Source organism: Charadrius vociferus, unplaced genomic scaffold, assembly GCF_000708025.1.
Source record: "Charadrius vociferus isolate BGI_N301 unplaced genomic scaffold, ASM70802v2 scaffold494, whole genome shotgun sequence".
NCBI classification, from domain to species: domain Eukaryota; kingdom Metazoa; phylum Chordata; class Aves; order Charadriiformes; family Charadriidae; genus Charadrius; species Charadrius vociferus.
In genome coordinates this window covers 679,492-751,580 of record NW_009648157.1, presented here as the reverse complement: position 1 = coordinate 751,580, position 72,089 = coordinate 679,492, and the positions used below count along the sequence as shown (strand labels likewise).

At 38.9% G+C, this 72,089-nt stretch overlaps 1 protein-coding gene across 1 annotated transcript; it reads right to left on the bottom strand.

Moving 5' to 3' along the window:
- Positions 1-31,338: 31,338 nt before the first annotated feature.
- On the bottom strand, positions 31,339-71,191 carry CCDC170 (coiled-coil domain containing 170). Its single transcript, XM_009884048.1, has 10 exons — positions 71,024-71,191; positions 67,464-67,720; positions 63,331-63,475; positions 61,345-61,530; positions 49,425-49,742; positions 41,741-41,941; positions 39,783-39,956; positions 38,340-38,582; positions 37,237-37,473; positions 31,339-31,539 (listed from the first exon to the last, which is right to left on the bottom strand). The coding sequence occupies exons 1-10, from the start codon at positions 71,189-71,191 to the stop codon at positions 31,339-31,341; spliced, it is 2,130 nt and encodes a 709-aa protein (XP_009882350.1).
- Positions 71,192-72,089: the final 898 nt, after the last annotated feature.

The following is a 72,089-nucleotide window of genomic DNA, read 5'->3' as shown; positions in this document are numbered from 1 at the left end:
AGTTCATTTCAAGGCAGATCCCAAAGCACTGTAGCAGAGCGCTTTTCTGGATTTCACTGGGAACAAGAAACTCCTCCTGCATGGGAGGGATGATCTCGGCGGGGAGAAAGCACAAAACATCATCTGATTGAAAATCTAGTAAGTGTGCAGTACAGTCTAGTATCAGACCCAAGGTAAGATTGGAGATTCATTTAAATTAACTTAATTATTTTTATGAATTTTAATTTAATTTTAGTTAAAGGATTTAATTTTAATTAGCGATTCAGAGTTAGACTGCACATTGGCAGGGATGTCCAAACCAAAGCTGACACTCAGGCCTGACCACCATGAAGGATGAGAGCTTTCTCCACTGTGATCAAAAAAAGAAGGAAGGGTGACGCAGGGACAAGGAAGAGGAAAAGGAAGAATGAAAAGGATGAAAAGAATTCTGTTTACTTTGAGCTGATGGTCAAACATCTATGACAAATGTGCCAGGATTTTAGATTAAGCGGAAAGGAGAAAGAGCTGAAATAGAAAAAAAAAAAAAAAAAACAGCGCTTATTCTCTGCTCCTCCCTTTCCTTCCACTCCTCCCAGGAGCACTAGAAAATAGTGACAAAGTGGAAAGAATTAATTACATGGAGAGGAAAGTGCAGTGAAGTGCTAAAAAAAGTTGAAGACTTCAGGGGAAAACCTGTGGGTTATTGCCAGACTTAAGGACTTCTTTTTGTTTGCTTTCCAAATGTAATTGGAGATATAAAATTGGTAACTGGGAAGAGAAAAACAGCTTAAGAGAAAAAGCAGAATGATGTGCTTGCAAAACTGGTAACAACAAAGAATTTTCAAATCCATTAGTCATTGGGGATAATGTTAAACAACACCTATTAGAGATAAATACTTAATAGGTTGTACCCTAGGGCACTGTTAGAACCAGATTGCTTTGGCTGGCTAATGTAGCAGCAGAGCAGTTCCAAAAGGCACTTGGCACTTCTCGGCACTTCTCAGAAAATTTCCACCATGATCAGTGCACATCGCAGTGACCTGATCACACCTGTTCATCAAAGGTGGGGAAGTAAAATGTCAGAGGACAACATTTGCAGAGTACTTAAAGAGCGGTCATCATACATGGATTTGGATCACTTCACAGATTTTGGTACTTTAGGCTTATTGAAAGCAAATGTATCTAGGAACATAGGTCAACTGTGGTTGAAGAGAGGGCTTTATCCCGTAAAAGACTGACTCTGAAAAGGTTCGAGTAACTTCTGCCACCAGCGATATATAACACCTGGTATTAAACAGTCCAATACCCCAGTTGAGCTTGCTCTTCAACTCACTCAGTCTGAGGAGCATGAAGATGCTACTTATGCTTCCATCCTTTTAGCTACAACCTCGGGGATAACGACCCCGCAGCCAGTAAAGCAGCTGAGACTGAAGTAATTGGCTGCATCGATCCCAAAACTCACACTGCACCTCAGCTTCCCCAAGAGCGCAGAACCACTTTTTTTGCAAGACTATAGACTTTTTGGTTCTCTGGTCGTACAGTTAGAAAAAAAGGCCTGCTGGAAAGTAGGAGGTAAGCGGAAATTTTATAACATCTGTACATGAGTGCAGACAGTGAACCCCATAGCAAATTCTGAGAATTATCTTGTAGAGAAGAGCTGCCAGTCTTTTTGAAAAGTTATTAATATCCAGGGAGATACTGGAAGAAAGGATAAAAAGAAGTAAAGTAGTCCTTGCCAAAAAAAAGAGAAAAGGCAAGAGGGTGTTTCTGGTAATCTTCCTGTAAATTTATCTTTACTGTTAAACAAGAAATGGAACAAATACTAAAAAAAAAAAAAAAATACTGGCTAGCAATAGGTTTGTGTGAATCAAACAGTATTAAATTATAAAAGAAAAAGTTTGCCAGATATCCATAACTCTTTCCAAAAAAACAATTATAAAATTAGTGAAAGGAGTGAATTACCATGTGACAGTAAGAAAGATATTTGATATATTATAAAAATCATAACTTAAAAATTAAATCCAGCTGACCTGGATAGCAACATTGCCAAATTCAGTGAAGTTATCTATAGTTACATTGTTATGACCATTTAACATTCGCAAAGAACAGAGAATGCAGTCTATAATAGGGTAAGTTTTAAGACATGTCTTACTTAACATCCACAAGATGGAGAAGACAGCATATTTGTTTAATTATTTCATTAATGTCCTTCCAACCTTATAAAAGAAACATTTTTCTTTAAACCTTGCATGAGTGGACATAACTCAGTCTCACACTGCAGTTTCCCCACTGCACGGTGGTGTTCCTCCTTGGACCCATGGGCCATGCATTAACCTTTTGACATACTAGCCTCTTGCTGGCAAAAATACCTTAAATTCTCCAGTCACCTTCCATTCACCCTTGGTTTAGAGATTCTTCAGCCCAGCTTGTCCATGGTTATCACCTGCTCATCACAAACTCTGTCAATGTTCCCAGTAGAAAACAATAGGGGAGGAAAAGAAAAAGGAAAAGGAAAAGGAAAAAAAAAAAAAAAAAAAGGACAGCATCCTGTACAACCTCTAGAGGGGACAGCATCTGCCTGAGGACACTGGCTGCACCCTGCACAGGGTGCCCTGGCACACGGAGGGATGGGAGGAGAGACGAACTGGCCACTGAAGCATAATGAGAATCCTTTGTGAGAGTACGTCTTTTGGATCAGATGGATAATGTCCACAGAAAGTCGGTGCCACTGTGACACCTATGAGATATTAGCTAACCCAAGAATTGCCAAATCAAGATGTAGACAGCACAGAGATGCTTTCAGTGCATGGTCTGAGCTGCCTCCCGTTCAGCTCAAGCATTGCTCCTCTGATGAGCTGTGAGCTTGTTGGAGAAGTATTTGATCTTTTGAAACACATTGCAACAAACCGGAGAAATGCTGCATTATATTGCAGACATCTGCAATGGGACAGTATTCTCTTAAGGGCCTCAAAACATTATATGAATTCGGAGAAACCCTTTTTGCCATAAAGATGTTGACAAGGAAAACTCCACAATGGAAGAAAAGAAAAAAAAAAAAAAGGTGCTGGCATGGGGGACCTACAAGGAAAGATAAAGATATTAAAAAGTTACATATTCTGTTTTGGCTAAGTGATGTTTAAGACCAGTTCAGTGGTCTTCAGAAATTTAAAAGGTACCAAGGAAGAAGAAATCATCATGAAAGGAAACATAAATATAAAGGGTGGGGTAATATTAAAAGGAAAAGGTAGGAATAATCCTTATTAACTAATGAAGTATTCCTGATTCTGAAGAAGTCTTCCAAAGCAGTTGGTCATCAGCTAACATCCTGGGGTTTCCAAATCTTGTGCAGGTCAGACACTTAAGAACAGTCACACCTATGGAAAAACATGCCTGAAGATACTGAAAACCATCTAAAACAGCTTTTCATCTCTCAACTTTTTGTTTTGTTCAAAACAGTACTATATACTCCTTAACCAAACAGTGGTCTAGGAACATCTTTTTGTTGTGAACTTGAAGAGTTTGAATTCTGTTATATGCGGGATTATAACATAACTTGTACTGAAGCTCTGTAGAGCAGCTTTGGTATTTCTAGGACCTCGAGTTCCAAATTTGAAAGCTCCCACAACCTCCATATAACCTGGAACAATCTCCCTCTTATCTGATTGCAGAGGAACAGCCATCCTGAGCTCTGCTTTCTATCCTGAATTTAAGAATATACTCCCTTCCAAAAATTCAGTCTGAATATTCTACCTTGTGCTGTATGGCAGGCCCAACCCGTTCGTTCTTTATGCCAGACAGAAAAAAGTCTGCTCCTTTGAATGATTTACTGCCCTCTCTGAGTTTTCACTGACACAGAAATTAACTTTCTTTGGATTTTTTTAAAGAATCTTTGTATGCAACTCCTCCATACCCATGAACAAGCTTAACGAGCACAGACAAATGCTTTAAAGTGCTATCTGTTTTCCAAGGTCTGAAACACAGATGTCTCTTTTTGGTAATGCTGCATGCCATTGACCTCACCGCAAATTTGATGTCTTCCATTGGTGCACCATCCAGACATGATTTTCTAGGTAAGGGGGGGGGGTATGAGTTTTTTTTTTAAAAAGTAGTTTCAATTCCCAGCCTTCATTTAGAGAGTTTATCTTAATATTGTTTCACTTTTCAACAAGGGATTTATACACAAAGATACACCTCTCATCAGATTATAAAGGATATTAACTAGTGAAGAGGGAAACATTAATTTAATTTTTCTTTTCAGTTGTAAATCTTTCTAAATTTTCTGATTCAAGCAGAATTTTCTTTCCTTGCCTTCTCATCTTTCCCTTCCCTTCCTTTGTCGTTGTATCCATATTTTGCAGAGAAAATTTAGGAGAACAGATTAAGACCTACAAGTATGACATATATATCACAGTTACCCCTAACTCTGAAATGCTGTCCTTTGTTTGAATAAAGTTTGCACAGAATAAACAGATAGGTTTGGGGGTTTAATCTTTTCAGTTTCTCTTAATTTTTAGCATATACTTCTTATTACCTCTTAAACTGCAATACTAACTCTATTTCTGGAGGGACCATTTTCTTTCCTGTTCCGCTAAATCAAAATGGTATTTAATATATTTGATTTCATTCTATGCCACTCATAGCTTGCCCAAAAACTTTTGCCCTGGAATGTCTCCTGAAAGAAGATCAAAAGCGAGCCTGATGAAATAATGTATGGAGGTGCTACTGGAAGGGAAATAATATTTCTCCTCTTAAGTGAAAAAAAAAGTCACTTTCAAACCTCTGGTAGCATGACAGCATTGGAATTGGTCCATTTGTTCGGGCAGAGGGTCCGTCCCCAGCACTGGTCAGAAGCAGAGACTCAGGGAATGAGTACGTATGATACTTGTGAGTACATTGCTACCTTCCAGCTATTTTCATCTCAGGGCAATTCCTGAAATGGATCTGGTTTATCCATTTACTGACCTTGGTTTATCCACTTACTAACCCCGTGCATAATCTTTTCCACATACTTATCCACTTGCTCTTGAATATATGTAAACTATCACACATGTGAATTATCCATAACGTGCTTTGACATGAACTTCCCAAGTTTACCAACTGCCGCATAACAACAGAACAACAACAAAGAAAAAGTGTTCTGTTTGTTTTGAACCTGGCTTCTGTTAGCTTTGGTGTACTGAAAGAAATGATAAACAGTCAATGCCACTCACAACTTCTATCAAATGCCCCCAAATTCATTTTTCAGGGTGATGAGTCTTAACCTACTTAATTGTTCCCCATTTTATCTCAGAGCATGAACAAAACAGAAATTTGTGATTCTTCAGAGACACTGCTAGCATAATTCCTCCCTGCAGGTGCATACTGGTTTTTAACAAAAATACTGTTAACAAAAGATATTTTTTTTAATAGTCAGACCTGTTTGTTCTACAGTTCCTTTTATTTAGACCATAGCCAAGGGGAAGATATTAATTTCTATGTTCTTCATTCATGTTACATTAAGGAAAACTAAGCTACAAAGTACTAAGTTATAGAATGTAATCAAATGCACAAACACAAGACAGAACATTTGGTGAGGCAGTCAAAGCATCCCTTCTATCCACAGAAGCCACTAATTTGCTATATTTGTCAGTGGTAGATCCTCATCAGCTGAAGAATTAATTTCATGCAATTTCAAGAAAAATGTAAACAAATTAGAATCCAGAGGACTGTAACAGTGTTAGAGAATTTAAACAGAAAAGGTGATGAAAAGATAAAAAAGACCTGTACTAATTTGGTTTCTTTTCTCTGAAGAACTGGAGGTTGGGAACAGATATGACAATGGTCTTACAATAAGTAATAGAGTGCTATAAAAGGAGGGTTATCAATAGCTTACAACGTCCACCATGAGAAAGAAAATTTGCAAAATAACTTAGATTGGATGTTACAAAGAGCTGTCTAACAGTCAGAGGAGGGAAATGCCAAAATAGTCTATCTAAAGAGATCTGGAATCTCCTCCCCTGAGGGCTTTTAATATCTTCCAGGGTGGCATGCTTGATCCTTTCCCAGTCTATGGAGATAAGTAAGTCATCGTCCAAAATCCCTGTCAGCTCTGCACTTCTACGGTTTCTTATTGATGTAACATGTGGCTTTAATGGGACACAGCTGCATAAAAGCAGTTTATGAGTTCTGGTAGCTAGCCAAAGGACCAATATATGGACCTGCAAATAGCAGGAATAGGACACAAGAGCTATTGTTCATAGTCATATGGTTTTATTTGTATGTTACTTGATTTGAAAAAATTAAGTCTTGCCTATTCATTTTTTGCTGATTCTGTCTAAGGCATACAAAGTGGGGAAATAACATAATTGAAGCTCTTATTCTGATTTCAAAATTTCCAAATTGCTAAGTGCATCAAGGGGCTCTCAGCATAGTGCAAACAGAATTTGCTTTTAGGAATAGGCATAATCGCAACTTTGTTCCAATTAAAATATGTTTTTGGGTTGATGTTTCTCTCTGCTTACCATGACCTAATGGGAACTCAAGCTTCAGCATATTCTCCAAAACTATAACCATTCCAGTTCTTCATAACTTATAAAATCACGCACCTTCCATTTGCTTGTGGCAGAATTTGCTCTGATTTCACAAGCAGAAGTATATGAGCACTGGCTGCTGCACCTAATGAAAACAAGGCTCAGCATTAAGGCCTTCTCATGACAGCTCTGCAGTGATAAGTGTGAACAAGACTGTCTCATTAGACTCTAACAGATGACTACCAAAAGATATCACGCAGGTGAATTTTAATTTGACAATGTAACTTTATTTTTGGTATGCATGTCTCATTTTAGCTTCCTATATAGTTAGTGAAATGAGGTAGGTGCTAAACTACAAACTAAACCCTTTCCACTGAGCAGAAAACCAGCGGCCATTCCTAACAGACACCCAAGTTAGGTGCTTTAATTTAAAAGCATGAACCTTCTCCTTTGGGTGCAAGCTGCCAGCGTCAGGTAAAGAATATTATAATACATGAGGGCTTTGTTCTACCGGGGAATCATTTTCTGCTCATTAAGCAGGCAAAATCCTCTAACCGAAATAGATGCAAACCACATAGTAGGAAAAAAGAAAAATAAAGATCTCGGCAAACACTTGCAAAAAATCCAATACACAAAACATTTCATTCTTCCAAGCAGATTCAAGGAGTACAATAAAACTATATGGAAGCCTGCCAATATTGGAGGGGGCAGGGGGGGAAGAAAAGCACCATACTTTAATGTGCTTTAATTAAATACTGATCTTGTGGTTAAAAAGTACTCATCAGACATCATGGTGGTAATTCAAATTCACCTGGTAGCTATACACAGCTTTTACACACCTTCAGGCAGTGTCTACAGGGACAATTTGGTGACTGCCAGTTTCACTCTTGGGTGCTGATCCACTGTCTTCCATTCTGCACGCACACTATAACGTGGCTGGACTCTCTTGTGGAGAAAACCAACTCATTTCCTCCAAGACAAGAATTAAGAGAACATTATTAGGGTTGCAGAGTCAGGCATTCAAAATAAAGGAATATCAAAGCTAAAACATTTTTTTTTTATTGTTTCCATTTCTCATTTGCATTGCCACTTGGCTGCATACATCTTAACATCAATTTAATTTTCCTCTTGGTTCCAACTGAACAGCTCAGTTTTAAAAATTATTTCTTTCATAATTTGTTCTAAAATCTGACATGCTATTTAGGTCAGAACAAGAGGCTTTTTGTCACCTCTGCCCTCTACCCGTTTTAAATATAGGTTTTCTATTTGGTAATTCTCTAGTGAAAGTACCAGCCAGTGTGACATACTTATTAAAATCCTTTGCTATTGGCCTTACAATAACATCAAAAGAACCGTGGCATGAACTTTCACAGATTATTCAATCCCCTCTTTTTGTGCATATGTTAGGCAAAGAGAAATATTTTCAGGATGTAAATGAACAAGTCCAAAATTAAGGCTGCACAGGGTATTTTATCTCTGGAATCCACCCATTCTGAGTTTCTGACACTGCAAAACTGTTAATCCATTTAAAATAGATGTTGTGTACAGGTGGTTTTTTTGTCTGAAAAACAAACTAATATTCTTCCTTTCGCAAAACTTCAATTATGTGCTGCTTTCTGATATCCTCAATTCATGTGAAGAACTAAGAATTACGGATCCACCACAAAACCTTTTTCCATCCCTTCTCTTACAGCCTTTCTTAGGCTGGTGCTTCCTCACACGTAACTCTTCTCATTTTGCCTGTTACCCAGTTTGGGTGTTTACTGCAAAGCCTTCTGATCGGAGGTCCTCTCATAGACACTGGAGTGGAACATTTTTTTCGCCTTTCCAGTCCCTCCCACAGGAAGCACCTGCTCAGGCTCTACAGCCCCACCAGTCCCATTTCTTCTGTTCAAGCCTTGTAAAATAGCCTCTCGCTTTCCATGCCTTAACTCCCTTCCTCATTCCTTACCCTAATCTCTTTGTCCAGCTGATCCTGAATGCTAAATCCTGGGATTTTTTACCCAGCAGGGTGACACCAATACCCAGTTTCCACTGCCCCATAGGCCTCCAGTCCCTGCATTTCATGGTCTTCTACAACCAGATGCCTTGACTCGGTCTCTTGTCTTGTTCCCTGGGCCGAGGTCAGGCTCTCCTCTGTTATTCTTTTCAATTTTATCATTTTATATTATAATTTCATAAAACATAGGCAATGAAGAGAAAGAGCCCCTGGTCTTCAGAGTGATGTCCAGAGCCAGCATAGCCAGCAGCACTGCAGGAACTTCAGTTACAGGAGAGGTCTGCTCAGCCCAGCACTGTCCCAGCCTGGGCACGAAGAGATAAACGTTAGGGAATAAGGCGGAAAACACGTAGCAAGCGTGAGCATTTTTGAATTATGCGTTCTTTAAACAGCTTACAGCTTTGCCAGATTCGGGCTGATTTCGCAGAGATAAAAGCTGTCCTTTAGCCAATGGCCACTTCTCTTCCAAGTGTCAAGTCTCCACTCAGAAAACACAGACTCACTCAGGCAAGAAAGTTTCCTTTAATGAGGGCCAAGCAGGACTCGAAAATACCTTTGGCAGCCCACAGACTATACGTGAAAAAATCCGTTAGGGTCCACATTTTCGACATTAATACAAAGCCTACTCTGACTCTCCTCCCACTAATGAGATCATGAAACCATGACCTGCAGATCAAAGATCCCACAGCTATGTTTAGAGCTTGACAAAGAAAAGATTATCTCCACTGTGCAAAACAATTTCTCTAGTCTAATTTAAAAAGAAGAATAATAGGGGAGTAATTTTTATTCATTTCTACTTGAAGCACTTCAGCTAGAATTTCCCCAAAAGACCTGCATCAGTCATGCACGCCAGTGTAAGGAGAAGTCAGATTTCAACTCAGACAGTTATAGTTTGACTACGTTATAAGCACCCGAAAACAAAGTCCGTAATGGGAAGTGTCAGGCGATAATAGGTGGGGCTGATGTAACCACTTTATCATAGGGAAACACACTGCATATGCAGGGAGATCAGCCGTAAAATAACCTCCTTCCCGCTATTGCCCTGCAGATCCAGTAGCTCCCACACTTCAAGCCACTTGAATTTTGGCAGCCCAGTGACTAACAGCCAGAAGCACAATTTCAAGCTGATGATAAAACACGAACCTCTCAAAACAACTCGTAACGGCTTTTCCAGCTTGTGATTTTCAATGGGTGAAATTAACAGTAGTTGTACGCTCGCTGCTACATTAAATGTTCTAAGTCATCAGTATTTTCTGGAAATTTCTCCAAACCTAAACCTGTAGCAGATAGGTATTTTCTGATATACTCAATAAACACACTTCGAATCTAGACAATAGTTACTAAGGGTGAGGTTATCTCATAGGTACTTCCCCAACCCAGTGCACAATGTAAAAGACTATTATGATGCCAACGGGTATTTCTGCATTTCTGCAACATGGAACTTCACAGGGAGCTGTACACAATGTATTTTGCTTGGAGTACAGTAGACAAGCTGTCATTGCTGCTTTGGGAAAAGGGCACCCTACCTCTTACTGATTATTGCTCCAGAAGCCAATTCCCCCGAAAGCAGGCTGAGACAGAGTCCTGCTCTCGTAGTCTAGAACATAAATGCACAATAGGTGCAGCACAGAAAAACCTACATTGACTTACTGTACATATAAATATAGACATGCAATTAAGTCACAACAGATATGAATCAAAACAGAAACAAACAAAAAAAAATTAAGTACCTACTTTGACAGATTCATACCTGCAGTCTTCTTATTTTAGAGCAAAAAGCCAGGAGAGAGAATATTCAAATTTCTTGCCCATTTGGGTGGCTTCTTTGCACATGTTCCTGAATTTTCAGCTATGATGAGATCCGCTCATTGGCAGTCACCAAGAGGCTGATATGACCATGAAATGAGGGAACACAGTGAATGAAAAATAAGGTACTAGCACCACCGTTTGCTGAGGGCTGGAAAAACCAGCAGAAACTTTAAGAGACCCTGTACACCTATTTCTATAATGCCAGCTGCTTTTAACTCGCTTACCATTGCTGCTATTGGAGATGCTTGATCAAAACATGTTTTCAGCATTAATTACTTGCCAGGAAAATCTTAATGAAGTCCAGATGACGATTTTTATTCCCAGCACTATAAATTTTCATGCGTAGAAACAGTTTCATACAAGGGGTTTTTTTCAGTTGTTTGAGTTAAACAAAAATATTACTGAGAGCTAACCATATGCTGGAAGTGGCCGTACAGTGGCTGGCAGAGGTGGACTGAAACAGTTTAAGACAATTACTATGCCCCTGGAAAACACACATTTTTATTGTCGCCCCTTGCCACCCCAACACTAAGAAATATGGGGTTTCTGCGATGTGACCCTGGGAGGGGTGACCTCTCCTCCTCCAGTGGAGCCCTTCCCCACTGTCACATGGTGTTTCCATTTCTGCCTCCTGTTTCCTGAAGCAGTTTAACTTCGCTTCTAAGAAAAAGGAGGTCTGTGAAGCAGAAAAGTAGCACAAATCTTATTTAAGCAATTTAAAGGAGCGCAGGCTGATTTTAAAAGACGCTTGTTAAGAAACAGATTTCGACACCTGTATTGCAAAGTGCAAATGAGATCAGAATTGATGTAGACTTTTAAAATCTAATTTGCTTCTGCCTTCTCTGCTGCCTGCTAGTTTCATTTTGCTCCTCTTGAGCCACAGATGTAGCTGTTACAGATGACAACCATCAAATCAATTCATAAAAATGAGTGCATTAAACTTTCCACTGTTTCAAGGAAAAACTAATGTGGAGGGGAAATGCTTTAATGTGGGACAAAAATAGCTCTATAGTTACTAATTTTTTACAAAACTAATAGAAACATTTTTATTGCACTCGTATGTTGATAAACTTTTCTGTTTTCAAGACATTACTGTTGGCCCAAATGACCTTGTAAAAGTCCCTTTTACAAAGTTTTTATAGTCACATTTTTAATTCCTTATTCTGGTTCCTTCTTTCCTTATTAAAAATAATAATAAAAATTTTCATTAGATTTATTTCTGTGAAAAGGATAAAGAGCAAGAAATAGCTATTCCATCTCATAATAATATTATCTGATATCTGCACAGTGCAAAGTAAGTTCAGAAGGGGATGAGGAAGAAAAACTAATGTATATCTTCCTCCACTTTTTAACTATTTCCTGAAAACTATTTAGACTAGGCTCATCACCCCAAGGTTACTGTTGCAAATCTGTAGTTTAACTTCTTCGTCTGCCAGGACTCTCCACAAAGAGAACAATTTTATCATCCAAAAGCTTCAGAAACCGGATACCTGAAGCTACCGGGTAGGCTAAGCTCCATGTACCAGTGTGGATTCTGGTTCCCCAACATCTGAAGAACCCTAAACAATTTCTCACTGTCACAGCCTCAACTTACTCGGGCTAAGAAAGCACCATCTACATTTGTTTTCATAATAAGCAGAACTGAGACATAAAGTAAGTGCACATTAGGTGACATAGAACAAAGATGAGAAAAGAGTCCTTTTGAGAACTGTGAATTATGGCCTCCTATTTGGCTGGTGTACCCCAGGATAACCCTATGGAAGTTAACAGAAAACACTTTGATGTGCACGAGTTGGAGCCTTTGTATTAGATACACAAAAGGACACAGAAAACTATTTATATAAATATATTATATAAATTATTATATAAACATAGATAGACACAATGAGAAAAAGCAAGAAAACACAGGCCGATTTTTTATAAACTGATTTTTTGGATCAGATAGTTTCAAGTATTTAATATCTTTTATCCAACTTGTGCAGTTTCATAGCACCAGATTGAATTTAAAGCTATCTTGCTTTCTTTTCCTCAGAAGTTTTCTCCACCTCAGATTTCTCTCCACTGTGCAATCACTTTTAAAGCCACCTTAAAAAACACCCATTTCTTGGAGAAGTATTGTCAGGACTTGTCAGACTCCTTATCGTCATGAACTGTCTCAATATACAAAATGCATTTTCCAATTTTAGTATCACGCATTCTGGTTCTGTTGTCTGAGCAGTTATTCTTCTCGTAAATATTTCTGACTCAGAAATTGTATTCACACAATCCAAACCAACTCAAATCATAAAGAATTGCTGCGTGCTTTCAATTGTATGTGGATTTCATATCCTTGCTGTGAGTAACCTTTGTTTTCCTCAAAGTGTAGGAAAGTCCGCAAACCACATTTCTCAAATATTTTCAAAATTTTTTAATTCAAATTTTTTTTCATTTCCCCTGCACCAATTAACAGCTGACAGACATATTTGTCAAACTCTTTAATCTTTCCCAAACTGACTGGGTTTTTGCATCATTGGTAAGTGTATTCAGACCTGACTCATTTCAAATGTAACTATGCCACACAGGCAGCTGATAATCAGACTCCCTGCTCTACAGTTTCACATATATATATATATACACAGACACATATACATATATTCTCCAAGTAGACAGGACACAGACAAACATGGTATAGCTGTATATTATTTATGTTTCTTCTTTCTAACCTTTTTAGATTGTTTCTGTAATTCTTTCTGCTCCTCGACAACTGCACTCTGACTGAAGACTAACATATCTACCTATGCTGCAGTACAGGTCAGCAATGGAAAACACATTTTAAAACTGCTCAAGAGTGTATGCACAAAAGATATGGGGGCCGTGAAGCAGAAAAACAGGAGCAAAGTCCAGAGTTTGCAAATGACCATGCTCCACACCATAGGCAGGCAGTAATATTTTCTGACACCAGGCCAAAAATGTTTGTTTCTTGTCCCTTTCTAGGTTCAGGAAAGTGTGCTACAGCCATCATCACTCTTATGTACTCACACACTCGCACTCAGAGGAAATCAGAAATCAGGCTAAAAAAACTTGTCATTGGGAGCTTCTGCACTGTTGTTGGGTTTTCTTTCTCACTTCACTATTTTTGGGGGAGGCCTCGTGTTCCTGAACCTCTGGAATTGGTGAGGGAGATATGATTGCAATTGGAAAGTTATGTTAGTCCAAGAAACCAGCTTCTAGATGGATCAGGGTGACCAAGGCCTTCCTTCACACCCACACGGTGAGAGTCCTCATGGGACTGGAATCAGGGGCCAACATTCAGCTTCTCTCCCCACATCCCTTTGGTGACGCTAAGGACAAAGATGGGAAACAAAGGAAGAAAGGTGGCGCACACTCCCAAAGGTCCATCAGATAGTGGAAAATGGGGGTAGAGCAAACTGCCAGACAAACCTCCTCTGTGTCCTCCAGGGATATAGGAAGAGATAGATTGATGTGATGGGCTAAAACTGTAGGCTTCAGGCCTCAAAATGCTGCCAGCTTAACTGCTGTCAAACCACTTTAAAGAAACTGATATCTCCTTAGATAAAACTGTAGCTTCACACCCACTACTCTCTCCGTGCCACACATATGTGTACAACGTACTGCAAATATGTGTTTATATACTTATGTATGTATTCATAGCACAGCGTCACTATATAAACTGGGGGAAAATACCATCTCACTTGTTTGGCACCCCACAGGTATCAATATATTTTTTATGTTAATGCTGACAGTAGTAAAGAGTCTGCTCACAGACAAGCACATAAACCGAAAATACTTCTGTTTGTCTCCAGCTTCATGAGGCAACAGAAGTAGAAAACAATACAAGCATAAAATCAGTGTTTAACAAATGGCAATAAACTTGTATTTTCAAGCTGCTGAAGCTGGCACCATTTGAGCAATCAAAGAATTAGCAGGCATTTTCAGTAATCTTATTTATTTAGAGGAATCATGTAAGCGGATACCTTCAGTGTCATTACTGAGGATATTTGCACAGTGCTTTCACACTACGTTCATGTAATTTATTCTGGGGAACCACACATGCAGTTCCCATCTCTGTTAAAAGATCATTATATCCTATCTTAAAGACAGAGTAAATCTTCAGTCCTTTAAGATCTTTGTAAAATCATGACAGTGGTTCTCACTTTTATTTGAAAGAGAGAACGTGTATGCAAAAGCCATCGTCCTTATAAAAGAAGTGACTGCAGATAGTGTTTGAAAGAGAGAACGTGTATGCAAAAGAATGATAAAAGATGCCAGAACTGTGGAAAGCGAGAGGACAAAAGACATGGCTAAAAACACCAGCAGCTTAGCAGGGGGGGCAGCTTCGCTCTTTCAAATAAAGAATGTACATTTCTGGTACTCTATAAAAGAAAAATGGATGTTAAAAGAATAAGTACATAATTTACCTATTAAGACAGAACATCTAGTTTGTGTGATAATTTCACTGGGAGCTGTGGGTTCCAGAAACTTCTACAAAAACAAGAGCTAAGTACATCTTGAAATATTATTTGTTCCCTGGTATGAGGAATGCTACAGCAGACACAAAATACTCCCTCAGGGCAGACATGGCATGGAGACACTTAGATCAGCGTGGTGATGCAACTGCTCAAGCCAACTCTGGAATCAAACGTGTCCAGCTGATGACTTTTTTTTAATTCTTTTCTTTTAAAAGGGATATAAGCAAGACAGTGATAAATAAATCAACCCCTCAGCAAGAGCGTGAGGGCATTTCTTTGTACTGATGAGTTATTCCTGTGCAAAATTCCTTGCGTAGGAACGTCACTCTACAACTGTCCCCCTCCTGTGGCGCCGCACACTGGCCCTTTCCCTGGATAAGCACCAGCCATGAGAGACCATCGATCGGCTCTGCCGCAGCAGGTCACACAGTTGTGGTTTCTGCTCCAAATCTCTATAGAGAGTTAAACCAGTGCAAAATCCTTTCAAATTTAGGCAAACAAAAAGCTGTTAAAGTTTTATTCTGCAATCTGAAATGTAAATCTCTACATAAAATAGATGCATGTCTTAGAAATAGTCTCCGCATTCCTTTTTTTTGCCCCTGTCAGTTTTATTCAGCCAGTTTTACTGTTGGGAAGAGTTGTTTGACTAAAGTAAAAGTAAACAACATTTTAAAGAGATTAAAACATACCATTTTGTTTAAACCAAGTTTGTGTTGTCAAGATACCCGAAGAATCCCCAATGAACAAGAAGTACTGCAAGGAAAGTTGATATTAATATTTCCACCATAAAATTTCAGTAAAGGTTTTGTAATGGATGCACAAGAGATGCATCTATGAAAATAGAGTATTTTCCTTTCAAAACAACAAAGGTCACTTAGTTTGTGTACTGACAGACTGGGTTTTCAATAGGTGACCTTTATCAGATTGGCTGACTGACAGCAATTTGGTCGGTCATTCTGTTAAAGGCAAATGTGTATTTCTTGGCCCCGGAATAAAAATGTTAATTGGTTAACAGTATATCAGACCCTATTTCAGTTCAATGCCCTGATGTGGTTGTTGCTAGAGTCAAGTTTCTTTATCTTGGTATTTAGCTAAATTACTAGCAATAAAATTAAAGTAAATTTAAATCAATAATTACGTTCAGAAAATTTACACGAAAGCTATAAACAGAAGCCAGTCCTATGGGCTATTCCAAGCAGGGGCTAAAAAATGCGAGCTAATCAAAGAAAATTCCTACTCCACTAATAACTGGGCTATTCTTATTAATGCCCAGATTTTCTTTGTACAAGGAACAAGACTCCGCAAGCGAACTCTTTTCGCTGCCTACATTGATACATAACATAGTTTGATGTTTTCAGCAGGTTAAACTCACCGGGCTGTTACAGGGCAAATTCTGATACCTTTGGGGCTGAATGCCTTCAGCTCTTCAGGACGTTGCTCTTCCCAGAGGTGCACGCGCTAAGTGGCCAGCCACGGCTGGCTAGCGATGCTGGACACGCTTCGTTGCATCTGATAGATGATCTGAACCAAACAGCAGTGGAAAAAGCAGCTAGTTGATATATCATGTAAAATACGTTGACCCTGTGGTTCTGTGACAAGCGACCAACTGGTGGAATTAGTTCAGCAGTCTTTTGAAGCACCGACTGAGCACCCTCAGGAGCACCACACGAGACTGTTCGGCAACGGCCTCCAAGTCTCACTGCCTGATTGCAACAGCACTGGTAGCGTTTTGCCTCCCCATTCTTTTGGCTGTTCTTTATTTATACAGTCAATATTTTTCTGCCAGTTGTTCTGAATTCGCCTTGTGTCACTGACAGCTGCTGCCTGCTTCCCACATAACAGCATCGTGCTGACTTTGCGGCCATTGGCTGGTTTATTTGAGTTGAAACTTCCCACAAATGTGCACATCATTTCTGAACACGTATCAGGTAAAGGAGTTCTCAGGCTTTTTCCTACACAGCCCGCTCCTGAATTGTATTATATGCTGCCATTCATCTTTCTACGTTACTTCTTACATTAGTAGCATGTTTCCCTGTTCCACAATAGCTCTTCACACTAGCCTAGCCAGTAAAATGCGGCATCTGCAGTAAGTACCCATTTTAGTTTCCTGCTAGTATTTAATAACAGGCTAAAACATACAAGTACATATATAATGTAATATGTTAAAGAAACTGCACTTGAAAATTTAAGGGATTTTGTATTTCACTTATTTTGGACTACTTAGATTTCTGAGCAGAGGAAAGAATGCTTAGAAGCAGTTAAATAAGAAATCCCACAATAGCCAAACCATTTAACTTGTTGCTAGAATATAATTTCCTTCATTTTTAATTTGTCAGCTTGTTTTGTGGCTCTCTGAAAAGCTGAAGTGTTACTCTGTTATTGGTAAGACTTTAAAAGTGACTATAAATAAAATACTGAACTACAGCTTCTAACTGAAAAGCTGAGGATAGAAACAATATGGCAAAAGACTGCTATAGCTATTTATATTGTTGAAAATATTACCAACCTTAGACAAATCTCTAATACATAATTATGTACTTCTGGGTGGAAAAAAAATATGAAATCCATCTAGCCCAGTCACTTCCTTGTCGCAAGAATGATCAGATTCTCTCCAGGCATGTACACATCTGTCCCACCGACAGTCCTGTCACATCTTGGTCACAGCCACTAGCACTATTTCATGTGACAGATTTTCCCAGCCTAAATGATCATTTGGGTAAATAAGGCCCTCCTTTGCTGCCTGTTTGTTACTGGACTACTAGTATGCTCTTTATCAATCTTTGGAAGTTGTTACCATTCCTCTACCACTCATCTTTTAAAAAAAAACTAGAATTGACCATTACTAAATGAAATGCCTTCAGCGGGAGGACGAAAGCATTTCAAGGCACCACAAATTACTGAAAAACGTCATTTGTTTCAAGCAGGCGTTTTAGCTGGATTTCAAGAATAATAAAACACCGTATAATTGATTTTGCATGCGAATTGACTATAACTGAGTTTGATATGGTGAACATCACTTTATCCTATTTGATGAGCACACACCACAGTCTCATGACTGGGAATCCTCACATATTGGAAAGCAATGACCATCACGCGACAGCATGTATATAAGGAATATACATTGTATCTGTGCAGAGACTTCAGTAATTCGGGTGGGTCTTCTACACCAGAATCACTTTATCACTTTGCAATCTGCACAGCTTTATGCCGCCAGCATCCCGATCCCTCTTGCCAACCATTCTCACCCATCCCACAGCACTTATTAGAGGAAATGGTCGTCACTTACCTCCTGCTTGCTGATACTTCGGGTCTTTTACAACTCTTCTTTTATATTTTGGGGTGAAAGATGTAACCCCTTCTTTAAAACAAGCATGTGGGGCCTTTTGCATTCTTTTCAGAGCTCATATATTAAAATTACGTTGTTCTTCATGTGGAGCTGTGAAAGCTGACATGCCCAGCTGGGAAATTATGGTAAGCTTCCAGGAGAGAGAAAACCAAATGTATCCTGAGGTAATCAGAAGATCTGGGATTTTGATATTTCGACTACTCTTAATTAGAAATTCCAAGTCCCCTAACGCAGGTTATGAGGATGTCGCTCCAGCTAAGACTGTCCCAAACAGGGGACTCTTCTCTTTGCTGCCGTGTGTCGTGCAGCAGCGCTGGCTGCCGGAGTGGCCGCTGCCCGGCGTGGGAGCAAGTCTCGCCTGCGCTGCCTGACCCGCCGCTGCCCTCCCTGCATCCCACAGCATCTTTCCCTCCTCCCTGAAGAACGGGTCCCTTTGCCTTTCATCTCCCTTAATGCTTTTAGCTTTTATCCCCTCACTCTCCTCTTCTGTTTCTTTTATACACGGCTGCTTGGCCCATTATCATCTGGTCATTAATCGCTGCCTGAATTAGCCCCTTCTTTGCTGGATGCGGCTTGTAAACTGCACTAGGAAATGTAAACTTGCTTCCACACCGTTCAAGGGCACTTCTGCATGTAAATATGAAGCTTTCCAAACTTTTCTGAAGAATATTTTCTGATTTAAGAGTGCTTGTAATTTTTTTCCTAACATTCATCTGAGAACTCCTTATATAAGCTCGTACTCGATTCAGATGTATTGCGGACTCTTTACACTTACCAACGCTTACTGAGTCACTTTTTAAATGGTATGGAACTCACCAATACGTATTTGCTTTTTTAGAAATTGTATTTCTCTATCATTTGGTCTGCGATTTCTTGCCTGTGACAAAATACCTCTTTTCACTACACTGGGAATCTTGTTTGAGTTTTCTTCTCTTAGAAGCATAAACACCATTTTTTTTTATAAACTGGATTTTATCATTTCTTCTGTTTATATTTCTAATTCTTCTGGGCCTACTGATGTTGATAAACACCCTCTATTTAGGATTTCTTACAAATATTTGTGAGAATTCAGATATTTTACAAGGGAGAGTGAAAGCAATGTTAAAATTCCTAAATACTTTTCCTGAATAATTCTAATCCCCTTTCTACACAGTCTACCAAACAGACTGGAGTTTAAGCGATGGCATTCAGACTGCACCCGAGTTGAACTGCTTTTCACAGGTTTCATTGGGAAATGCATCTTGTTTCAGTGGAGCAAACGTAGTTCCTTTAGCAGTTGTTAAATTGGAGGTTCTACCACACTGCAGGAAGATCTGTGCTCTTTAATAATTTCATGTCAGGAAATGCAGGACCCCAGGAAAAGCCGTGAAGGATTGGGTCCAGATGCCACACAGATGTGCAGGTCGGCACCAGGACAGAATCAGAGGATGCAGCGATCCATCTGCCTTGCACTTTGCTGCATTTTTCAGAAAGTTACTTCACTTTGTTGTAGTTTCTGTCTGCAAAGACAGAAAGAGTGGCCCAGCAGTCATTTGTCAAGCACGCTGAGATCCTGCCATAGAAAGTACTATGTCAGAGCATAGTCCTATTATTAATCATTAATAAATCACAAGCACTTGTCAATGATTTCTTTTACAGCAATTCAATATAGTTTAACTATATTTATAGTTACTAGTAAGTTATTGTTACACCAGTTTTAAATAAATGCATTAGAAATAAGTCGGCGTTATCATTTTGTTATCATTATCAATATGACTATTACTTGGTGGATAGCACAGTGTGTATTTTCTGTTCATCACATCATAATATTTTTGTATTCTGACACTTTTCTTAACAATGTTAATTTAATTTACACATGGGCAATGGTGTTAAACCTCGACTTAAGGTCTACAGAACAGGCACTGATTAAGGGAGTACATGACCATGGCATTCATTAGTTAGAGAGTTACTCTCCCAGTAGGTTCTCAAAAAGTAAACAAGGTGGTGAAAAGGAAAATATTGGCACATGTCACACCCACATCCCTTGTAAACCTTTATTCTTCTCCAGGAACACAATTCCAGCTTCCCAAAGCACAAGAGGAAATGGCAAGGGCTTCCACAGTTGCCCTGCTGCTGCGAGTTATCACGCTTATTTTTGTAAAATTTTTATAAAAATGTTATCATGAGAAGGCTTTTTCTGTTTAACACTGAATAACAAGAGCATTGACCTGTGGCTAGCTGAGGAACAGTGGAGTGGTAAAACCAAAGGAAGTGTTAACTTCTGACTACAACTCTAAGACAAGCATAGTCTCATTTGAGAAATATTTATTTAAAGTGGACTGTGTTCAGAAATTTATTCTCCAAGGTAGCCCAATTTGCCACTGAAAGTATGTGGTCATCTATGAGAGGCGTTTCAGAACAGCTTAAGCAAGGAATCTTTTAACATTAAAAGACTGCAATTTTGGGGATGTGAAAATTACAATCCATCTTAGAAATAAATGTCATTATTGTAAGCTAAAAGCAAAACTAGAAGCAAATAACATAGAACAATATTTCCAAATTTTTCTAAAGAAAAAATTCAACAAATTATAGGGAGACTTATGTGTAACCAAATATAAAATCCTAATATTCTAGCACTTCATCTACACAAACGTTAAAGAAATTTCTAAAGGTGGGTGGGCAACTCTGATTACCTTCCTTTTAAATGGAGAATAAAAACTTCAGTGCTTAACCTTTCCAGAACTGGAGCCTTGGACCACAGAGCAGAAAGGAATGTTCTCCTATTATAAAAAAACATACAATTTTCTTTGGAAAAAAAATAGCTTGCAAATGTATTATGGGGTTTTAACTATGACAAAGATAAAGGCCAAAGTATGTAAAAAAGCTCATATTTGTATACATTCCAAAATGTAAAATAACTCAGATATTCCCAGAGTTTTGCAGAATCTAATTTATACAAGTGCTAAGTCATAAAACATGTTTGTAACTAAATAGCTGGCAGGACCAGTTTGTAACTAACTCACAGGATTTGGGGTGGCAAAAGGGAAATGTGTAGTTACTAGAGCACTGGGATTTGTAAAACGGAGCAATAAAATATTTGACATTCACGAAATTTTCCTTTTCAAAGCCATAGTGCAAACTGTAGTTGTATATTGTGTGAACTACACTATTGATGCTCTTAAGGACATGTGGTAATCAACAGTAATTTTTTCTTCTCGTATGAAGCATTAATCTATTAAATTTACTAGTTTGTTTTGTTGACTAGAGCCTTTGTGATGGTGTAATTATGATTATCTTTCATCGAATACACACAGAAAAGACTTTTAAAATCCTGTTTCATTTAGAAACTATAAAACAAATTTCTCTATTGTATGAGGAGACACAAGATTCTCAGCTGCTATCCAAAGCTGCACTTCCTCCAGTCTTCTGGGTTTAATAACGTACTGCATGGAGATCCTTCAGTGAAGTGTTTCATCCAGCTGAAGCTAGGCAAACTCATCGAGACACTGGCTAAAAGTCAAAAGCGACGTCTTTATGCTCTTGCTTCTCCCCACCTTCTTTTACCACTGGAACGGGGAAGCGTTGGAAATTCTGCCAGTGGGAAAAGTGACTTTTCTTCATGATAATTTTTTTTTTTTTTTGTGAAAAATGCCACCTTATGAACATTTTGCATTTTTCCAAATAGATGAATCGGTCTAGCTGTGTCCTCAGGAGACTCATTTCCTGCAAGGGCCAAGCAGTGGAGGGCAGTCAGGGACCAGAAGTCTTGCTGGGGACAGTCAAACCACAGTGCCCTGCTATCACGAGATCAAATTGTAGCTTAGTCATCTGTTGAGTACTACTGGGTAAAAGGCTTCTGAAGGTGGCAGTGAGAGGTGGGAGGGGTTTCCCATTGGTTTCTCACTTTCTTAATATGAAACAGCAGTTACCATTATATTAAGCAAGAAGCTGAAACGTGCTATGTTAGAGAAACAGAATCATAGAATCATAGAATGGTTTAGGTTGGAAGGGACCTTAAAGATCATCGAGTTCCAACCCCCCTGCCATAGGCAGGGACACCTCCCACTAGACCAGGTTGCCCAAGGCCACATCCAGCCTGGCCTTGAACACCTCCAGGGATGGAGCCTCAACAGCCTCTCTGGGCAACCTGTTCCAGTGCCTTACCACCCTTAAAGTGAAAAACTTCTTCCTAATGTTTAATCTAAACCTGCCCTCTTCCAGTTTATATCCGTCCTCCCTCGTCCTGTCACTACATGCCCTAGTAAAAAGTCCTTCCCCAGCTCTCCTGTAGGCCCCCAGAATTACTTTTGTCTTAGGAATTCCTACATTTCAAAAACTTTTATTTTTCACTCTTGTATTTAGACCATTTTCAAACCAATGTTTTTCTTTCCCACCTTTTCCCCAGCCCCAGCCCCTGCCCCCTGCCACCCCTTCTTTTTGACAGTATTGCTGAAGTCTGACAGAGGCAGGAAGCAGATTATTTTAGTTTTGGTTGTATCTGGTTTTCAAAGTCAATTTGTGTCCCTGAGTTTCAGAGGGTATTCACCCTCATAATTCCAATTGATTTTTAACAGCCGTTCTGCATTCTCTTCACCTCCAAAACCAAGACAGTAAAGCCCTTCTGATATGCAGAATTCATGTACATAAACAGTGGAAGAACTTCACGAAGTCCAGCATGTCCAGTCTCCTGCTGGTGTGAAACACTGGGAGTAGTGCTGTTTGTGTCAACAGATTTGACTCAAGGTGTTCCCTGGGAGAGGTGGTCAAGGAAGCAAACAGCACTTGCCAAACAGTAGTCCGGTGGCATGCACCACTGCTAGAAGGCACTCGTAGCAACTGCAGTGATGCACACAAAGCAAGAGATCCTTGCACAACAAAACACTGTTTGATATGTTTTTTTCCATCCTACATCACCTTGCTTCCTCCCACTCTTCCTCCTTCATCTGGACACGCGAGTGCTCATTTTCTCATGCTGTTCCTGGGTTTTTCCCTTACTGCACCCAACACTCTCAGCTTCACTCTCGCTCCTTTGGCTTCCCCCTCTGTCCTTCATCCGGTCGCTCTGACTAGGAAGCTCCGATCAGCTCCCATCCTCACTGCTACCCGCTGCTCGCTTCCCAAGCTTCAGCTCTCCCGAACACTCGTCCCCACACCCCTACCCAGCTACTCATACCTCTCTTACTTTGTTTTCCCCCAGAGCCCACATTTCCTGTATCTGTCACACAAACCTTCCTTTCTTCCTCCCTTCCCTGTGAAACCTGCCATAACTAGCTCCTTCCCGAGTCTGTCTCTTCCCCTGTGGCTTTGCGCCAGACCACTCCTTCCACTCCCGCTTATTCCCAGTGAAAAGAGCACAGGGAGCAGAGAGATGTGTCAACCTTTGTTCTGGCCCACAGCAGCCAGGAACACTCATTATAAAGAAGGCCATTTTTTACTCTGGCCTGAATTGCTCCAAATTGCCAGGGTTTTATTTATGGATATAGGCAAATTATGAGTTTTCCATTTGTCTTGTTCTTGGGAATCAGTGAAGCATTTTGGCTTGAATTTTCAAATGAATAAATTCTGCCAGCTGGCATGGAAGACCTCACTCCTCCTGTAAATAAAAGCAAAGCATCACGTTGCATTACAGGCAACGATATTAGTGCTACAGACACATATATGAACCGAACTCCCAAACCAGTCACGGATTTCTTAGGAAAACAACAGAGGGAGCGTTTTTGGAGAAATACAACCTCTTCTTTGACTTTCAGGCCAGAAAGCCACTGTAAAGAACTACATTAGAAGTATTTGAAAGCACACTGCTTAAGAATAAAAAAAGCTGCTGTTAAAAATTTTTATCCTAACGGGGGGATTTTGCATCTCTGTCACTTGCTGGCGCAGGCATTGCCATGCGTAGGGCTTCCTGAGACTTGAAAGGAAGGTTACCTACCTTGATGTGAAAACCAGCTGGGCATTTTGTCAGCCCTTCCTCCTGCTCCAGCCTCCCTTTTTCCCTCTACATCACGGGCAGATATCCAAGGGCAACTAGCTCCTCTTGTTTCTAGCCTGAAGCTCGTCCGCAAGTCAGAAATTTCAAAAGCCTTACAGTTAAGATTTATCACCAAAGACTTATTCTGCACAGCTCTGAACCCATGACATTATTTTCTGTTTAGGTCATTAGTGTAAATCCATCTCTGTTTACTGGTTTCTTTTTCAAATATTTATTCCTTTTTGATTCCTGTGATCTCCGTGGCCTGCTGTCTTGAACTGTTGAGATGGATAGCTGCTAATAGTAAAAAAGGGAAGTAATATTCAAGCATATTTTTAACCACTTGAATCAATCCATTTTAGTTCCATGACTTTGTGGGATGCATCTCAAATATTCTCTGTCCCCACCTCCTTCCACAAACCCTCAGACAGCTAAATGTCATCAATATATGCTCAGATTTGGATCCCTAAGTGTTGTGTGAGCCACACTACTCCGTTCCTGCTGGACGCTCCCCAACAGTGTTGTCTATCTGCTGTTCCACTGTTCTCAATCCATATTCTCAAAGGCAGCCAGACCCAGCTAATGGTGTCGCACACTGAAGTGACACCATAGAAGTATTATTCTAAATGTCTGTAATACCAAACACTATCAAAATGATTAGGCATTGATATTAGTGTGACAATCTCAGCACTAGCCTAGTACTTTTCTGCACAGCCTGGCTTGGACCGATCTCCAAGGAAAGCTATAAGGGACTTCTACACCCCAACCTGCAGTATTCCTTCATCTACACTGATGGCCATAGGACTTCTGCTATTAAAATGATTGCAGTCTGCTTCACAAACATCTGCACCTGCACCTTTCTGCTTGGTCTGCTGCCATCATTTTGCCTCCTTCTTATTCTTGCAGCTCCATGAACCAGCAGTACATATCCGTCCCCTTGTCACATGCCCGACACAGGCTTGCTGTTTCATAGGATCCCTTTAGGTTGACCAAAACATTTCTGCTCTTTCTCCTCCCCACGCAAGCACATACTTACTGCCCCCACCCCAGCAGCTCCAGAAGAACACCTAAAAGGGGTATGAAGCATCTTCAAGTGTCTGCAGCAGTCTAGAAGACTCCGCAGTCTCATACAAGAAAGCAAATTATGTCTTGGTGTGTGCTGAGCTCTGCACAGTGCTGCAAAGGTCCGACCAGAGGCTGGCTAGAGCCGACCAGAGCCTGGCTAGAGGTGAGATGCATGGCACTGGAGGAGGTTGCCAGGGCTGAGGGACAGAAAGTGGCAGCAGAGCAAGAGAAAGGACAGATTTCTCCAGCAGCTCAACACAACCCGGCTGGCACTGGGGCTCCTGCAGGGGACGGGCTTGAAACCTCGCCGGATGAAGAGCAGGGCTGGCCACAGAGATTTCGCTGCAGATAAGTGATCTGTGAAAGCTCAAGGTGAGAAAGGTACTGTTAACGACAGCAAATTTAACAGAGCACGTGCAGGCTAAAAGAAAACAGCAAATGGCTTTAAAGAAAGGTCTGAGAGCTGCCTGCCAGTACTGTATTTCTGCTTGTCCTTCGGGATGCCTCTTGGGTTAATTGTGAATCTCTGACCACCCCTATGGGCAAGAAGCCAGCCGGAGTGGCTGCCCATATCAATTTCTGCTGCTTCTTTACAACTTATGCTGCATATTTTTACACTGTTACTGCAGTATGAAGGATGCGCAGAAGAAACGCTTCAAAATACTTGTCCCAGTGCTTCTTACTTCTTCACCGTGCCAGCCTGAGCCCAAGAGGAGCCATCAATCAAAGCGCAGGTTACAGACTGCAGACGCTCCCCGTTGGGACCAGAGGTGGCTCTTCCATCTGCCCGGGCTCACAGCCCCGTTTGCAAGGCTTGCCCTTAACGTCCCTCCACAGCCCGCAGAGCCACTGCGGTCCTGCTCTTCCTCACAGGACAAAAACAAGACCAGGAGGTGAAAGGGCTGAGTCAGCTCCGCTGGCGCATTGCTGCCTTCGTAGCACCACCGGGGAAGGTCTCCCAGCGTCCCACAGCTACCACCGCATATTTGTCTTGTAACCAGAGCTCCCAGCACAAGGGCCTGAGGAAAAGTCCAGCGTCCCGGCTGGCCGGGGTCACGGCTGAGGAGGGGACTTGGCAGCCAACGGGGAGTCAGAGGGCACGCACCGGCGTGAGGACACCCAGAGCGACTGCCCAGAGGGCTCGGCTGCCCACAGGGCACGGGCAGAGGCCAGCTCCACCGCCTGGCAGGAGAGACTGCCACCAACGGGCAGCACCCTGGTTTTGGAAGGGGAAACTAAGCTTGTTCTTTTGGAATGAATTCAGGGGTTCTTAACTAGCGCCCTAAATAGCTTTTCTCACTACTAAGGTGTGGTAAGAAGGATATTTTGTAGATCAAGGTGTGGGGTTTTTTTCAGATTAAATTACATTCCATGGCCTATTTAAAAAATGATATTAATAGTAAATTGAATGTTTGGCTTACGACCAAGCACACATCTTCCCCACCCAGCCCTCTAACATTCCATTTCCGGCAAAAAAAAAAAGGCGCAAATCATCATTTTGTAAATATAGAATCATAGAGTCATAGAATAGTCTGGGTTGGACGGGAAATTTGAAGGTCATCTAGTCCCACCTGCCTGCAATGAGCAGGGACATCTCAACTAAATCAGGTTGCTCAGAGCCCCATCCAACCTGACCTTGAGTCTTTTCAGGAATGGGGCATCTACCACCTCTCTGGGCGACCTGGGACAGTGTTTCACCATTGGAAAAAAAGTCTTCCTTATATCTAGTCTGAATCTACCCTCTCTTAGTTTAAAACCATTACCCCTTGTCCTGTCACTACAGGCCCTGCTATACAGTCTGTCCCCATCTTTCTTATAAACCCCCTTTAAGTACTTAAAGGCTGCAATAAGGTCTCTCCAGAGCCTTCTCTTCTCCAGGCTGAACAACCCCAACGCTCGCAGCCTGTCCTCACAGGAGAGGAGTTCCCCCTTTTTCTCTTTGATGGTCAAGAGAAACAGTCAGCATCTGTAGTCTTAAAAAATACTTCCATTTCATATGAAAAAGTTTGGGAGAATACATTATCCAGTAGCCTTTTTCTCTAGAAACGTGCCTGCCCCGTGTCCATAGCCGGGGGCCTGACCCTCTTCAGCTCCCAGCCTGGTTAGAATTCCTGCTCTCCAGTCCCATCCGCAGCATTACCAGAAGCCGTCTGACAGTTGGTTTCTCTACCTGGGACCACCTGGAAGACAACAGTTTGGACCCCATTTTCTCACATCGTAATCTTCGTTTTCTTGTTTCTCTTACTTACCAAAAGTATAAGTAATCACAGTGGAAAAAACAAGAAAACTTATCTCAACTGTTTTATTTATTGCCTTCTGAAAAAAAAAAAGTGTTCTTAAAAAGTGTTCTTCTTTGTCTCATGGCTCATTAGCTGACACTAAAACTGTTGTCTATTTTGTACAAGAAAATTGCCTTGTTTTGTAGATCTTTTCTTTCTGACTCAGTTATTCTTGAGTAATTAAGAGTACAGTCTAATATAGTCATCCTCCTTTCTTCCAGAAAAAAATAACAACATTGCCATAGAGGATTCTTACTTGTTTTGACAGAAGAACAAAGCAATCTGAAATCTTCCATTCGAAAAGGATTATGTTTGAACGTTCTTTCCAATTTCTATTCTGGCAAACTATCATTTTTTCTATTTTCCACATAGTTAACTAATTTTGTTTTCTGTGCTTCAGTAATATCAGAGATCCATTTTCTCTAAATTCATAGAGAATTTCACTTCAGTTTGTTCCATTCTTCCCCCTTTTTCTCTTTGATGGTCAAGAGAAACAGTCAGCATCTGTAGTTTTAAAAAATACTTCCATTTCATATGAAAAAGTTTGGGAGAATACATTATCCAGTAGCCTCTTTCTCTAGAAACGTGCCTGCTTCCGCACCTGCTTTTTTTTATTTAAAATCTGTACAACATGGGTCATCCTTATTTTCCCTCCCCTGCACCATCATAATGTGCAAAATAATGCAGTAACTGAACATCCCTAGGGAAACATGGATGATGCACACATCATCCACAGAAAGAAAATGAGGAAAAGCAAGCAAACTGCTCTATGCAATAATAATAAACTCCAGAGCAAAAGAAGCCTAAGAGTAATTTAATGTGATCTGTCTTTGTGCTTCCTAATCCTAATTCAGCAAAGCATTTCAATGCTTTTGCACTTAATTTCTTTGAGGAATCAGCGTTCTACTGCATTCATTCCTGTGTTTCAAAGAATGTATCGTCAGCAATATGCTGTATAGACAAAAATTCAGTTGCATATATTTAATACGCTCCTAATGTTATAACACTAATTTTTCTATTTGCATTGTGATTTCATTCATACGATGTTTATGGCATGTAAAGTATTTCATTTCAATATCTACAATTGCAACATTTTAATTTGTTGAGTTTTGCCTTTTTTTAACGCTGCCAATTTGAAATAATGACATCGCCTGCATTGGAGTTGGTTCAGCTATGATTTGGAGAAAAAAAATCTAGCCCTGTAACTGTACCATTCTGTGATTTCACACATACTACTTTTTTTTTTTTTAATATGTATTCTGTTGATAAATCAAGAATCCTTTGCCACATTAAAAGAGTGTTCATAAATAATTATGAACAGATAGCAAATTCTGAATCCCATACCTTTTATTAATACAAACAAACTGAGTAAAAACAATCTACTGAAAGAGGGGAATCTGCTGGCACAGCCTTAATACACACTTTCAGATTTCTATCAGATCTGTCTTGTGTGGAATACATCTCAGTTTAAAAAGTAAGAAAATGCTGGAAACAAATGTCAAAAACACTCATAAGCCTGTTTTATTTTTTTTCCAAAAGGAAGACTAAGTTCAATGCTGTATAAAACAAACCTTAAAAAAGATTGCAAGTCAGTTTAAACTTTGTTCAGGGGTTAATTAAATTACATGGGTCAAAAATCACCTGAACTTTGTTCATGTCAAATTACTTCTTTACTTTTTTTTTTGTATTTGCTTTGGCTAAATGAACAAAGATGTCGGTACTCTTCCAAAAGTAAAGCAAATACAGGGAATATTAATAGCCAGCTAAGAAGCCATATTACTTGATGAACATTAGCAGTAATATTTTAAAAAATACAGATCCACTGTGTTAAAAAAAAAAAAAAAAAGAAATTAGAAAGCCCTTATTCTGCTTTCTGTTGGCTTAACATGCAAGACAGCAACCAAGCTTTGCTACCAACTCCACGTGAAAACCTGCCTCCTCTGAAGTAATGCAGAGAACTTTGCTGGTGGCTTCTGTGGGGCTGGAACCTCACTGCTGGTGCCACGGCTGGTCACGGGGTGGCAGGATACAAGACTGCTGAGCATGGCAGGAGATTTTAAGTCTCCTGGCAGACATTAGGAAATCATCGCACAACCATAAAATATGGCCAAATGTGCATACTTACTTTATGATTGGCCCTCTCAGAGACTATTTCTTAAAGTTATGAATGTACAATCTGGGTTGAGTGGACCTAATTTTGGAATGAACTTCAGTTAACTTGCAAAAAATGGTAAAATATGCTTTGTATAATATTTATTAACATGGATGAAGAAAACAGGTTTTGTTGTTTAGTAATAACTCAAGCAGAAGTGCCTACAAAATGAGCAAAACAAAAGCTGAAACTACTTGTATTCTCTCACAAAGAATTAGAAAATTATTACATCCTTTTCCACCCTCTAAATTCCCAACCAACATATCATGACTAAAAACATTTACATTTCAATATTTTATTTTACTTTGTAATTGTGGTGCTTTCCTAAGTTTAAGTCTATATAATTTAATATTAACTTTTTTCCTTTATTCCATTCGCTTTACTGGAAAAACAATGTTACATTATAAAACAAGACAGGAAATTTAATTTTTTTCCAGGTAGCCACAGGAGCATAAGAATATATGATTTACCATGTCTCCTCAAATGACTAATTTTACAAAAGCATGGGTGTTTTCTGTTTTTTTACTAACAAGTCACTGATAAATGATTCTTCAGAGGCAAGTGAAATAAAACCAACCTATAATGCTTTGAGTCCTTACCCAGATACGAAAATTGCCACACTTACTTGAAAAAGTCTCATTTTTCTTACAATAGTGTGCTCCATTTTAGTGAGTGGGTTATCATTGCTGAGATACTGTACGAAGTCCACAATGGTCAGAAATAAATAGGTAAGTCTTCTTTACTGTTGTACACATTCATATAAAATATATAATGGGAAGAGATGACTAAAAAATACAGAATCATGTTTGAGTGTGCTATTAAAACAGTTTTATTGTTCAAATTTCTTTTAAAAAATCATGAAGTTTAACAACACTCAGAAAGGGTGATAGACAAGCAGATTTTATGATTAAGAGGTGATTTTGGACAGCTCATCATTGCTTTTCTGAAAATAAAGACTTTAGTAATTCAACTATTTTCTGTAGCGGATAAGCATTTTAAAATAACTTTTTATTAACTCGGAAGAACTGCCACTTATTTGGCCTATAGATTAATTGCCCAAGGAATACAGCAGCTTGAAGAAAAATTTTCAAGGCAACATGACCAAGGTCAACATGCAATTTTACCAAATATACCTACACCAGGCACGTGACTGGAACCTGTGAAAGAGCCTTTGCTGAAAAAGAGTAACTTTTGGTTTTGGCACAAGAGCAGAATAAGGAAAACAACAGAAGAAAAAAAAAAAAACAAAAACCTTTAGTCCAAAATTATGATAGTTATCTGTCTAACTTCCAGCTAACTGCCTTGAAGCTCAAGTCCTTATGTGTAAAAACAGAGAGAGAGGTCCCATTTTGCAAGCAGAACAGCAGCGGGACAACCCTCACTTTATTCCATCCCTGTTGCCCAGAGGCATAGCACAAGGAATGTCACTGAAGCTGACATTCATTAGCAAGTACTTCCCAAAATAGCAAACTGACTTCAGGTGGCCCATGCCTTCAATGCCTCTGAAATGAAACTGGAGGGCTATACGTTGTTCACATATTGCCTATCATTTTCATAACTGAAGTGCTGTGCTGCCCAGGGATTTTCTCTTTGCTGTCTCCAGGCCGCTGGCTTTACTCTATCCATTCAGCTCAGTCTCCCTACTGAAACACTAAAAATCAGCCCAAGTCGGTATCTGTAGAGTAGGGAACAGAAATAAATATCTGTTTTCTATGCATGTCTAGCATGTAGGGAAGCACAAAAGAAAATTTTACTTTGTTCTGTCTCCTTGCAAAACGTGCGTTTCAGTGAAGAAGCCGTACGTTTCTCTGCGAGTGTTCCTCTGGTGCCCTTGCCACGTCCTTGAGGCAGACACAGGGGAAGTAGTGGTGCTGATGAGAGTGAATCAACCCTTCAAGACGTGTAATGATTTCATAGTCGGGAAGAGCCAGGCTGGCAATGTTGAGGCCCAGCATCTGCGAGACGACCTCCCGGAAGTCTGCCAGCTGCAAGAGCAAACAGAAAGGAATTACTAATAAATTAAGTATCAAGTAAAGGAAATGCCTGAATAAACATATACATACATGCATATATACCTACAAACACAAGCATTTGTATTAGCAGTGCAAAATATAGGAATTTCTGCTGTTGCTCAATACAGAGACCTGAAGCACATGGAAACAGTCTTTTGGGGCATACCTCAGATGAAAAAAAAAAAAGTAAATAGCTGAGGTTCTAAGGATCTTGAACACAAAATGCAGTTTCAAGTGTTCTTTAGTATCCTTCAGAAGCATATCTTCCCTAAACAGCGAAAACTGAGGAAAAGATGGGAAGAGGAATTTTACTTGACCTAGATGCCTGCAAACTATACAGACAAGTGGAAACTCTGGTGGGCACATCCCAGAGCACAGGCTAAGGTGCTGGTCCTGACCTCGAGCTCCTGACCACTGCCTGCCACCGCGCCCCTCCACCCTGCACTTTTTTGTGGAAAACACAGCAGAAAGGAAGAAGTTAGAAGAAAAGTGGATGTTTGACACATCCTTTGGTCTGACTTTGACTTGGAATCAGGTGCAGCCAAAATTCAAGACACAGCCTGAGAAATGCTTATTTTTCTTCTGTGTAGCTGCTGAAAATATATCATAGGAAGGGTATTTGGGAAAGTAATTAAAGAAAAGAGCTTTTTCTCTGCAGTTCCAAATGGACAAACAACCACAAGTAATTGTCATCACTAGTGACTCTGCCAGCAACTAGACTGAAAACGTAAGATCAGATGAACATGAATGCTGATTTACTCTTCTCAACTCACAATATGGATCTTTATCAGTCAAACTTCAACAGACAATGCATTACACAGTCCAAATGACTGATGCCTTAACACCCCTTATCATCAACACACAATTAAAAGATGAAAATGTTCATATTTGAGGAAATACGTTTGTCTTGCTGTCTATTTGAATGTCAAGATCCCCATTCCCAAGTATGACAAAGACTCAAAATGTCACAGAAACATCAAAACCATCAAGAAGCTGGACTCGCACTCTGGCATGGCAGCACCCTCACTCCACCAGTCATGCTGACGGTTAATGGTAAGGAGGAGATAAAAACACTCCTGAAATACTTGTCCATCCTCAAGAACACTGTGAAGAACTCTGAAGCAGTCATAACATCTGTGAGGCAAGCTACAAAAACCCCTGAAAACAAGGTCTCTGTTCCAAGACTTTGCCAAAGACAGTTTGTTTCATCCCAGTACCAAACCCTAAGGAGCTGCCATCAGTACAGTATAGGGCAGAAGGATTTGAGACTTCCATCCCAGCTATCTTTATTACCAAGGCAGTGCAATGTCTTGGATGAAACATTGGAGCAATGTAACACCAAAACCCCCAAGTTCTCTTCAGTACCAAGCCGGGAGGTCACTGATGTGGAGCTCTGGCAGAGTGCTAGACAAATTAGCAGAAGCTAAAGATTTTTTTAAACATCTGGATCGAAATTTTAAACATTTTTTTTTAACCAGACAGGATAAGCAGGCAGCAGAGCTGGAATTTGCTTCCATACAGACTTCATGTTAAAAGATCAAGGCAGCCCTCTGCAAAGATCCGGTCTTTGGATGAATTAAACCCCCACAAGATGTCTATACAACAAACCCAACCGATCCCAGCATCTGCACCTTGCACCAAATTTCTTGCTCTCATATCTTTGTTATTGCAAGATGTTCAACTTAATTACAGCAACTGTGAGTAAATCAAATTGCATTACAACCATGTATCAAATGCAATCAAATTAAATTTGATACACTGATGCAGATTACTGATCTGGCAGAATTTTGCCAGGGGGAATAGATACAAAGAAAAAACATATACACAATCATCTCACTCTTCCTTTCTGATGGGAAAAGCAGGTCATAGCTATACTGAATGGACAATAAGTATGTTAAGAATTCAATAACTTTCATTGGCAAATAACCTAAACTGGAAAACACACAGACCCCTTAAAGAAATCCTTTAAGCTAGTGGGCATTTATGTGAATTTTAAATTGAAGGGGTTTTTCCACTTTAACGGAATAACACCAAAAAAACTTTTCTGACTATTATATTGTGGCATATAAAACAGTGCAGACAAAGCTGTATTTCAGTGAAAATGCAGAAAAGGGTTGACTACAAAGAGAAATTCTCCACATAAACTGACAAAGAGAACCATCATTCTTGGATGTAAAAGTGCCCAACCAGAGGACATCAATCTGAATTTTAAAAACTTCAAACAAAAGCAACAGATGCTACACTCTAGATGATCTTTAGAACACTATTGCACGTCTCACGTGGAGCAAGATGTGTGTTTATAGTCTTAAGTGAATACACTGCTGTAAGCACATCATTAATAACTTTTTAACATCTTGAACTAAAACATATAAGAGCTATAAAAAAATTAGATATGTATTTCAGCTTTAAAAACGATACAACAGAGGTATTAAGAACAGAAATACTACAAGCTAATAGAAGTACCACCTAACTCTCTATTTAAGGCTTTCTTCAATAGCAATTAATATTTCTAAGTTAGTCACAATTTGAAGTAAAGGAGAGAAATAATAAAAGACAAACATCACTAAATACTCAAAACTAAAGGTTTTTTCTTTGCATCTTCTATCCAGTAAGTAAAATTTTCTGAAGTAAAAGAGGGGAAATTAATGCAATTTAGAGTATTAACCCAAGATATTAGGAGGGGGGAGCAGAAATAAAAAATAGACACTACATTTTCTTTTCACTCTGTACCTACAGGAAAGTAGAAGGGGTCTTATTCCAACAGAAAGGAAAAAAATAAAGGGGAGGTCGAACTAAGACTGGAAAAAATCCTTACAATAAAACCATCAAAACCTCAACCAAAACATTGACAATTATATTCGTACTACTGCAAATTTAGTTAAATTGATATAAAAATAAAATATATTCAGATTTTAATCCGTGGTTGACTGCAATGGTCACATACTAATGTTATCAGTCCCTGTGAACATCCTTTTGCCGTCAGGCATTATGCATACCCTTTATCTAGTCTTATTAAAACACGTCAGCTATGCTGTTATTTATTTATATTCAGAAATATGAAACAATGGTATATGAAGTCAGAGAGGTTTTCTGTTCACCCCACAGGCAGAGGAAATCCAGTATGGATATCTGTAAACTTACACTTAGTCTTGTAAATTTTCAATATACAACTGATTCCCCTCTCTATATATTCTAGTAATATGTACTTTTTGGACTCTTCACATATAGCTTGACCCCTCTGTTTTTTGCTCTGTAGTATGATTTAATAATGCTTTGAATGCCATTTCTTTAATGGTTTTATATGTCTTCAAGAATATGCATGCTTTGTTGTTATTTGCTACAGTCACCAGAGCTGACTGTTAATCCTAAAGCAGATTGGCAGAGTTATTACACCCTACTTACAGGACTTCACTTCTAACAATTCAGATGCTTGGATTCTGTGCATTCTCTTAAAAAAAAAAGATTAAAAAATATTGAAAAAAGAAACAAAACACAGAAATGCCAAAGCTAATTTTTCCTCTTAAACTTAGTAGGAATTACTAGTCTAAAGAGCAAAGAACAACCAGAAACACTGTGTTAAATCCCAGTTATGAGTTAATCTTAAATTACTTCAATATGATCTTAATTTTTTACTTCACTTGGGTATGTTCTGCCTTTCTTTATGATCACAAGACAAATCAGTGTCTTAACCAGTTAGCAGTAGTTCAATTCTGTATGCTTTTAAATTTGACAGCATGGAAAGTAGCCACGCAGTATTATGATGTTATTTAACGTTACACATAGTGATATCCATGGAAAGTAGAGTAAACCTGAGAAAAACGTGATATATACATGAAAAAAATATGCAAATGCATGTACAAGCAGTCAACCTGGCGACATCAACAACTCCATCAGGTAAGGGCAATTTCAGTTTCTAGTAGTTTTCTTAATGTGCATACACACACAGGTGACACAGCTTATATTCAGATTAAATATATACACATGTGCTCAGAGAAGTATTTAACATCTGAATTTACTAGCTTTCACAGAGAGTGAGAGAAGTCTGGTCTTGTTTAGCTTCCCTGAGAACAAAGAATGAGTGAGTCCAAAGCAGGTGAAGAACTACACAGGTTTTGGGACAAGGAAGGAATTCTCCTTGGATAATGGGTCGGGAGAAGTCAGGATAAAAACTCACATGTTAATTAGTGAGAGTCTAGAATGAATTCTCTGATTTAGCAACAGTAGCTTTATTTTAAGAACAAATTTTAGCTAAGCAAACTGTTAAGATACAGAAGAATATGCTATGAATATTACCAACAATTCTCATATTCTCAAAATGTCATTACTGCTAATCAGCACTGCACAAATACCAGGCACTGGTTTCGCAAACTGCTTTGCTCCCAGTTTAGCAGTATACTTCCACCTACAGGTATTTGAAATGTTCCTGTGATGCAGATGATTCTGGATGCTGGTGAATTATAAGTTGAAGCTTTTCATTCACTAACCCAGAAAGCTTGAGCATTCCACCCTTTGTAGTCCACTTACCTCACTTTTCCCACGTTCTTCAAATTTGTCCAAAGAACACTGTGACAGTATTCAAGTGGCTTGAAATGTCTTGGGTTCAGTCAGTAAAAATTCAGCATTTGTGTGTTTTTAGCAAGTACTCAATGTATGACTCCACGGAATAATTTCCTGACTATAATTCCTGCCTCCTTCTGTTTGCAGGATGCTCTGTTTCCTCATGAGACATATGAAGAAATTAAATTTTCCTGCCAAATTTCTAACCTGCATTATAAAATAAAACAGTGCTAAAGCTTTTCAGGAAGAAAGATCCTCAGGTTGTTGGGTTTTTTCTCCGTGTGAGCAAAACAGGATTTTTCTAGACTCATTTTTTGAAATAGCATTCTTAAATTTCATCCAGAGTAATTGCTAAGGCAAACACACAGCATAAAAATTTTAGCTGGAAAAACTAACAAAGTTCTAAGCAGTTGGAATAAGGGATTTAAAATTACACGTTTTTTATTTTAAAGAAGTATCCCATTGGCTTTCAACAATTACGCCGTCTACAAGACACAATATGCAGGTCTGTTACACACATACTTCACAATTTTTTTTAAATTAGAATGGAATACATTTACTAATGTGTTTTTCACATACTCCTTATACCGTCCCCAAGGTGAGTTATCACAAAAATTTTTTCTTACCTAAACTTTAACAAAGTTATATGTGACAAATCAGTCCAAAATAGTTACATTCAATATTAAGTCTGGTTTGTTTTGTTCTTTGGGTTTTTTTAATTTTCTGATCTTTTCCAACATTCTTTGAATTTATGACCTATACATGGTAACATGCAAGTAAGTTTTATACCTAAGACATATGGAAAAAACACACCTTTAAAAGACACTAGGATTTTAAAGCATTTTTATACTTCTCCAAAAGGTGATATAATATTTTGCAGTGAACAAAGAAAACAATGCCTGTGTTTATTATATATTCTGTTGCATATATAACTTAAAGAATAGCTTTGCCACCCAGAATCACCACTGTGACTGGCTCACAAGTGTGAGCTGAAATTTCCTTGTTTAATAATGTTCATAAAAGTTTTCAGCACAGGTGGTTAGCTGGTCCACCTGTACCTCATTCTTATATTCTAAGTGACAGCTAGCACTTGTCAAATACCTATACACCTACCTGTCTCTCCCTTTTTGCCAATTCTGCAAGGGTTGTTTTAAGCACCTTCATCTCACTGGTAACTGCTTCTAACATATTTTTGTTTTTTTCTTTATCTTCAGCAGCTTTACGCTCCTTTAAAAGAAGTTCTGATTTCACAGAGGTAAGCTGTTTCTCAGCCTTTTCTTTCATTCTTTCCAATTTGCATTGAGACTTGTTGAGTTCTTCTATTATTCTGTTCTGCTCCAAAGTTTTGATCTGCGAAAACATAAAGTAATGTTAAATTTGTCACACTTTTTCATCTAACACAAACAAATAATACAGATAATCAGGAGTAATCATAGTAAGTACTTTAATGTGGTTTCTTATGTGTTCTTCATGAAATCACATGGACGTGTGCACCAACTCAATTAACAAAAATATTTTTGCTTCAAAGACAAATAATTCTCTACAGGTTTTGCGAAAAGAGGTAACTTGACAGACAAAAACCCACAGTGAGAGTCCACTTTCTGCTAGCCCCTGGAAAAACAGTATGAAAAAGAGTTGCCAAATGTTTTGCTGGTAATCCTTCAGTTAGAACATGCACGTACTTATCTATTTCACTCCATCAGCCACAAGACATAAACTCACATAAATTCAATCTTCTTTTCTTCCAGCAGTGGTGAGCTATCAATGACTGCAAACTACTTGTTTTCACCTGCGTTAAAGCAGGTAATTTATTACTGCTGGAGTGTAATAAAACACAGGAATGATGAAAATTTAGCATCTTGCCTGGTTTATATGGGGAAAAAAACTTTTTTCCCCCCATACCTATCAGAATAGATCTTCTGTGAGCAATGTATGGGAAAATATAAGATTATAGCCATATCTACAGGAAAGAAAGGGATGCATATATCATATTTTTCTCACACTAGCCTGAAAATGTACATTGTACTTTACAGATGCTATTTAGTATATTAAGACAATTTGCAAAATACCCAAAATGTTGTAATATTGTATTTGCTTTCCCCATCTAGATGGGTTTCAGCAGTTCTCCACGAACACATTTATTGTAAATGAACTCCAGCTGTATCCAACTGGAAAAGAATAATGGATAGAAGCACAAATGTAACCTTTTAACTCACCTTAAGTTCATTTGTTTCAGACAGCTTGGCTTTGAGATCAGTATTTGTTTCCCTTGCCAGATCAAGCTGCTTCTGTAGCCTCTCCATCATCTTATGTAACTTTCTGACAGCAAAATTGGCCTCGTCCCTCTCCACAGCTAAGGCAGTCCTTCCTTGCTTCTCTTCTTCCAGCTGGGTTATTTTCTGCCTCAGAAGGTTCATGTGCAGCTCTTTGCTTTCAAGTTTCTCTTTCTGAGTCTTCAACTAGTTTTCCGAACACAAGGATATTTGAAAAACAATATACATGAAAGACAATAGTACCACACAGATTGTTTTGCAGAATTAATCCCCATGTTGCTTCTTTAACCTCAATTCCTATTCCTCTCTTGAAAACTCTGTAAAGCAGTATAAACATATACAATAACTTGATACCTCTTATATTACCAATTCATTGTGCTTTTCCATCCATGTAGACTGCCTGCTATTTAAATATAAATACTTGTGCATCATTCATAACATCTGAGATTGTCTGAAATATAAGACTTGTCAAATGGAAGAGGTAAGAGAGATTAATTAAGGAGACAGTGGTTTTGGTGGTGGTGGTAGTTTAAGATATTTCCATCCTTAATTAATTAAGGCTAGCATGCAAGGAGAACCAACATACAGAAACAAGAAAGGTTTCATCCACTGCTCCTATACAAGGTCCAGCAGCTAAGTTTTAGAATTTTGGTGCTCAGGAAGCTACCTGTTTTCAGTTTACCTGAGCTGAGCTGCCAGGCTTTACTCTGGAACATCTGAGGAGGAGTATTAACATACATACTGTACTCTTTGCAAGAGAGGCAGTTGCTTCCAGGAAAAAAAAAAAAAAAAAAGTGTTGGTTTAAACCTTAGACCTAATTCTAAGCTCTAAACCATCCTGATAAGCCTAAAACCAGAAAATTTCACTCTGTCGTAACAGGATGACAGAGGTTATCGGAACAAATTTCAACCAATTTGCTCCTAAAGAAGCACAGTTCTTGTTGGAAATGTTCAAATTCTTGATGAAGTACAACTGATGTCCTACTAGACATCAGTAGATGTTTGTGTAAGATGCCTCCTTCCCAGCAGATCCTTTCAGATTTAAATACTGACAGTAGTTGCTTACAGAAGTATATTATAAATGTGTATTAAAAAGTAGACATATATACACATATAAACATGCATAACTTCATACATTTATTTAAGAAGCTGTGAAAAGCAGTACCATGTATTTAACTGACTGGTGGTTTTACTTGTTTTAATATGCAGTCTGTTTGCACAGTTTGCAAACGTTAACCATCTTCTTTTTACCTAATGAACATCTTTGAAATTCCTTGCACATATATGAAGCTCCAGTCTGCTGCCTCCAGCAAGCCACTATAGAAATACAGCCTTAATAATGTTTATCTTTGAAGCAAAAAGTAAGAGTATGTCTTTTTTGCCTACCTTCCTTCTTAGGCTATATGCCATAGTCTTGTTTTCAATCACTGCATCACCTTCCAGTTTCACTAACTGGTCTACCCGGGCTAGAATTGCATCCACATTCATATCAAATCCAACCTCTGCTGCTAGGCTATCCAGCTTCATCTTCTCATTAAGTTGCTCCAGAAATTTCAGATACTAAGATAAGATGTGGAAAAGTAGGTAAAAGAATAATAAAACGTCATTAAAAATCCTGAAGTAATATTTAAAGACAATTGCCCCTACACCCGCAACCAACTATATGTAGTCAAGTCCACTATCCACAAGAAATAATGCACTGAAAGGTTATGTTTATAGTACACACTTCTGACACAATTGCAAATTCTCCATTCGTCCTTTTTTAGTCAACATTTATTTTGTTCATAAATCCCTGGACGTACTGTATTTATCTTCTTAGCAAGACCAGATTCGATTTTGCCTCTGCAGTAAGAAGAGCACTAAGTATACATGTCTGCTTCTGACTCCAGTTCCTGTCTGTGGCTCTGCCACTTTACACAGCCATGCATTGGCAGGGAGAAGTTAGAAAGGACAGACATAGATCCCAACTAATTGCAAGTGCTGTGATTGCCCACTGCTGTGAACTCTAAAATGAGTAAAACTGTTACCAACAGTGCCATGGGTGAGATCTCATGTAGTCTGAGGAGACGCAGGAACGTTAATGTGATCAGTCTTTTGCCTTTCTTTGGAACAGCAAGTTTTAGAGATAACGGTTATTGATTTACAAATTGCTTTAAAGATTATTTTAATTGCATCTCCATCTGGTTTACTGATGTGAACACATACCGATATTAAATATTATTTAACCTGTTTTTTCCTGGTTTTGTCCTGCCCTGCTAGCTCTTTAAAAATTGCATTTGTTCCCTGGTCTCAATTAGCCTCTCTTGCAAAATCCAAAGCTCTCCTTCTCACTAAGAACTATGTTTGCCTTTATTTTACCCCTGTTGCAGGTCACAATCTTTGCAAACAACAAAGAAAAACAAAACAGAAAACAACAAACCGGTTCCATAACTGTTGCTTGAGCCCAAGATGATAAAACATAGCAAGAATCTCTTTTTGTTTCATGATCCTTCTAGTTCAAAAAGTTAAAAACAGCAGCAGCAATAGAAAGTGCTGAAGTTGTTCATTAACAGAAAAAAAAAAAATCACAACAAAAATCTCTTTATTGCAGTAAAATCTAGACCGACATTAAGAAACTAGGGCCACATGTTCTTCACAGAGGACTCAGAGGGGAAGGAACAGCTCCATTTTCTAGTTTGCTCCCAATGTGGTGGATGCTTCATTCATAAAAGTTACTGTGTCATAGACTAATGCAAAACAGACAGCACCAAATTGTTGATTCTTTGCAAATTCAACTTTCTAAGCATTGATCTTGGCCTGGTAACATGCTCCAACTTCGTCTTTCTTAGCTGTATTGGATGGCTGGTTTAGCCTTCCAGCTAGTATGTCATTTTTCAAACTCTTAGTACGCGGATGTGTTGTAGGTTAACAGTGTGTTCGTTCATACAATTAATAAAAAAATACTGGTAGCCTTGATGGTCTAAGGATGTAAAAGAATCAAGGACTGCAAGATCTTGAGAGACTGCAGACCAGATGATATATTAGAGAAAGATGGAGAGATCAAAGAAAGCTTTGAAATCAGAGAATCCTTGAAGGACTTCTGATGTATTGATAGAGACTACTTTTAATCTGGTTTGGTTTTTTTCACATTAAATGGACTTTGAACTCAAAAGCTTAGCTACTTTTTCCAACTAAAATTGTGGGTCAAAGAAAAGATATTACTACTCCCTACATGATGCCTGACTTTGCTAATTCGCACTACTTGCAGTACTGTGAGTGATACTCCAGCTGATAAATGCAATACAATTAGCTGTATCTCTGTATTTAGTGACTTTTATGTGAAAGAAAATAATGCATGCAACTACTTTTTGTTTCTCAAGCTTCAAACCATCTTGCATCAGATGTACAGACAGTAATTCCTCTTCCAAGTGTTTCAGTTGATCCTGGAAAGTCTCAGAACATTTTTCAGCTTTCCTGCTCCTCTCTAGAACTTCTTGGTACAATCTGGTCTGATTTTCCAAAGCTTCAGTCAATTTAGCTATTTGGGCTTCAAGCTGAGATACCATCTAGGGAGCAAGCAAACCAACAAAACATACGGGGTTAGGTGGGTGTGGAAATATCAGAAAGATATGAAAGATGTATCCTCAAATTATTAAAAAGGGGGTAAGATATCTATCTTTAAAATACATGCATTTAAAAAGAGAAAAATCTGCTGTCATTTTCTGGAGAAAATGGCAGAAGTGGTAACCTGAGACATCCAAAAATGAACAGCAGAAACCGTAGCTGAGCCAACTGACTAAAAGGGGCTAATATCTATAAAAAAATAATACAAATTTAGACACAAACTTTCCAAATATATCAGCAAGCCAGCAACACCTGGCAGTCAACTAACATTCTTTAAAATAAGCCAAAAAATCACTAGCCTATTGAGGAGGTGAGTGGAAATGACAGATAAGTGACTTAGAAAATACATGCAGCATGTAGGTGAGAATGTACATATGGATAACTAAGTCCCAGAGGAGTGCTTCCCAATTGTTAGCTGTTAAAGGGTGTTTAACTAAAAGATTTTGCTAAGAAATAATAATAATTTCTGTAATCTAGCCAGAGCCCAAGGCTAAAAGGGTAAAATCTCATAACAAGAAATTAGACTAACAATTCTGAAAACAATTCTAGCTCTACATTGTTAAGTTTGCAACACCTACGTATAATGTAATGGTTTTAAGTCGTAAACTACTTATAAATTAAACGCTTGAAAGCACCTGATGATACTACTGCCAAATACTGACAGTTCTATCCAAAAAGCTGCTTGCTTCCCTCTTTCACTCTCTCCTCTTCTTACTGTCATACAATTATTTAGTTACATAATTAATTGTTGCATTTGTAACTCAATGTTCAGACACTTATCTCCAAGCAGACTCTTCATTTTAAGCATGTTTGCCTCCTGTTAATAAAATGAACAATAAGCACACAAAACTCCCATTAATTTTAATGGCACAGAAAGGTTTCCAACTTAGACTGCAATTAAATACAAACAATAGTTTGCGCCCAACTCACCTAAAAAACACTAAGAAATTACTGATGCTTGTACAGTGATAGAAAACACTAAACAATAATAAAACTGCAAAAAAAACCTCACACATTTTACACTTTTCTGCATCTCATATCACTCGGCAGGAAAAAAAATAAATGCTTTCAGTAACTTGGGCCCACAGCGACACACTGCTGCCGGAGAACCCAGAGCCCCTTTTATCAGGCTGCAGAGCGGCTCTGGACACAGACCAGCCACATGGGGCTTCTACAGGCTCCAAAGGTCCATAAACATGAGAAGGTGAGGGTTCATACCACAGAAGGTGAGACCACAAAACCACCAAGCTGTCAGTTTATCTTCCAGAGTATCCTGGAGCAACTGTCATCCTTGGCTTCAGGACAAACAACAATTTAGGGATTTCCTAAAACAGAGTTGCACCTTTATTACCCACCCATGCCTGTACCCAGCAACTTACAAAAGGCTGCAATTTTGGTCCTGCAATTCTGACCTACACAATTTTCTGTGCCAATGACTTGTGCAGGTTGACCAGCCAGCCTGTAAAAAAAACACTTCCCGCTTTTTGTTTTAATGTGGCTACCAAATAATTTCAAACTAAGACCTTTTATTTCTTGTGTTACAAGAAGCTGCAAATACTAATTTCCAGAGGCCACTCCTACTGTGGGGACAGTGGGGTTCATCCCTGCTGCAACTAAATAATCCCCACTGAAATCTTCCTGAACTTTATTTTTCTCTTGTGCTAAGCTTTTATTTTTTCTTGTGCCAAGAAGAGGGCACGTGCAAGCCCCAGGCCCAGACCCACAAGGCATCAGAACAGAAGGCAGGCTACAGCTATTCAGTCCATAGGGCATTTCCCTCAACAGCCCCAAAGCCACAGAAACAGGCATGTGGTGGACTTAGGATAGGTGCAAAAAAGCAGCATGTAGGATGAAGTTAGAAGGTCCTTCACATCACACTGGCTTTTTTTTTTTTCTTCTTTTTCAATACAACAACTAAATATTCTCATCTTCTTAGTATTATCTTGGCAATCAATAAGTTATACTGTTCTGTTTTGGTAAGATGTTACTTAAACATCCCACTATTTTATGCGTACCCATATGCGCATGCACACGTGTACACCTAGTACAATTTTTTTTTAAGATCTCTACCAGCTGAAAAGCATTAGAGCTGCCACATCTCTTATCATGGTACTTACAACTTGTATTTTGCTTTACTGCATTGCACTCACCATCCCAAGCTGAAAAGTTCTCGTCTGTTGAGTCTTTCCTTGCATGGAAGCCTCGAGACACTCCCATGGCCCTTCCCAGTACTTTCTGAAGTCCCTTTTTTGGACTTAAATTATCATAACTGTGTGTGCTACTCAGAATGCAGCAGCCATGGATTACAGTGGCATAATTATGGTTTTCATTTTCTTCTCAACTTTTTTCCTCATAATTTCTCACATTCTAGTTGGTTGTGTTTTCTTGGTCAGCCCTAAGTCAGTACATATATTATTCCACTTTTATCAATGTTTAATTTATTTTTCCAAATTATTTTCCACTCAGTTCTTTTGTTTGGAAGGATAAAGTGGATAAATCCCTAAAACTAAACATGCATTTATGATATTGCCATAAAAAACATCAAGAAACGAGAACAACAGAAGATTTTAATGGGAACAGCAATAGAGCCTCATCAATTTTGGAACTTAAGAGTCTGTATATCAATAGGCAATGACAAAAAGTGATAAAATTAGGAGAGTCTACAATAAGATCAGCTGTAGGTAGTCAAGAGAAACAGTTCCGGCTGTATGAATTTAATTTGCTGCTACAGATTTGCAACAAAACTTGTCAAACAGAAAGGACCTGAACCCAGAGACCCCATAACCAGGGCTGAGCTCTTTATGAGAACAGTTCCTTGCCTTGGACTCCAGGTGCCCATGAGCTCCTCTGGTATGTTACAAATAGTAAATGACAAAAACACCCAACAGCTGTCCAAACATGTTTAGATGACACACATCTTACTATAACTGCTGAAAAGATCATTAAGACACTGATTCAAAGCAGTTTGTTAATCCTGCAACAGAATACCTATCACTGGACACTGTCAGAGTACATGCTGATTTTTTTTTAATGAAATTACAATTTTTGCTAATGTTGATGTTAAGGCCTAGTACACAGACTGTGACTAACTCAGATATCCTTCAGATACCAAAATCACCATAATTAGGAGACATAATCTTCAAGAGTATTTCAGATTTCTCTGAAAATCCAATGAAAGCAGTTTCACAGAATATCTGACTATAGCAGTTGCAGTGAATAATCTTCTCACAGGCCTTTTAAAATTTAAACTTTTCACAGCTCTGTTTGACAGGTGCATGTGTAGAGGTAAGCCAGATATAGCTGACCAGACTTGGATGTAAAGATGAACATTTTGCCAGTTCAGTCCTATACACAAAACTGCCAGAGGAGCTGCAGTGATGATTTAAAAATGAAAACCCAAAACCTGTTTAGAGAAGGCATCAAAACTCTCAAACAGGGAGGGTCTTCTTTCTCCCAGATTCTTGCATTGTTTTTTCCTGATCCCCCTAATCTAGTTTGCAAAGGTAAGTTGCTTGCAGCAATGTCCTGATAGAAATGAAACAATCTTTACTCAGGGAAGGACCTAATTATAATCCTCCTCCTGTTTTACATTATCGCATTCATTAGCACAGTTTTAATTTCCAGCAGCAAGCATTTGGCTGCTGGATTCATGTCCCTAGGTGTCCTGGCATCGCTGCTGGATTGCAGCCACAAAGGGTCTGTTTCAAAACAAGCTAGCTTGGGCACCAGCAACACTAGAGGCTAATTTACCCTACCAAGAAGTTTAATGGCTCACTTTTGTGGGTCTTTTATTTGAGGCTGGACAGTTTACTGAAAGGTCTATATGAAATCCTATCTGAAGACAATCTTTTCCTTGATTAGAAATTAGAAAATATTAACATGTTAAAATGTTAGAATTTTTTTTTTAAATTCTGATTTGCAGACAGAAAAGCAGCTCACCGTAAAACAACTTTTTGGTGACAAAGTCTATGTTCTATTAGAAACAGATTCACAGGTGCATAATATGGGTATTTTATCGTAGTTATTTCAAAGCCCTTAATCTTAATGTAGAAACTCTTCTGATAATAGATGCCAGCACTGCTTTAGTAACACAGTTCACTTTGGGGCAATGCAAATACATTTTTCGAACTGAGTCACAGCAGCAAAACATTAAAGCTTCATCACTTAACATACTTAGCAAATACAGCGATCCACAAAACTTCATCATTCAACTACAATCACAAAATTCACCAAGCAGTATTAAATTTAAAGCTAATATTCATGGTTCAGGAAACTAGGTCTTTTTTTCAGAAAGACTAGCATTTTGGGGGAGTACCGCTACAAGTATAGCAGGCAACTGCTGTATTTGCTAGCAGAGGCAAAGTGCTATGCTAGACATACCTGGCATAGCTCCTCTACTGTATAAAAACAAATTAAGAAAAGCTGGCAACTGTAAGATCAGCATTTTAGTTCCAAAGCGCAGATTTAGGCAGCAGCAGACTGAGGCTGATACCTGCTTTGTCTTAGTAATAAAGGCTTCCTTTTAGTATATATATTTTAAAAAGGAGTTATTTTCCACTGTAAAAGTCAGCAGGTCTTTCTGGGAGAAAGAGAGAGGTTACAGCATAGCACCCAAATAAACAAATTTTAATACTGTTATGGAAAACTACCTGTTTTTCCGAACATCAGTTTCTTTACCTCTAAAATAAGGATAATCACAGCTGTTTAGAAAAAGAAAAGTTGATTATTGAATATTTTACAGCAGTTCTTTGTAACAGAACGTGACTTGTCCAAGCAATGCTGTTACTTGGAGAAGCAGTCACATTCCTCTCAAGCAGCTGGAAAAGTTCCTGTCTGCCACAAAATAAAGACCAAGTTTGAATCCTCTCCAATATTACCAGTCTGCAGGATGATCAAGTGGGCAACCCAGCATATAAAGCTAATAATAAGGAATAATATCAGGAGTAATAAAAACTGAAATAAGTAGGACGCACTATGCATGTACTGTATGCTGTATATCCACAAAGAAACTAACAGCTGCTCAATGTAGTACGCAAGCAGACTTAGCTGCAACTGCGTCTTACAAAAGCAGCAGGTCCCCTGAAAGCATACGCAGGAGCAAAACCTTTTTACTCAATAGCTACCAGTCAACTTACATTTTCCTTTCTCAGCAGTTCTCAAACTCATCAACATCTCAACAGAGTGTACTGTATGCCAGAACACCAAAAAGTACAAACCAACGCACATAAAATTCTCATTAGATTTCAATTTGAAATGTAAGCTTCTGAAATTTTGCTTATGGAAGCAACACTCCATGACATATAGCAAAACTGTAAAGAGCTTATATATTAAAAAATTGCTGCCACACTTCCACTTCAGTGGATCACTTTCACATATTAATAATTTTCACAAAGCTTGTTTTCACTGAAATTTGGCATATTGACTCTCAACCTATGGTATAGGGAGTTGTTTTGTATTTTTTAACAAAATATTTAATCAAAATGCACAAGGGTATTTTCAAGAGCTATTTACAATCTTGGAAAGAACACAAAAACATTTGCTAACATAAAAAAATATCACATCAGCAGGAGATGGTAGAATCTTAGAATCCGGCAAGGACACAGAAGTTGCTTATCAGTGCTCAGTGAAAACAGCTTTTGATTTAGTGTGTGACTTTTAATTATATAATCATCCTCGCTGACAAAATTAATATATGCCCATTTAAGCAAGTGAGAAACTTCAGTGCAGTGTTGGGATACTGACACTGGTCAGACTGTATTCTGGCTTGCCTTCCTCCTGAGCTGTCCTTTCTCTACCTGTACATGCAAACGCACCTTCGCAAACACTACCAGCCAAACCACCTCCAGCATGAGAATACCCAGCTGCCTTCCAGAATCACAGAATGGTCAGGGTTGGAAGGGACCTCTGCAGATGATCTAGTCCAACCCCCCTGCCAGAGCAGGGTCACCTACAGCAGGTTGCACAAGATGGCATCCAGGCGGGTTTTGAATGTCTCCAGAGTGGGAGACTCCACAGCCTCTCTGGGCAGCCTAGACATACCTGGCATAGCTCCTCTACTGTATAAAAACAAATGAAGAAAAGCTGGCAACTGTAAGATCAGCATTTTAGTTCCAAAGCGCAGATTTAGGCAGCAGCAGACTGAGGCTGATACCTGCTTTGTCTTAGTAATAAAGGCTTCCTTTTAGTATATATATTTTAAAAAGGAGTTATTTTCCACTGTAAAAGTCAGCAGGTCTTTCTGGGAGAAAGAGAGAGGTTACAGCATAGCACCCAAATAAACAAATTTTAATACTGTTATGGAAAACTACCTGTTTTTCCAAACATCAGTTTCTTTACCTCTAAAATAAGGATAATCGCAGCTGGAGGATGACCTCCCTCGACCTGCTGGCCACATTCTTCTTGATGCACCCCAGCATGCCATTGGTCTTTTTGGCCACCAGGGCATATTGCTGACTCATGGTCGTCCTGTTGACCACTCCCAGGTCCCTTTCCACAAAGCTGCTTTCCAGCAGGTCAGCCCCCAACCTGTACTGATGCACGCGGTTATTCCTTCCCAGATGCAGTACCCTACGCTTGCCCTTGTTGAACTTCGTAAGGTTTCTCTCCACCCAATTCTCCAGCCTGTCCAGGTCACACTGAATGGCTGCACATTCTTCTGGTGTGTCAGCCAGCCCTCCCAGTTTTGTGTCATCAGAAAACTTGCTGATGGTACACTCTGTCCCTTCATCCATGTCATTGATGAATATATTGTACAGGATTGGACCCAGTACTGACCCCTGAGGGACACCACTTGTTACAGACCTCCAACTAGACTCTGTGTCACTAACAACAACTCTCTGAGCTCTATTTGCCAGCCAGTTTTCAATCCACCGCACTGTCCAAATTCCTATTGCCTTTCTCCTGGATGGCAAACAGTTACAGTTTCAACAATGTTTAACTGTAAGCGTAAAAATACTTTTTTCTTTGTAGGTGCAGGTTTCGAGGATTGGAGGGAAAGAAGCTGCCTGGGGCAACTCATTAATTATGTCTGCTTTGAGAAACAAGTCTGTCCTTGAAGTCGCTATTGTAGCAGCAAATCCATACTTGTTCACATGTTCCACTAAATCATAGCGACAATGCAGCCACTTTTGACATCTGCTTAGTGCCACTGAAACCAAATTTCAATGTCTTAACTGAAAGGCCAGTTCATGTCTTTTTTTTTGTTAATAGCATCTATTATTAATTTCATTTCTGACCTTTTCCAACTTAATAAAACATAGATGCTTTTCGCCTATTATTTTAAATCAACAGAAAATCAAATTAAAGGTTTCTGTAATTTCAAAACCTAAGCAGAAGGAACCACCACTCTAACAGATGAATAAAATGAATAAGAATCCAAAGAGAATAAATACACACATTGGGCAAGTGCATTAGTTGTTGACTTACTATTTCTTTACTCTGCTCTTTGCAATTTATTTCTTGGATCCTCTCCAAAATGGCCTTCTCAGAAGGTTTAACTGTTGCAGATCCACAACTGAGTAGGGTAGCAATTTGTTCTTTAAAAGCCACTAAAGAGCTCTGAGCAGTCCTGGCCTCTTCTCTGCTGCTCTTCAAGCTTCCATCCAGCTCACTGGAAGATTTCTTCAGATTGTGCAGTTCCCAATTTGAGGCGTCCAAAGCTTTCTGGGTAGCAGTCAGTTTATCTTGGAGGTTTCTGATCTCCTTCTCCAAACTTTGTCTTCCTATTGTAGCGCTGTCAAGATCCTAAAATACATCAAAGATTAAAGCTGGTTTTAAAGGTTTCTTATAACCCCTCCCCTCCACACCCAAAGCAGGGAATAACTCAGAAGCCGGTACTGCAGACAGAGAAATTAGTATCCTTATTGCTCACATGGGCGCAACATCAGGGCTTCATAGGAGAACTCCCACTGAAATTGATGAAAGCCCAAAGCCTGCTGTAATAGACTAAGCTCTTGCAGTGGCCTGCAAGAAGTAATACATGAATAAAATTTGCAGGTAAACAAAAAACAATTTTTTATTGTAAAACTATTGCTATCTTATTTTTTCATTCGGATAACCTGGACTTAGAAAACAAATGGTGAACAAGATGTAACACAAATAAAGGAGGGAAAAGAGTGGAGTGGAATGGAATGGAATGGAATGGAATGGAATGGAATGGAATGGAATGGAATGGAATTATTTCAGTTGGAAGGGACCTACAATGATCATCTAGTTCAATGCCTAACGAATTCAGGGTTGACAAAAAGAATACACACAAACTCTTTGAATATAGTGTTACACGCAAAATTAGAGGTGATGTCTGAGATCATCTTACCTGAATGTGACAAAAATTCCTGAGATTATTTATACACAGAAATGAAGAGTGAGGGGTCAAACAAAAATAGATGATGATGTTAAGACAGCACAAAAGAAGGTGCAAATGCTCAAATACCAATTTCACCTCAAAGAAGAAAGATTGTGAAACATTTGTAAAAATTTTCAAAAAGGATGATATTCATCTTCTAAAGAAAGCAAAATCCCTATTACCATAAGTTCAGATTTGCCTGAGGAACAGAAGAAAGTCAATGAAGAACTACATGCACTTCCACAGAGCCTACAACTGCCCCCATCTGCTGCTCAGCTGTCGGCGTGCAGAAGCATGACTGGGGAAGGACTAATGGGATGGCAGTTCTATATATAGAAGGCTAACTGGTGAATAGCCCATAGGACTTATTGCTTAAGACATCCTCCGATCTTTGGCATTTTGTCATGGTTCTCATTCAGCCCCTGATACCCATGACCCTTTCTATCTACGCCCAGAGCTTTTAAAAGTTCTTTTCTCTTTACGTTCTGATGAGCCAAGACTTGGTTTGGAAAGAAGAAAAAATAGGCAGTACATATATCAGTTGTACATAAAATATTGACCCAACAGGGAGAGCAGACAAACAGAACTGTGTATCCTGACCCACGATGCAAAAGCAAATGATGATCAAAAAATGAAAGAAAAATAACCCATCTAAACATAAAGAAAAAACCACCTCTCATTCAGTCAGCTTGCAAAACTCTTTCCTTTACCCACAAAACCAATATTGAGTATTACACATTCATATACAAGAATAAAATGTGCAGTGAGACCAACTAAAAGACTAAATTTTCAGTTTTCAGGGTATTATCTGATTAATAGAAACAAATGGGAAAGAATATCACTTCACACAAGACAAAAAATTATGCCAAAGGATGGCATATTTATAGAGAGTGATTAAATTTCTCTGGAAGTTTCAGTTATTTAGTACAGGCTCAGTAAGTGAATTGATATGAACTAAGATTGTGTACACTGGAATGAAAGAATTGTTCCTGGAGCAGCTGTGAATATGGTGACCACTCAGGGGTCTCTCAGAGTCTACATGTGCTTGCTGTGTAGCATAGTAAGTCATTTGTATTAATGGAATACGTGCCAATCAATTAGTAAATCTGGGAGTATTTATGCAGATCAGGAGTGAGGATGGACAAAAATGGAGTTTGGGAGATACGCTTGGAAATAAAATATGAATATACAATACTAAAAATACAAAAATTTTGAAATAGCTTCAAAAAGACAAACATGCAAACACATAAATGAAAACAAACCAAAACAAACCCTGTCATTTAGGAAATTATTTCTTACTACCCCTTTCTAAAGTAATTGTAGAACTCTTTTGGAAACAAATGTTGGCATGATTCCTTGCCATTTTCTCTTTTTTAGTCTAAACAAGTCCTATTAATAGAAAATTCCCACCTGTGCTCAGAATTACATTATGGTAATTACAGCAAAGAATAAAGAGTGGTTTATTTCAATTACAGTTTTCAGCAGCGTGTATTTTTCCTTTCAGAAAGGCACTGCGAAAGTAGTTTGCCAGTACCAGGGAGCTTACCTAATTACAATCTTGTTTCAAATTGTGAACATCTGCAAACAAACACAGCTGAATCAAAAGATCAAGGTATAAAATAAGGAACTGCAAGCCTATTGATGCCCAAACATTTAAAAACAAAAACAAAAACAAAAACCAAAACCAAGCAATTTACAGAATGAAAAGCCATAAAATTCAAAACACTAAAATTTTGAACAATCCTCCTTGAAACCTCCCTTGAATGGAGAGCATCTACACTGGCTAGCTTCATCAAGGTCAACCTGAACGTTGAACAGTATCCAGAAATTTAGGGACTGCAACACATAAAGGTGGTATCCCAACTAGAAGCAAACCTCTAAGAGCTTAAGTGATCAGTGCAGGTGGGTAAAACAATTTCCACCCCAGAAGACTGAAAAAATGGAACCACGACATGTTTTCTCTTTGGATCCTCAACATTTATGGCTGACGTCCCATGGCTCTGAATTATACGAAGGTTTTGGTATGCAGCTTGTAGGGTCAAAAAAGCTACCCAACACTGACACACAGCGAATTTCAAAACCAGGAACAATTATGGAAATTGATGTTCAAAGAAAACAGAATTAGACATTAGGTGGATTTACCCAGGGTAGACCATGTCAATGATGGGTTGTTAGACACCAGAGATGCAGCAGATGTACCACAGCCATGCTCACCTGCAGATGCAGAAAGCAGAACTAAAGGTTCTTCAACTATCCAAGACCAGAGCAAATGGGCTCACATGGCACAGTGCTGTACTTGAAGCTACCCACTCAGGCTGGGACACAGTCTATCCCACTGCCACCCTACCTGCACTAGACTGGAGAAGATGTCAGAGTACTCAGACCATTGCACAAGACACTGACAAGGCTTCCCTCATGAGAAATCATGGATTCAATATTAGGTCAGCTGCATTCACAGAGAACACGTTCAAGCTGTAACAAGTGGGGGAAATTACTTCTGTCTTTTAAGCAGAGAAGGAGAGACAATCTTTCATAAGGAACAGCTAAAAGAGCTGCATTTAACACTGCAAAACAAAGTGAGGGAGATATGGTCACATTAAAGAGGCAGACAAATGAAAGGGAGTAAATAAGAAGGGATAAGATCTTTTAAGCAATAATACATATTAATACATATCAACACTCTGTTGATCTTAATATCTACAATGCATTTTTTTAAAGCTGTAATAACTCTTCCTTGATACACTGTATTCTTTCATATTTTTCAAGATTTCGACTAGCGTGTCTTATACACATATAAGGTCTGTTCATCTGTCATTTCATCCAATAATCATTTTTATGTAAATGGATACTAGTCAAATTAGTTACTATTTCTGAGGCAGTTTTAAGTGTCAGACTACATACCATAACTAATTAATGTATTTCGACTTTTAATTGCTTTAGAACGTCTGAATGAACACTACCTACTCCAAAGTGATTCAAGTAGTCAAACTCAGTTTTCCAGAGCTTTGAATTACCTCCTCTAGTTCTCCCTCCCTAAAGCAAAACCAAAACAAAACAAATAAACAAAGCAAACAATAAAACCCCATCAGCACAACTGAAGCAGATTCAGAGAAAATACAACAGGTCCACATCCCAAAAGCGCTGTAGCATTTTATTATGATTGTAAGTGAACACAAATTTAATTGCTCATTTACCTAAGCATGCAGTGCAAAAATCTTTACTTTCATCTAATCCAACAGATTAAAACAGGCTGTGATAATGTTTTTTCTGTCATTATTTTGCATGTACTATGCTACAGAAGTATGCCACACCCTATTAAAAAAAACTCTATTGTAGCTTTGCAGAGGAGTTTATGATAATACTGATTTTTATCTCCAGCACCGGTTTTCATCTTAACTTCTAAAGAACAAAAAATAGCAAAGAAGGTACAAAAACTCTCTTTTTGTACTGAAATTTTTGGCCCTAGGAATGGCTATGTTCAATTTTAAACTGTGGAGAAAATTTGTTTTCATTTACATGAGTTTTTAAAATCTGTGGGCTTCCAATACTAAAAAGTATCCAACCACATTTTCTTATCCATTTACATGTTGGAATCAAGCTCAGGTGCTTGCAAGTTTTGCAATGTTTAGTTTCAGAAGCTCTGCAAAGGTCTTCCTGCAAAACACCTGCAGAAGAGAGGATGGTATGAAGGCTTCCCTTTCCACTGAGCCTTCTGAAGAGCTGTGAAGCTTTAATTAATAATCTTTCAGTAATGAGCAGCATTCATATCTGTCTTTCACTGTTCCTACACACGGAGTAGCTCATAAAACAATTTCTCATTGGAAGGGAAATCGAATCATCAGTTGCTGTTCCGGTTAAATGGAGAGGTTTCCCCACAGGCTCCACATAGACCACAGCCACCCAACCACACAGTCTGTATAACCCAACAGCCCCGTGGACAAACTATGTGGACATACTCCTCCTGAACCCCATTAACTATCTCAGCTATGGCTTAAGCAATAGGCAGCTGCACCAAAGATGTTAGAGGAACTCATTCTCTCCTGATTCAATGCAAACTGTTGTAAATTCTTTCAAAGAAGAGGTTATCAACTAGGCAAGCCCCTATAGCTCTTCCTTAATTAGTTATCCATCAAAATTACAATGATATTTAAGTTCTGTTATTAAAATGTATTGATTGTGCACACTGCATGCAATTTTTTTAAATGTCAAACAGAATCACTATTTTCACAGAAAAACTATAAGAGAGGTTATTCTTATGAAAGCTATTTTCATACTTGATATCAGCTTTGCACCTAACATATTCTATGGGAAATCCCAAGCCCACCTAAATTGGCAACAAAAGTTTGACTGAGTTCTGTGGACTGAAGATCCCACTGCTTGATTACAGAAGAAAATGAAAGAAATTCAAATACACTTTTAGTAACAGTGACACTGTCATGCTTACTGTAACGACACTGTTTTTTTCTCAGTTTTAAAAATAATTAGAACTTTAAAATATATTAAGTTCAATTAGGAATTTATGGAAACATAAAAAAGATTTGCTACTGGAAAAGCAAAAAACTTAGCAGAGAAACAAAATGCAAGCTTTTCACTTCCAATGAGATAAAGAGAAATACAACTCTGTAAGAGGGTGGACACAGACTTGAAAACTCATGAGACTGCTGAGGCTCTGCCCAGAGAGTTCAGACTTTTAACAGAAACAGACACCCAGAGACAGTGTCCAGAGCCCTACCTGAACATTGGCAATATAGCCGTTCCATGTACAGAACTGGAGGAATTACTGATTACTTTTGGTCAAAATTTGCTAATAATGACAGGGCCATTTTCTAAAGGGCTTTCATGAGATTATATGTGAAATGTTCATACTGTATCATATAGTAGCAGCACCATCTGTTAACATGGAGATGCAGACTTTGAATCACAAAGTCCCACAGTGATGGAAGCTGAGAGGATGTGTGGCCAAAAGTATTTCTGCGGGTTTGCCCACACACCACCTACTGGCCACTCAGGCAGCCCAGATAACAGTTATTTGGCCTGACGTAGCAGATTCCTACATAATTTCTGTCCTTCACCAGCATCTACCGCTCTAGATCACCTATCACAACCACAAGTCCATCTCCTCCCTTTGATTTCTTGGAGCAGCCATGTGTTAACCAATGCCCTTCTTACCCGTCCAGAGGAAAGTTTGGGCTTTTGGGCTTTCACCCGTTTCGAAGAGCAGAGTATTTAGGTTAAATAATTTGAGAGGGTTTTTAGACCATAGAAGGATATTTGAATTTATATCATAATCCCTTATTGGATGTGAGGGGAAACACAGTGCCAAAGGATGAGGAAAAGGCTGAAGTACCTAATGCCCTCTCTGGCTTAGTCTTTAATAGTAAGGCCAGTTGTTCTCGGGGTACCCGGTCCCCTGAGCTGGCAGACAGGGACAGGGAGCAGAATGAAGCCCACATAATCCAAGGGGAAATGGTTAGTGACCTGCTACACCACTTAGACACACACATGTCTATGGGGCCAGATGGAATACACCCAAGGGTACTGAGGGAGCTGGTGGAACTGCTCACCAAGCCACTTTCCATCATTTATCAGCAGTCCTGGCTAACTGGGGAGGTCCCAGTTCACTGGAGGTTGGCAAATGTGACGCCCTTCCACAAAAAGGGCCAGAAGGAGGATCCAGGGAACTACAAGTCTGTCAGTCCAGCATCGGTGCCAGGAAAGGTTATGGAGCAGATCATCTTGAGTGCCATTATGCAGCACATACAGGACAACCAGGCAATCAGACCCAGTCAGCATGGGTTTACGAAAGGCACATCCTAGTTCACTAACCTGGTCTCCTTCTATGACAAGGTGACCCACTTAGTGGATGAGGAAAAGGCTGTGCATATTTTTTACCTAGACTTTAGTAAAGCCTTTGACACCATTTTCCACAGCATTCTCCTGGAGAAACTGGCTGTTCATGACTTGGATGGGTGTACTCTTCGCTGGGTAAAAGACTGGCTGGATGGCCAGGCCCAAAGAGTAGTGATGAATGGAGATAAATCCAATTGGTGGCCGGTCACAAGTGGTGTTCCCCAAGGCTCAGTATTGGGGCCAGTTCCGTTTAATGAGGGTATGGAGTGCACCCTCAGTAAGTTCGCAGACAACACCAAGTTGGGTGGGAGTGTTGATCTGCTTGATCAACAAGGAGGGCTTTACAGAGGGATCTGGACAGGCTGGATAGGTGGACTGAGGCCAATGGTATGACGTTCAAGAAGGCCAAGTGCTGGGTCCTGCACTTGGGCCACAAAAAACCCATGCAGTGCTACAGGCTTGGGGAGGAGTCGCTGGAAAGCTGCCCGGCAGAAAAGGACCTGGGGGTGTTGGCCAACAGCTGGCTGAATATGAGCCAGCAGCGTGCCCAGGTGGCCAAGAAGGCAAATGGCATCCTGGCCTGTATCAGGAATAGTGTGGCGAGCAGGACTAGGGAAATGATTGCCCAACCGTACTTGGCACTGGTGAGGCTGCACCTTGAATACTGCGTTCAGTTTTGGGTCCCTCACTACAAGAAAGACATTGAGGTATTGGAGAGTGTCCAGAGAAGGGCAATGAAGCTGGTGAGGGGTCTAGAGCACAAGTCTTATGAGGACCAGCTGAGGGAACTGGGGTTGTTTAGTCTAGAGAAACAAAGGCTGAGCGGAGACCTTATTGCTCTCTATAACTACCTGAAAGGAGGTTGTAGCGAGGTGGGTGTTGGTCTCTTTTTCCCAAATAACAAGTAATAGGATGAAAGGAAACAACCTCAAGTTGCACCAAGGGAGGTTTAGATTGGATGTTAGGAAATATTTCTTCACTGAAAGGATTGTCAAGCACTAGAACAGGCTGCCCAGGGAATTGGTTGAGTCACCATCCCTGGAGGTATTTAAAAGATGCGTAGATGTGGCATTTCGGGACATGGTTTAGTGGTGGACTTGGCAGTGCTAGGTTAACGGTTAAAGGTCATTCCTACCTAAATGATTCTATGACTCTTTTAACACTGGCACCTCAATCAACAACAGGGTCTCAATATACTAATGCAATTATACATACATATAAAAGAAACCACATTACCTTAACAGGAATACTAAAGTATAAAAGAGAATGCAGGTATCCAGATGAATTCTTACACCAGCAGCACCAGTTACGACTGTTATACCACAAAGACTGTAAACTAGCTTGCTCTTATCTCCTGTCTTTTCTGATGATTCAACCTGAAGATATATGTGATGCCTGCTGAAATATGTCCTTAATATGTATTTTCTTAATGACATCTTATGAAGTAAAAAAATCCAGGTTCTAACTCAGAAACTCATTACTTTATTTATCTATTGGGACAAGAAATGCCCAAAGTCATTTGGTTGTGGTTGTGTATTTGGGTATATTCAAAATGTAGGCATGTTTCTCAAGTTTAATGAATTTCCTTAAATAATAAGTTTAGATTTTAATTAACTATGTTTTCATACAATCAATTGATTTTAATAAATTTATACTGATTAGATGATACTTAGATACATTTTATTCATTAATAACATCATTTAATACAAGTCAGTATTGAATACTGAAGAGTATTTTCTTGGTTAATTTTGCATCAGTGGTACTTACAGATATATTTGTATTAACTAAAATTGCTTGATTATATTTCAAAAATGTTATTTAAAGACATTGCATGGTGCGTATATTTGCAAAACAGATGTTTAAATTAACAATTCAGAGGGAATCACAAACATTTCCAGGTTGAATCATTAATGAAGACATTAAACAGAACAAGTCAGTTTACCAGTTCTTGTGATTCATCAATGGCAATGCTGTATGAAAGGCAAATTCATCTCAAACAAGAATAATATAGGCAACTTTTTCTATACCTTAAATAAATACTGTACAGGAATTTATTAAATACAAGAAAGAATCTTGGTTAGAGCAAATAAGACTTTTTTTAAGGACCTATAGACACTCTCAAAGAATGTTATAATTCTGCAATTATGATTATCATAACTAATCACTGTCTGGACATACAGAAAGAAAGAACAGGTATTCTGATTCTCAGTCTAGAAATCTGGGCAGCATTTAAAAGTTATTTTCCATCAAATGCTCATTTGATATCCAGCACTGCCAAAATAAAGGTATGCACAATGTTCACACAATCCCAGAAGCAAACTCTTGCAATATTCAGTCAGAAATGTGAGAATTTCAGATTTCTAAAAGAAAAGTAATACATTACAACAAAAACAGCTTGGTGGCTTGCTTTTGTTACTTATATTAATTTCGAGACTGCATTAGTTTCTGTTGTTCGCTGTTTGTTATTGTGATGCAACGAGGCTGAGAAGGGAACATATAAAATTATCATTCACTTGCTAATGCTCCTCAAATGAAAACCAGCTAACTGCAACAAATACTCAAGCATCAAATATACTAAAGAACATTCTGAATTACTGTCACGTATTAACCTTAAAACGTAACCAACTGGCTTTCATTTTCTTCATCGAGAATTTCAGACTCTACAGTCTGTTTAACTGATCATTAGATAGCTGCCTCCTCCTGGGACATAAAGAAAGGCACCCAGTCAAGAGAGGGAGTTCACAGAAATCCCAGTGAGCAGGAGTCAAGAACTACCTGTCAAGAAAAACTGACAATGATTCAGAGAGCTGGCAGGGAACAGTGCGGTGGCTGAGGCTTGCTGGAGAAGACTGACAAAACAGTGTGATGGCCTCTGTACATTTAGGAAGAATTTTGAGAGAAAACTGGAAGAAACAGGCCGCCATCTCAACCTATAATACAGAAGATGGCCAATATGTTTGGCCCTGGGAACTTCAGGCAAACACAGGCAGGAGTCACTTGTATTCAATCTGTGCTGGGTAAATTCCGTTACAGGAAATTCCATTAATTAAAGCTCAGAAAACAGTCCAGGAAGATGTCACCATGTGTGCATGTCTTCTGACACAGGAACAGTATGGATTTCTGCTTTTTGCCTTCACAGGGGAACATGTCACATGTGCAACTCTCTTCATGGCCTTAAACTGTGCAGCAAAGTATACGACAAAGTCAAACCGACTTTATACCACTGATGTCCTTCCTGTAACCTAATAAGACACCCATGAGGGGAACAGGGGATGCCATACATCCTCCTTTAGATAAGTGGATTTAAAGCATTTTTGGGTTTTACTTATTTTTTCAACACTGAATTTCTTAATAAGCTTTTGTGAACACAAAACCTTCTCAACAGATTTACTCAGTATGTGCAAATTTAAGTAGCTAGACTGAAACAGCACTGGAGGAATCCGCAGCATCTAGATAAGCAATGATGGCACACACTTCATTTGAGAGGCAATGCTAATAATTTAGCAAGACATTTCTGCAAAATGGATTAAATAAATTATGTATTTGGCATATGCACAATAATTATAGGAAAATATTTTTCATACAACTAGCTCAACTTTGGAAATGTTTTAGCAGTCAGAGCAAACTTGCAAAACAAGTCACAAATGAAGCCTTCATCTTGGTCTAAAACAGCTCCTGATTCTGGCTTACTTAGCGAGAAAACGACTCCTCTCACTCATATACCTGTGTTTAAAGTCAAGTACGAGAACAAAATGTTTGCAAAAAAGACATGCTAAAGTTTTTGGTGCAGGTTCTCTCTCAGTCCCATTTGAGCCTGAGAAAATTTTACACAGGTTGGTAAGAAGTATTTTCAGCAGTAAGTAAAATTTATGACCCTTGTGGTACTTAGCATTTATCTTTCCCACAACAAATTCTTTCTTCTCCAGAGCAACACTGTCAGCTATTTGTCATCTCCTAAGTATCTTCCCTACAACAAAATCAGAACACTATATCCTTTAAATTGTATGATGGTGGTCTTCTGTTCAGGAAAAAAGTAATGCCAGGGGAGTAGGGACAATGTAATTTTACATTTGAAAACTTACTTTCACAAGGTTGCCTTTACGTTAAAAAATTCCACAAACTCAGTCACATACAACTCAGCTACATATTTGGCAGTCTAAGTTTCTTCTCTTATTTTCTTAAGTTCTGGCCATCAGCTTTAACCACCCTGCTCTAGTACCTGCAGGAAATTTTCATTATGGTTTTAGCAAACTGCTCCCTTTACACAGTTATCACTCAAAGTACAAAGTAATAAGGAAAACTGCTACAGCTCACTTTGTTCGTCCATCCTTTGCAACGTACAAAAACTCCTAATGGGAGGTCTCCTGGAGCAATTAAATCCTTAAATCACAGCCTTTTCCCTTCTAAATCATACCTAGGTGACTTTGGTGAATATTTGACTTACAACTTAACTCACATTTCTCATTTCAGCATCGTTCCTGCTGCACAGATTTCCTCTATGGGTTCCTCACAGCAAAACAGTGTTTCCCTGCAAGAGCCATCCTTCTGCCTACAACTTTTTGGGTATGAGGCAACTGAGTATTTACAGTTATGAAATACAAGTTTATAATGCAGTGAAACAAGATCTGCAGTGTCTGGAAGACAAGTCACTTTACTTACAGTTCCTTAAGAGAAAGAATAAAATAGTGTCCTATCAATTCCTTTCAATTTCTCATTAGAATTTTTAAAGGAACTCAGTAGAAGAATCCTCAGAAAACTTGCAATATCACATAAATATTATTTAAAAGAGCATTTTTTCATTGTTCCATGCTTGTACCTCAGATATACTCCTTAACTCTATGACCATCTGTTTATTTACATGTTTGTGCAAGCACAGCAAAGGCTACAACAATATGAAGGAAGCAAAGCCATAAATTTACAAGCACCATCGGAAGACATCAAATCTAAGTCAGATCTACTGTACACAATATTATTGTTTAATCTCCATACATTCTGAAGCTTTCAAAGAGTTGAGAATAACCTTAGGAAAATGCTTTTTTTAGGAAAGACCCTAATCATCAGAAGTCTTTCAGAAGCATTTTTTCCTCCTACAACTCTTACTGAAAATTATTTTGAAAACTAGACAAACATACATGTCATGCAATTATGTACCTCACTAAGTTTTTCCATGTCTTGATAGTATCCTGCTGCCTTTTTCTGCTCCTTGGTCACTTCTGAAACAAGCCTCATGATAGTTTCTCTACTAGCTTTGGACTCCATCTCATGGACATTGATAGCTTCTTGAAGAGCAGCAACCTGGTCTTTCAGTGTCATATTTTCTTTACATATTTCAGAGATCTAGAGAAATCATTCAAATATTAGTACCTTTTTAAAAGCACTTAACAATGACATATATTCACCCCAGTATAGCTGCTCCTAATCATCCCAATAAAGACATGGTGTTTCTGGTGATCCCTAGGTCAGATTTATAATTGCATTCTACTACTCCTTTCTAAAAAGAGCAGAAAGACAACTAAAATGAGAACCATATTCCCACCAGAAACCCACACCTTAGTGTAATGGGCTTCAGATTTACCCCCACACAATCTCTATGATGTGTTAAACAGGTGGAGAGCTACTGTGGCTGCATATCTGCGCTTGACATGAAGCAGGTCAGAAAATGAAAACAGATCATATAGCTCACTTCATGTGAAAAGCAGACCATTTCAGTTTGGCTTGTTAAGATTTATGCCTTTCATTTGGAACGAGAAACTGAAAGCTGCATTTTATGCTTGAAACTTTTTAGGCGTGGGGAGAATTGAGTTAGTAAAAGCTATTTCTTAAGCATATTCAAGGGCAGGGTCAAATACCTGGTGGGCTGCTGTTCTAAGCAGCCGACACCTTGGAAAAAGGAGTCATTTCCAGGAGGATTCTAGGGCTGTTTCAATATGTTACACTATTTCCAAGAAGTGGAATAGATGAATGTGGGCACTTCAAAGAGTGCATAAGGCAAAATGTACCCTGACTCCTACTGGCAAGACATTTGTTAAGACTAAGCCAGATCAATTCTGTCTTAAATAAAACCATAATGTGGAAAAGAAGCTAAACAGACGTGCCATGACCCCAAACAGAAAAATGAGTTGCTACGTTTTCCTAATGCACACAGTTTTCAGCACAAATTAGATTTCCCAACTAGATTTATTACTACATTATTAAAACAAGAAGTCAACATATACTTTTTTTAAACTCCAGTTATTTCCTTAACTTAAAGCATGTAAGAGTTATAGCTTAATATAAACATCTTTGCCTCTAATGACAACTAGCCAAGTTTTGTCAGAGTATGTATTATAATTTCAATGTGCATGTAATATGAGGGCAAGTACTTTAAGAAATCACTGTGATACGTACCTAGATAATCTTAATTTATGAAGTATTCCTTAGAGCCAGAACTCTTATAATAATAATATAATGAAACAGAATTCCCTAAAATACCTAGTATGCTCTCAAGTGAAGAAAAATAGGGATAGCAAAGACTAGACAGAACATGAGAAAAATGCATGAAATTAGGATAAAATGCCCTTCAGCAGCATCAATAAAGGTTAAAAAAGTATACAAACAATTTTTCTTTCCTAAATGTAAGTTTAGTTTTTGGAACTTCAGAAGTATTCTGAAGGGAAATAATGAAGTTTTATGATTAAGTCTCAAAAACATCACACAGTTATTTACAGCATTTTGTTACAGGGCATAGTTAAGGTTGTTTTAGGGTATCCCATTTCAGATGCTTTTCTTTGATGGTATGTCAGCTGAGATAACTGTTAAGATCTAGCGGTAGAGTTTACACGTCACCTAGTGACTCCCAGTGTTATTGTTTTCAGGAAAACTTTCAACCAACTCTCTAATCAGGGCTGTACTTGGGAACTACAGGCTGATAAAATATTTATGCAGGTACAAGGAGACCGAGTTCACTGAGGTTTACTAGTGTTCAGCACCTTTGAAAATCAGCCTAATATGAAAAAAAACTGTCCTAAATGACAGCACTGTCGGTAAATCATTATTTATCACCAAGACTCCTGTCTTCATCATTTGCTTTATTTCTTTGACAACCAAATATTCTTCTATTTAATCACTATACAGAGACTCTTGCCTACACATAATCACCTTTGACATTATATGTTCCTGTGGTTTCTCTTTTTCTGTGATGTCTGTGTCCAAGAATCCAGAAAGCTGTGTAAGGAGCTCTTCATACTTTCTGCTGATTTTAGAAGCTTGAGTCACGTTTTCTTCACACTCATTCAAATATTTACTAATCAGACAGAAAAAAAAAACAGCATATCAGGATGAATGTTCTCTGAAACTGAATTCTAGGCAAAAGACATTATCCCAAGATTATTGCTAGCTTCTGCATGCCACAAAATGAATTTTAAAAGTTACATATCGTTCTCTGTATCTGTTATTTAATACGCGTAACTTTTGTTGTTGCCTTATGTGTAAACATTTCTTCATCTTTGCTTTTGACAAGCACTTCAAAGAATCTTCTATGATCCCAACCTCATTCTCAGCACAAAATTTCAATAAAACACAAGAACCAGGTGACATCAATAAACAGTGCCCTCAAGATACTAGAAATGGAGGACGCAAGCAAAAGCTTAGAAAAAGTAAAGGGGAAGAGAGTGCTCAAATTATAGTAAAATATGCTAAAAGCACTTCACATCCCCTCTCTAACGAAGCTGACTGCTGATAAACAAACTCCAGGGTACGAGAAGACCCTCTGGACTAATGGAAGTGTAGGACATTCAGAGTACCTGCAAAGGGAAGTTTACTACCAGAAGCAAACAGAGATGGGAGACATGACTTTGCTGTACAGAGTCTTCTGCAGCGTAACACTACCCATGAAAGGAATTGGATAAAAAAGAAAATATCAAGGGACTAACACAAAAGTATGAAAAAAAGGCAGCTTTTTGACACCAATTTCATAACTCTCAAAAGGTGCCTATCATGCAGATACATATCCCACATGAAACATCTGCTATCAGCCTTAACAGCAGGTATCAGTCTGTAAATGCTCTGTAAGAACGAACAACCAAATAACAGAGGGGTCAGTTTAACTCATTGGCATAAATGTGGTTACATGCCTCCTGTTGCCAGGGACAATGACAAGTCCAGCAAACAAGTATTGCCACAATCTGCACAGGTAGCAAACGTATAGACTCAAATCTCGCTCACAATGCTGCAACACTGAGCAGCACATCTGAAAAACTACAAAGAAAGAGATTAACAAAAAAAGTCAACCAAACAAAGCTCAAATGGCCACTAGGGTAATCCAAATATCAACTCCAACACCTCTCAGGTAACACCCATGAAAGAGGTACTCAGTGGTATAGCACAAGAAAAAACTATTGAGCTTCCAGTTGAGAAACAAGGTACTTTCTAAAGCAAGTTCTTCACAAAGATTTGAACACTAGAATAAAATGAGACATGAGATATCACCAAACAGCTGTCTAGAGCAAATATTTTACTGTAACTCATTTGCTTATCAGAGCATAGCACTATCCTGTTCTCAAGGTGGGCATCCTAGTAACTTCTGGACTCCTTCTTTTCCATTTCTGATTTCTTCCTCTCTAGGTCAGCAATCAAACAGGCAACAGAGCATCACTCCATAATCAAAAAGCAGCACAAGACTCCTATAGGAAACACACAGTGAGTGCCAACATAGTACATTAAATGGTTATAAGTCACTAAGCAAAAGAGACGGTCCATGAAATAAATTAAGATGTTTGTTGCCTTAGGAGAGAGATCAGCACAGTTGTCGTCAATGCTGCAAAGTGGAAGAGAGTGGAAAAATAACAGAGAGGAATGGAAAATATTAATTACTGGTCTGGACAGGACAAGGATATTTCCATGTACTACTGCACAGCATATACCGTGAGCCAAAAGAGCTTTGTCTTCTGCAGCAGGCACTGGCCCTCAGAAGACAAATGCCTCACAGCTCCCTCACCTCCAGGCACTTTCCTTTCCTCAATAGCCCCAGCAAAATGAAGCTGTGAGATGGCCATTAAACTGCTGTCCTGAGGAGGGGTATGTCAGAAGTGAAAAGGTATGAAGCTCCAGACACGCCATACATGCATACCTATATATTAGAATATTGTATGAGATTGACCATCAACTCAGCAAACTGTTCTGTGGCTCTGAAAAATCAAGGCATACCACACACAGAACCATGCCTGCTTCTAAAAATAAACAATCTGAAGTACAGAGCATGTACTTGACAACTCTACAAATAACCTAATTACCTCCAGTAGGGCCACAAAGGTGTGAGCACCTAGAAAATATCCAATCAGGTACAAAAAAGTAGAATGCAGCTCTTTCACAGTTTTGCTAGCTCTTCAGAACTAATGAGCAAAGAGAAGGGGAGGAAAAGGAAAAAAAAAAAGCTTTTCACAGTTCAGGCTCTAAAAATATCTCGGCAATAGAGCTGTTGAGTAGAAAAGCAACATTTTCAATAGGAGAGATGTACATCTTGGAAACCAACCACAGAATTCATTAAACATTTGTTACTATATTCCTAGGTATAGAATGTAAATGTGCATTTCATGCCTACTGGCTTGCTCTTCCCTTTTGTTAGCAGTTTTCAGTGAAAATCTTTCTTGAATACCTAATTAGGACTAGTCATGTGCCATGTACTACCAAGGTGGCCAGGCTAAGCAACTAAAGTTCAGTAAATCAACAGATTGACTAGTATTAAGTAGCACATGTAACCACTAGCTGAGGATGAGAAAAAACTTTGAAAGCATACACTGTAGATTCATGACCAGTCCAACATGTTTCTTCCTTCCAAAAGAGCAGACTCACCCTCCATTTGTCCCTTCCCTTTTGCCAGCACTCCAGTGGTACACTCCAGGTGCACAGCAAACTGGGCCTGGGATTGTTAGAGCTGAAAATTAAGCTTTTTATTTTGCTCACTTCTCTCTTGGAGCAGCTCCCTGGTCCCAATCACCGTGTAGCAACATAAACAGAGGTGTGGACACAAGTGTGATGGGCAAAACAGAGCAGCCAGGACCGTACTGAGAGTGACAGCACAGATTTGTGCCATATAAAATTGATCACATCACTGTAACAATATGCTAGTAAGATACGCAGTATTTTGGCAGCCTTCTCCCAGTGAGTCAAGTAAACAGGATAGGAGGTTTTTCTTCTTTTTTTTCTTCCTTTATTTTCCCCAGAAGTAGCATTTTAAAAAATCTTAACAACCATTATCTCAGAGACTCTGATGTTTTCTATGTTGCTAGGATGCATAATACACGTCTTGGCTTAACTATTTCCTCACTTATATTGGGATCATATCTAAAATGTTTGGCAATTGACATCAGCACTCTCTAGGCAGAGCTTTTGGCAAATCAGCTGGTAATAGACAAGTGCACAGCAATGGATTTCTCTATATTTTAAAATAACTTGATTATCCACTGCTACCGCACAAAGCCTGGAGGAGCTGTGCAAAATACTTATTTGGGAAATACAGACATCTGGTGAACACTCACCTTGCTTTTAACTAGACAGTATTGACAGAGACATGGATATTAGCCTTGTAATGGTGGAAAAAAATCCATTATAAAAGTCTGTAAGATTTCTATTAATTTACTGTGACTGACACTGATTTTGGAATTTTAAAGTTCAGAATATTTTCACACCAGTCAGTTTTATTTGTGATCAACACCGGTATTGGTCTCCATCCTACAGACCTGAAACATTAGAAGTTATGCAGAACTGACAAATCGGTGCTCTGACACACTAAGAACAGTAAAGTTAAGGCAGCATATCAAGTTACAGGTAAATGTCTGTAAAAGATGCCACATGATAAGGATAGACCAGGGCACTAGACCATAGTTGCAGGTACTGCTCATCACTAGCATGCTATGAAAGGCACAAAGTTTGCCTCAGTGCCATACGTGGAAACATCTGAATGAGGAAACCATATGAATTTTTTCTACTGCGCTCAGACAAACAGCCCTCTGTGCTCATTTTTTTTAAATAATGAGGTTACACCAAGCTGACTCATATCATCATTTCTCCTCCAAAGCAGAAAACTCTAAAAACCCCATTCATGGGCTAACAACTCAAATCAAAATTCAAATTCCAATACCTTCCACACACTTAGGTACAACAGTTGTGCAAGGCATTGTAACAGAATTTAGACCTGCAGTAAAGTCTGTCCACCAGCATATTTTTCTACGTTGACAACTGCACCATTCTGTCATCCCAAAAAAAAATTGTTTCTCATCTCACATGAATCTTACTTAAGTTTAGCATTTTGCTCACGAAGCTCCTCCTTCAGCTCCCAGTTTTCCTTGAATGCTGCCTGAGCTGTCAGCTCAGCCTGGTTTTTAGAAGTGGCGAGCACACATGCCTCTTCCTCCATCTCCTGAACTCGGGTTTGCAAAGACAGGAGGCGAGACGTCTGTCTAGCATTGTTCTCTTTGTAGCTTTCAGCTTCAGCCTTCAGCTCTTGAAAAGAGGCTTCTTTAGAGACTATTCTGGACCTGAGTTCAAGAAGCTATAGACAGAAAAGGAGAAAGCTCATTAAAAAGGAAGAATAATTTTCCCCAGGCTGAAATACATGACTGCATTACAAGTTTAGTGATGTGACAAGAAACACATTTTGGAACAAAAGACTAAGAGTCTTCTATCAATACAAGACTGAGTGGAGGTACACAACTTTATTTCCATATAACTAGGAAAAAGCTATAGAAGAACGGGGTTTGTAAAACCAAAACCTGCTGTCGTGTAACACAACTTTTCAAGATCATCTCTTACAGGAAGATAAATTTATTTACAAATTCAGAATTTAGGAAAAGCCCATCTTAAGTTCTGCTGTATAACTTGCCTCCCTTATGCATCTGCATTACAATACAGTCATTAACACCACTATTCCCTCCTTTTTGCCTGCTTCCTCCCTGCTGCCAATTCTGCTGCACGACTACATAGATAATCTATAGCAGTGGGGAGTTGTAACAGCAAAGTAACCTGTTCTATGAGAGTGGAGCCTTTTGATGATTTACAGCATACTCTGAGGCAAAGAAAATTTTGGAGAGTTGTGCTGTAGGCAACCTTTTCTCAGTTTATGCAAATAGTTTTTTTTTTGGTCTGATAATCCAACCAAATGTAGCTGGCTTTACACAGAAACAGCAATAGAGCCTTTTAAGAAAGGGTGGGAGGAGGGACACCACTGCCAAATGCCACGGACCTGTTCCAGAGACGATGCTAGAGCTTCCCAACAGTTCATGGAGTTCAGTTTTTTTCTATACTTTCCTCTCTCTTTTAGTTAAAAATACCATTTTCCATTCAACTATTTCTGCTACATGCGTCTCTAAAAGACTGAGCTTGAGGCAGACACACCAGGCACATAAAATTTCAGTGTCTTTTGTTTTGTTAAAAGGAACAAGTAATTTAAAGTGGATTTTTTGAAACAAGATGTGTGAAGGCATATGTCATTTCAACTTTCCTGATAATTCCAATCATAAACAGCAAGATGCAATCGGAAGCATTTATCTCCTACTACATAAAATTAACAGGCAAATAATTAAACCATGTTAACTGCTCTTTATGACATGTGCTGGGGCCTTTAACTTGTGGCAAACATTTTAAGGCAACGATTATTTAAGACATTAAACTGCAGTTCGGGACGTGAAGAAATTTGCGACTCTGTCAGAAGCTTCCAAGTGTGACCAAACCCAAGATACTCTGAGAAATTCCAGGAGGCTGGTGAGCCAACTGAAGGGCAACTGCCTTGCAAAAGAGAGGACCTGTTTCTCCTGCTCCCAGCCACGTACACCTGTCCTCTCCCTCGCACCAGCTCTGGTATTTTTCTGATTCCTCCACAAACAATTAACGCAGCTGACAGAAAAGAATTCACTTTCTGTAGAGGAGGAAGAGGAAGGGGAGCTGGCCATATCACAGAGAAAATGCTAATACTGAGGACTCAGGTAGGAGGATCTCTCTTGCAGCAGCAGGATAGTCTCTGATGAGCTTATGCTTCACCTGCAAGTGCTGGTTTATCAGATGCTTTGGAGCTGACAAAAAGCAGCACTTGATTTTGAGAAAAGCAGCTCTGCTTTTTCCCAGGCTCACGGGCTTCACTTCCATACTCCAACCTTTTCTTTGTACAAGCAGAAGCACTTCTATTGCTATGAAGGTGAAATAAGATTGGGAAACTGATCCGGCTAAAAACAACTCAGAAGGCGAGGCTTTATTTTTCCATTGCATCAGTTCCCCAACAACAAAGTGCCCTGTAAAACTACAAATATATCTGTGCCAACAGAAGGGATGGGGCAGTGTGGGGAAGGAAACAAGCAGCTGAAAGAACAATAGGATTGCTTTGCTTGGCAGCTGGACCAAGCTATGGTAGCTTAAAGTGTTCACAACCTTAAAATTTCTCTGTGGTTCAACTCGCCATCTGCAAAATGTGATATTTTTTCTTCTGTCCATTGTCTTTGTGGTCAGTTCCAATAGCAGAAAAAGCAAGAATAATCCCATATCGTGAGTTTTACAGAGCACTCAGCAGAACAGAGCTCTGACCTCAGCTGGGTCATGAAGGTCTCTTATTAACAAGAGCACGAACAGCTGCTTTCTTGACTATTCTTTCACTTTTGCAAGCACGGTGCTGAAAGAATCTATAAATCAGTCAATCACGCTGGCAATAAAGCCATTCAACATTTCCAGTAATAAATTCTTTCTATGAGAACATGAGATTCCGTATGGCCTTTCAGAATTGAAATGTAAAGTACTGATCCTGGATAGCCATTAAATGTAGAGGAACTCTGCAGCAATTTCAGGATCAACTCGTCAAATTCAAGCTTAGATGATGAACACTCACTCCTGTAGCTCTGACTGGACAGTGTATTAACAATTCATTCTCATACAATATTACATGTTCTTGCTGTTTCCCATATTCATCCTCCACAATTAAAGACGTATTTCATTGATAAAGCCTTCTTTAATGTTCATGTGCTATGCAAGTATATTGCAAAGTACTTTAAAATACGCAATAGAAATACACATTTGTAACATGTACAGATGTTTAAAGTACTAGTTGGATGAATGTTCACAAGTTTCTATTGAACTTTATGTAATCTACAAATATTTATGAAGGTACACACCTACATCTATGTATGTAAAAAAACGTAAGCACTTCACATCTCCTAAAGGCAAATTTTACTCCATTTTAAAACTGACCACTGCCCGCATTGCTGAATTGGATCAAACCAATCTTATTCAGCCATATGTTAAAAAAAATAAGTGTGAAAATAAAGAAACTCTAAAAATTATCCTCTAATCCTCTCTCCTAAGAACTACCATTCCCACAGCAAGGACAGCAGGAAAAGATGTACGTGTGTTCATCAGCCTCTCTAGTTAAAATCAACTTCATTAGCTCAATCACAACTTCACTGGTGATGAAAGCAAAGTAAATTCGGGGAGCTGTAATGCCTGAAGTGGAGGAATAGGTGAGGATGGGCAGTTATATCTTAACTCACTGGCAGCAGGAGGATATCTATCAAAACTTTTATACAACCACAATTTAGAAATATTAACTTTCAGGTTTCATTACAAAAGACTGGATTTAGGTGACAGTAAAAAGCTACACTGCTTCAAATCTTTCAAATGTAAGCTCATAATCAGTTCCTGAATGTAGAAGCAAGCAGAGTAAAAATCTCATGGAAATTATATGTTCCAAGAAACAAAAGTTCTGCAACAAAAGCAAGAAGTTTTGAACTTTCTGAAAACTTTCTATTCTCTGCAGAAAGTGACTGCAGAGAATCCTCAGGTTTGGAGAAGGATTTGGAAGTATTTTTAAATATACCTCTGACTGGGCACAATCATACTTCACTGAAAGTGCTGCAAGTTCACTTTGAGCAGTTTCAGCTGCAGCTCGATAGTGATTCATCTGCTCTCTAGTGACAGGAATATCCGAAAGAATGTGATCATGAGATTCCTGGGAAGACAGCATGAAAACAAAACCATTAGACATCAAATTTCTGAACATTTTTGCTTCAGTGCTTTTTTTAATTAAGATGCTTAAGGGCTTCTATTCCAAATATATTATTCCCAGAGTAACTGATCCTTACTGGAAAACAGGATAAGCAGTCACTTTTCTACCAGTCACCACTTTCATCTGCAAGTTCAGCCAGCAACATCAGTGGTAAAGTATATCAGCATGCAAGATATTCCCTCTCAACAATTCCACAGCCTCCCACTACTTTCAGCTCAGCTTGTTTCCTGCAGTTTCAATGTATTTAGCAATATCCAAAAGGTCCCTCTTCTACAAACTTATCCAGTCACTCCTTCACCCTAGGTAAACTTTAACCCAAAGGGAGGACTTGGGTGCCTTGTGCAAAGTAACACTTCAGGTTTTAGACTTCAGTTACATTGCATGCCCCCTCATTTTCATGTTACAAGAAACTGTGGGGGGAAAAAAAAAAAAAAAAAAGCAATGGGTACCAATGCTCTCTGTGCCACTCATGATTTTGCAGATTTCTATCATGTCTCACCTCCACTGTCTCTCTACCAGGCTGAAAAGTCCATGCCTACTCAGCCACTCCTACTTGCTCCTCAAAGTCAGTTTTTGGCTTGTCCATTTGTGCTTTTACTTCTAATCAGCCAAGGTTAAAGGTCCTTTTGAACTCCTTCACTTGGATATAACTTCAGCTTTCTGAATGATGCTTTCTTGTCCCCAGCAATCACCATACTGACTTCCTTTCACCCTTTTTCAAGCCCTTCTGATAGATGGCAAGCATGAGCTCTGTGCTTCTAGCACAGTCTCCTTCACACCACTTTTACAACTCTTTTAGCTGTGCCTTTCAGATTCTTTATAGTAAGCTTTCTTGTTCTTGTGTGGTTCTACTCTACAATAGAGCAGAAATGAATTG

Coding starts and splice junctions, on each gene's coding strand:
- CCDC170 (XM_009884048.1), bottom strand. CDS start 71,191: ATGTCTAATGGTTTTGTTTTCATGCTGTCTTCCCAGGAATCTCATGAT. Junction 67,721..71,023: donor ATGATTGTGCCCAGTCAGAG/GTATATTTAAAA, acceptor TTCTGTCTATAG/CTTCTTGAACTCAGGTCCAG. Junction 38,583..39,782: donor CATATAGCCTAAGAAGGAAG/GTAGGCAAAAAA, acceptor TCGGAAAACTAG/TTGAAGACTCAGAAAGAGAA.